Here is a 72,089-nt window from a genome sequence, read left to right on the forward strand (position 1 = left end):
CGTCGAAATGTGCAGCCGCACACATGAGAAGACACCCGGAGAACGGCCTCTGGTATGTCGCCAGCAGGCCGAAAATTATGATCTACGGCGAGCGCGTCGCAAATCTGACTGCAGAATAGCACTACCGCTACCTGGGCATAGAGTTGCACCCGGAAGGGAGCACTCGAGTGACCCTCGACATATACCGCCTTTTGGGCAGAACAGAGGCGTGCAAGCTTACCGTGCAGCAGAAACTGCACATCGTCAGAAACAACAAGCTGGCAAAAGCGCGTTACGTCACCGACTTTGGCAATGTCGGGGACGAGTAAACCAATTTCTGTGATGTCCGGGTGCGGGAGTGCGTCCGTAGGCTCTGCGATCCAAATCGGTCCGTTCCGGACGCTTACATCCATGCCAACGCCAGAGATGGCGGCATGGAAATACCGCGTCTGGTCGAGACCACCAACCGAAGCAGGTCCCGCCGCAGGTCGCGGTTCGAACGAATGTTCGACGACCCTCAGGCGCGGGCCACGGACAGGTGGATAAGGCCAGGACAGCGAGTTCCTGAGCATTCGGAGAGACGAAGCCTCTGGGCCACGGAGGGTGGAGCGAACCTGCGGAACCACACGGCGGGGAGAGGCTACCGCAGCCTATGGATTCGTACCTTGCCTTCCCGTGTGGAGGAGAGTACGTTCGTTGACATGGTGAGAGCGCGATTTGGAGACGTCAGACCCGAACCGTCGGGAGGAGACTGCCAACACTGCTAGGGCTTGGTGACGTCGGTGAGGCACGTTCTCAACGAGTGTCACACCACCCAGGACATGGTCGCGAAAAGACACGAGACGGTGGTGGAGAAGCTTTGAGACTGTTACGATCGTATCGAGAGAATGTACCGGCGGGGAGCTTCAGGTGAGTACGGAGAAGACTTCATACTGTTCGACCCACAGGGGTTCGGACTGGCCGTGAGCGTCGCAATTGTGGATTCGGGAATGAACCTTTGTGAAGTTAGAGACCGCCTCTACGGAGAAGAGGAGTTGGTGTACGCGCACGCGAACGGCGCCGATGAAGCTTTCTTCCTGGTCATGGATGATCGAGGAGCATGGGCGAAAGACAGCCGGTCCGACTTGAAGAAGATCGGCTTGGAGAAGAAAAAGGCTTTGGGGTAGCTACGACCGAATAGAGAGAATGTATTGGAGAGGTTGAGCCGATTCGGGGCCTGGAACAGCGATGTCTGTGTTAGAAGACAAAGAGAAGAGAGAAAAATGGAGTTTTTTCGAACTATATATTAAAGAACAGCTTTTAGTTTCAGTGTGAAAAAAATTATTTTAATATCTAAGAAAAACCAATATTATGTATAAGAACCATTACTAGTTGTGCAAGATTAACAATGAAATGGTAAAATTTTAATAAATATGGTTTATTTCAAATGTATAATAGTTTTATTTATTATTAAATTTCATAAAAAGTTACCAAAAGTTATTGTTTGTTATTACAAATATTATTATTTTAAAAAACCTGAGATACAGATGAAATAGCTCGGCTACTCAATATATATGACAATATCAGCTATTTAGCTAGAAAAATGTGGCAGAATTGTGCAACAGAAAATCATGAAAGTTAGATAAAATTATGCAATATGTATTATGTTTGTAAACGTAACTATTGACATTTAGTTTTAGTAGTATATGAGTAAAAAATATTTTAGTTTGCTAAAAGTTATTTAAATATTTTCAAAGGAGAACATTCTCGATTTACTAGTAATAAGCAAGTAAGAAAGGCGAATCAAGAATCACAATTGAAAGAGGAAAAGACCTGAAGGACTACCTTGAAAAATGTTAATAGTGGAAAATTAACTTTGTATGAAATACTATGAGGGCGTTTTCTTGAATAAGGGTGCATTTGTGCATATAAGGAGGAATCTCTCATACGCTTACTTTGACTTGAAAAAGGCGTTCGATTCCATAAGGCATTCCGAATTGTTCTAGGCTATGGCTTTAACGGTGTGCCTAGGCGGTTGGTAGCGTTGTTGGCCGACATGTACAGTGGTAAAACTCTTAGGTGTTGCAAACAGGTACTGCGCTTAGTATAGGGCATGTTGCAAGGCTTCTTTCGCCTTTACTTTCCAACTTGGCGTTGGACGAGGCTCTCAGGAGCATATGTCGGTTTTGTTAGCAAAGGACGGTCCAAAGGTGGGTTTCGTTTATTTGGCTTACGTCGACGATCTTGTTGTTTTCGCCAATTGTCCGGGCCAGCTGAAAATCATTATGTTGGTTATGAACGCCAACTGTTTGTGAGCAAGGAATACGTGGTAGTGGAGAACAGTTCCGGATTTCAATATGTTGTAGGATCATGTTTTATTAATAGATTAGCATCAAACAATGTACAATTTTCTAAAGAGCAAGCGTATAAAACATATTTCCTGAAAAAAAAATTTTCGCAAAGTTTGTTCTGCCGCAAGAAACTGCATAAGAATATAATGCTACAAGGTCTCAAGATTGCGATTATAATATAAAGATATTAAATGATGCTCTAGAAAAGAACTTCACAAAACTTCAATTAAATGAACCAAAGGTTAGGGTAATAATCAATAAAAATTAAGAAGAAATGAATGAAATTGTAATGAGTGTGTGTGAAAACAACATCATTGATGAAAATATGCTATATAAAACCAATAACAAGAACAAAATTTGGTAATTTTAGAAAAGCCACAGGCAGTAAAGCAAAGTTCTTTTTAAACGTGAACTGCGGCTATATTTATCCGCTCTGGAAAACACATAAGCTGTCACCAGAGCAGCTGAAAGAATGTGTTATCAATCATATTCCTGTCAGAATAGTCCAGGCATCTGGAAATACCTACTTTAGCAGAATAACTGCTTTGTTTAATTTACTTTTAGTTCCTGTTGAGATGTAGATTGTAGAAAATACTGCCAATTTAGACTTAATGAATATTGTAAAGATTCTAAAAGCTACTTGGAAGATTTAAAGCCGGGAAATTATCAAAAAAGATACAAACTGCATAGTGAACACTGTTGACGTTGTTAATTTGTATCCATCACTTGAAGTGAGCCTTATTGAAAATGCTTTAGAAGAAGCCTTAACACTGGGCACTAATTACAATAATAGTATGATCAAATGTATTATCAAACTATGTAAGATGGCGATACACAATAACTTCATACAATTCAGAGAATGCTACTTCAAACAAAAGTAAGGTATAATTAATATTTCAGTTGCAATTGCTAATATCACATTGATTTCACCATGTTAAAAGTAAAGAATACAAATAAAGTATTTCTAATTAAAAGATTCATTGATGACATTGTATTTATATCAGAAAATAAAGAAATTGCCAATGAGATAATTAAAAATTTAAATGACACATTTGAAAAACATTTTCTTAAAATAACATCAAGTATAATGTCTGAAGATAATACAACAATTCCTTTCTTAGACGTAGAACATACTCTCAATAATGATAGTGAAATCAAATCTTTTAAGACAAAAAGCTTTACATAGGAGACTGCAAAAAACGTAACTTTTTTAAATGATGGATCATACCATCCACAAAATGTCTTTAAAGGAATCATAACCGGAGAAATCAAACGCCTCAAAAGATTAAATGAAGACGAAAAAGATTTTAAGGAAAGTTTACTGAAACTAGAAAATAAATGCATAAGATCCTGTTTTAATCTCAAAACAGTCAAAAGCCAGTTTGAAAAAGTTAGTGAACTTAACTCCAGTGAGAGTTCAAATAAACTAAAAAAAACGAAAAAAAACTAATAAGTCTAAGAATATATACTGGTCATCTCAATTTAAAACTTTCTTAAGATTCACGAAAGAAGAAAAGAAACTATTCCCACTTGCAAAAACATCTTTCACAAAACCAAGTAGTTTAGGTCAATTGCTGAATACATTTAGTTGTATAGCTAAAAAGGGAAGCAACGTACCTAATAATAAGAGCAAAAAATGCAAAAATTGTGCATTATGCTGAAAATACAGTAATTATAAACACATTATAAATGAGAATAGCTACATAAAAACAGTTGAAAACAGAATAAAAAAGATAAAACCAAAACTAAACTGTAAAAGTTAAGGAATATATTCTGCTTAGTGTACAATATGCAAGGAAATCTATGTTGGTCAGACTAAAAACAGTTTTCAAGTAAAATGGAATGCTCATAGAAACAACTGGAAAAAATTTTTAAAGAAATTTTATTTTGGTTGGTCAAGGAGACGAATCCGCATTATTTAAACACTACTTTGAGAATCATCATAATGATATTGAAAATATAGGATTGGACAGTGCCTACAAGATAATGTTTTTAGAACAACATGAATTTAAAAATCTAGACTACAAAGAAACTTTATCGATAAAGAGTTCGAATGCAAAAATTAACTTAAATAAAACAATTTATGAAGATTTAATATTTTAGAACTTGGTATTTTAGGATTTTTAAGAAAAGCGCATTTTTGTACCTTGTGTTTTGGCTTGTTTACTTGTATGCATTTATGAGGTGTTAGTTATTAGAATCTTAGTTTTAAAAATTTTGTAATATAATTAATTGTTTGATAATATTAAATGTTTATAAATTTATATAGCCTAAAAGTTTAAGTTATAACTTTTATTTAATTTTGTTTACTTTACAAATTAGTTACTATTAATTGTGTTTTTATAATTTCAGCCGTTTATTGCTTGATAACGTTTGAATAAACGAAAGTACTAGTGAATTCAAAGCGTGTTATTTGTTCATTTTTAAGACAGTAGAAGCAATATTGTATTTTTTACAATAATTTTGTTATACAAGATATCAAGTGACAAATGAAAAATGTTGGAAACTAAGCAGTTAATTTTTTTTGAGAAAAATATTTGTTTTGTGTGCCTTGGCGGTTTCAAAGAAATTCTATGCAAAGATTTGCATCTTATTGTATTTTCTGGAATTGTAAATATCCAAATCAATTTATTTGCAGTTACAACGGATGTTCAGCAAGCTGAAAAGATAAAACAGAGAGAATGAAAAACAAGAACCAAAACATTTAAGCAAATTTATAAGGTTATTGTATTTAGAAGAAAAGCATTTGAAACAATTGGAAGTCATTAGTTATCCTGGAGATCCTAAATTGAACTTCAAAATTCAAAGAGCTGTAAAAAATTGAACCTTGGTGTCCTTGTTGAAAAGATACAACATCAAAGTTCATCTGTGGGTAGACACAATTGCCATAAGTGAACGTTTGCATACAGATTTTTTCTAAAAAAGCAGTTACAGTCAAATTTGTAAGTAAATTTTCAACTTCAAAATAGCTTGTCATGAAGCCACTAATGGAAAATGCAAAAGAAGAAGAGAAAATAATAGTGGTACCTTACTTGAAGAACAGTAATATGAAGATGAATATAAGTAGCTACAATAAAAAGTCTTTATCATGAGGAGAAAAATTAGTTTATTTCCTTATTTCACAGAGCTAAGAAAATGTGTTCTCCTTAAGTTTTAGAGATCGAACTTAATGTTACAAAAGAAATGCTAAAAAAGAAGGGATATTCTAATCCTTTGATTGATAGAGTTTTTAAAACTGAAATTAATAGATTAAATTACATAAAACCTTATTGTCCTGAAAATTGTTTAGTTCTTTTAATTTTGCCTTATGCAGGTTAAGATCGACTCACATCGAAAGAAACATTAAGAAGTTTAGGGAAAAAGCGGCTTAACTCAGAGTTATTTTCACATTAAGTTCTGTTTTGAGTCTTTGAGGTATGATTTGAAACCTAATATCTAACAAACATAAAAGTTAAGTGGTTTACACGTTTAAATGCTGATGTTCAAACAGTTATATCGGTCATAACTCTAGGCACCCTGAAGCCAGAATTCAAGAACACATTCAAATGTGTGTAAGAGATCATATTAACAATCAGCCTAAGACAATTAAGATAGCAACTTCAAATGCAATCAATAGATCTTCATTACCAGAACATTTAATTGAAAATCCTATTTGTTGAAAAAGTTACAATGAAATGAAAATTAGAATATTAAGAAGTTGTAAAAATATTTTTTACCTGATCGAAATTGAGGCCATATACATTCTTTTAAATAAATCAAAGTTATGTAAGCAGAGAGATTTTGATTATTCATTATCCTTGTTTAGTTAATTAGTGCTCTTATGTTATGTTTGTTTGAAATTTTAATTACAAATTTTGCTTGATTGAATAATCTCTAACGCAATTATAAGGCTATAAGTTTAAAATTTCCTTTTTTTTACACAATGATGATGTAACACAATGATGAAATTTTTTTTAAATATATTTGAGTTTAGTTAAAGACCTTGTTTGTTTTTAATCCAGTACAACAGCAGACTAATGTTTATAAGTATAATGAATAATAAACTGTCCCCCATATTATGCAGTAACTTAAATTCAAGTATTAAAATTAAGATTTTAAGAAAACTGTAAAATAGAAACAATCTTTTTGCATTTAAGTATTGCTTTGGTAAACCAAGCAAAGAAAATGATTAAGAATTAACTTAAGGTTTTACAAACTATGTAATTTTAAAATCAACTTGCAAATTATTAGCTTACTTAAGTAATTTTAGTTACAAATAAATTTGAACTACAAACCATTTTTCCACCAGAGAAAGTTCAGTCAAATACCAGTCAGCTAATCCAGCATTTTCACTTTCATTATTTGCTGGTTGAATTTCTTATCCACATCACTGGTTTCTGTGCATTAACAGCTACGAGACATTTTGTAAAATTCTAATTTTGTTTAACTTAAGCAGTTGTCAAAAAGCTCAGTTATAATTGTTTAAGAGTCTACATGTAAAGATAAGTTGAATGACATAAAAAATATGACTTTACACTAAACTACTGTCAAAGCTAGTTTTTATTTACCTTTGCTGCAAACACTTGTTCAAATTTGCGATCAGTTTGCACACTCCAGATCATTGCCATTCATGACTTGAGGAGGGGCTGTTTAATTTATTAACCGTTTTTGAAAAAATATTACTTAAAAAATATTTATAATTAACTTCAGATGAATTACCTTGAGAATTTTTCACAATCACTTCCTTGGCTGAAAATTTAAAAATATTTGGACAACTTTTTTCGAAATTGGTAGACATTTAGTGGTTATTGGTTAAATTTTAATATAAACACCTTTGCTTGTTACAGTTGTAGTTTTAATTACAACATGACCTTTTAAAATTTTCGTCAATTATCCCTATATTTGTTTAATTACAAACCCAAGTATATGCATAATCAATTTACTTATTTTAATTTCTATAATTGACCAAAATTTAAAATTTCTACCCCACCCAATGATTTCACCCTTTACTATCTATTGCTATTAGTTTACTATAATTGTTTATCTCCCCCTTTTAAGAACCCTGGTTTATAATTAATGTTAAAAACTTTTACAGCTACCATTTTTTTAGTTAAGTTTTTTTTTGTTTGAACTAGTCGGTTGATAAATTTTTTTACCTTGTATCTTTTACATCAGGGTTTTCTCAAGTGGGCCAAATACAGAAACTTAGGGTGCCATAAGCATCAAATGGCTTAAAGTGGGGTAGAGGGGTGTGAGGTTGTAATTTAAAACTTACATTAGATATTCTGGAGTTTTTGGTAAATAGAAAAAAAATCTAAGGTGTTTTTAATAGCAGTTTTTTAAGAAATCTTTTCGGAGCCTTATGAAAATTTTTGGGACACTCTGTTTTACATGGTCATCTCTAAACGTCATTAGCATAACCTCATAGTTTATGTTACATTTTTTTATAATGTATAGTCAAGAATTAAATACCTTAACAGAAATACACAAGGTTTCTTGCAACAATTTAAATCTGATTTACTTTATCGTTCTAAATGTTTATTTACTGGTAAATTTTATTTGTATGAAACAGCTAACCTGCTAACTTACTTTTTATCTAGTTATTGAATTTAAGTCATTTTAAAAAGCTATCAATTAAGTGCTTAGTTATTATTTATATAACACTTAAATTATAAATATTTAAGCTGTTATCCTGAAAAACTAGTAGAATGAAAAGTAGTGAAAGAAGTGTAATTCACAACCCTTTTATAACAATTTTACAAGTGTTAATTTAAAAAAAAAACTGATTACACTTAGTTTTATACTAGAGCCTTGAAAGTAATAAAAATGGTTGTACAGGTGTCTTTTAGACTTATACTAAAATTAAGAAATACCCTTATTTGAGATTCACTAAGTTAAATAAAAAGTTTTTGACATTAAGTATGGAGATGAAGTTTTTTATTGCTCATTTTTTCAAACATTTGTTTTTTCTTTAAAAATCTATTCTCTCCTTTAATTTTAAGCAATTTAACTTTAACTTTCATGAACTTCTTGCAAAAATCTATTGAAAATATAAAAAATAAAAAGCATTTCAAGGCCATAAGTAAAAGGGGTATTTTTAAAATATCATACAATAAGATTGTTAGTTATTACATTGATATAAGTTTTTTAAAACGTTTAAAACTAGTTTTTTAAACTGTTGGAAAGATAGGTTTTTATTAAAGGATACTTTTTTCCCTCTTTAATTTGGACCTTCAATAAAGAACCTATTAAATTTATATTTTGATACCTCCTATCTCAAAAATTACGCTGAGTTTAGTCAAAAGTTGATAGAGACTGATAGCTAATATAAAACTCGAGAAAATAAATTCAACTAGTAAAAAAAATATTCAGCCCTCCATATACTTAATATTATTAACTTTAATTGAAGGTATCAGTTATTGCCTACCTATTTTGAATACCAAATTATTTTAAATATATAAGCGATTAAGTAACAACTTAATTTGTATTTTTACAAAACGTAACAAATTGAAAAAATTCTTTTTATTAAAAATCTGTCTAATTTCACAATATAGTTGTTTGATCAAATAGTAGTTTAATTTTCTGTTCAATAATGAAGAAGATTTTCAGTTTAGCTTTTAAATGACAATGAACATTATTTTTATAAAAATTCCTATATGCCCTAATAACTATATAGAAATGTGTGTTGATCACATTAAACATCTATTTGGTAGAGTCAAATCAGTTTACTTTTAATTGTAAAACACATCTATAAATATTTTAAAGGACATTACTTAATTGTTTTCTCAACTCAAACTAAGTTATTTAACTTGATATTTAGTTAGTATGATGTTCCACTTTTGAATTTATGTATTACTTAAGTATTAAACAAGGATCAAAATTTATTTTAACTTAATTAAACGACCATATTATAAGAACTTTTTTGTCCTTAGTCATCTTAAACTATTTAAATGGTTTCTTATTAGCTTAGTAGTTATAAAATTGTTATTATTTTATCCTAGCAATATGTAATAATTATACTATGACTTTTTAGCTTTAAGAGTAAAACAACCAAAAGATTCTCTCCGTGCATTAGGCCCTAGAATCAAATATTTTGACCATCTTTTTTATTGTTTAATAAACCATTTTGAAAAATCTAATGAAAAATAGCATATTTGTTAAATAACAACTATAAAATTCAAATTATTTTGTAAATTTATTCTAAATTTGATAACATTTCTTAACTTTTTTTATAACATAAAATCAAACTAGACTTAATTGTAAAAGAAAACTTAGCCCTTAGGCTATTCGAAACAGCTAAAAAGGTCTAATATACTAATACAAAATCTAAAATTGAATCTAAATTGAAAGGTAACAATAAATACAATATAGTTGTTTTTAACTTAAATGAAACTTTTAATAAACTATAAGATTTGTAAAAAGTTTTAGATAATATATTTATTAAGATGAAACATTTCATTCTAAATGTTTTTTAAATTTTAAATTTAATCAGTGTCAATTTTCTCTTTTAATATATCAGCATTTATTCTCGCAAAAAAAAACTACATTGTAGTGATTTCAAAAAATTAATTGGTTATATTGACAATAGATAAAAATTTTATAAAATAAAAAATATAAAAAAAAGTTCATTTTTTGGTTTTTAAAAAACACCTCATAAACTGAACAATTCTTACAATAAAATTGTTTGTTATCATAATAAGGTTTGAAAAATCTGAACAACTTCTTAAAATTGTTGAAAAAGCAAAACTTATATTGATTTTTTTTTATTTGCTTCAATAAGGAGCTTATTCAGCTTACATGGAACCACTAAATCTCTTTTATCAAAAAAATTATTTTTGTACTCAACAAAATAACTTCAAATTGTATAAACATGGTTGATTCCTATGCCCTTAATATCTATTAAATTGTTGATGAAATTACCAGTTTTCTAACTATTTTGAACTACAAATATCATACTATATTTAAGCCATGTAAGCTAAAGGAATGAATATATAACTTACTAAAATAGTAAAAAAATACTATTTCACTAAAAAACAAACTTGTCCTTAAGTTTTTTAAGCTACAGTTTTTAAACTTAATTAGTCTAATTTTTCACAAATAAAGTTTGAAATGAATCACTTCTTTAAAAATTTTGCTGTATTTTTTCACACAACTACAAGTTGTTCCTACTATTGAAAAGAAGATTTCCTAAAAATTTCAAGTTAATTGTTTTAAAATAGTAAGAAATACATTTTAAATATGTTTTTTATTCCTACAAAACTTTCAAACTTTTTTTGCATGTAATTGTACCTGAACTTATAAAAAATAAATATTTTTCTAACAATTTAAGTTTTTTTGCTATACTTTCAAATGAGGATAAATGTTACTTTAAAAAAAAATATTTATGAATCAATAGAAAATGCCCTTAATTTCAATAAAAAATGGTGTGTTGTTAACGTTTTACATTTATATTGTATATTTTGATTCAGTTTAAACTATGTAAATTGACTTAGTTTCAACTTATTTGATTTAATATTTATTTTTAACGTTGAGTTAATGTGTAACTTGATATTGAAACAAGTAATTTAGATACTTAATAATTAAGATACTAATAAGCATTTTATTAATTTATTTGACTTCAATGGCTTGAAAGCTTACTTTGAGTTTGATATTTTTAATTATTTCGTTTTTACTAAATTTTAATTGTTAAATTAGTTTTACAAAAACAAATGACTTTGCAGCCTAAAGATAAAATGACAATTAAGGAAAATACAGTGAAATATAGTAGATTTGCTAAATAATGTGTAAAAATATAATGTTATTTATGTAAAATGAACTTTTTCTTTTAATCTGGTCATTGGTTTTAATCTTACAAACTCAGAGAGTTTTCAAAACCCCTACACCACACAAGAAATAAGGCATTAGTTGAATAGAACTAACATAAACATTTTTTATTAAGCTTAGGAGATTCTAATAAGTTAAACAATTTCATTGAACATTTTGAAAAAGAATAATAAAATAAACCAACCTTCATGTTCCATAGTTGTAGTTCTCAAAATAAAAGATATTTGTTGCATTCATTGAGTTTGAATTTGAAATCCGTGAAAGCAATCAGCGTAAATTTAATCATGTTTTAAATTCCCCTACAACAAGTTCTTTCATCAGCGTCAAAAAATATAAAGATTACTTTTCTTCTAAAAACTTTACAAATTGTGCTCAAACAAGTTTTTTGTAATTTTCTATAAAATTTACCAGTAAATAAGAAATATTATATGTAAAAAATAGTAACCGACTGAGTCCAGATATAGCGGAATCCAAGTTTTATTATTTTGAAAAATCAAACTAAAAAAATAAATTAACCTAAAAAATAGTTGCCTCGAGCAGAGTTGTCAAAATTTTCTATATGCCAATTTCGCACAGAAGTATAAAAACCTAATTGCTTTAAATAAAAAAATTACGTTCTAGTAAAAAAGGCAACTCATTTTCTCAAGTCAGGTGTCAACAATTTGTTAGCCAAGTTACCTAAGCACTTTAATTTGTAGACTAAATAATTTTTTAGTATTAGTTGTTATAACCTATTAAAATTTAATGGCTTCTAAATCTAATTGTACTGTAATCTTATTGTATATTGTTTCGTATACTCCTATTTTTTAAACACTTTACTTTCTATTCCTTTCGAAATCTTCTAAACCAGGGTTTCCCAAACATTTTCAAATGGCCCCTTTGAAAATTTAAAAAGCTATGGCCCCCTTTCAACAAGATTGTTCAAAAAAAACTACCATTAGAAAGCTAAGACCTTTTTTTTTTTTTTGCTCTTCATCAACAACTCCAGAATATCAGTGTGAGTTTTAAAACTACCATTAAAAACACCTTATAATCTTTTATTTGTTTTTTTTACTCTTCATCGAAAACTCCAGAATATCTAGTGTAAGTTTCGAAACTACTAACAAAAACACCTAAAACCTTTTTATTTCTTTTCTTTACATCAACAATTCAGAACGTCTAAGGTAAGTTTTAAATTATGACCTCATGCCCCCCCCCCTGTGGCCATTTCGCAAACTTTAGGAAACCCAGATATATGTAGTAATTAGTATTAATTATCAGAACTAGGAAATAACCGAATCTAAAGTAAAAATATTAACCCTTAAAATGACTGTTAACACTTTATAATTTTGTTCTTCAGTAGTTAAAGAGTTTTCATTCGAAACAAACGAATATTTTTAAAATATTTCTATCTTGAAAACTAAGTGAAACCTATATTTGTGGAAATAAATTAAAGAACTAAATTTTTTTTACAACATTAATTTGTAGCAAAATTAAGTATAAAATTGTATTTTCCTAGAACAACTAAAACTATTTATTCAGATTAAACTTTGATAATATTTAGTTGTTTTGTAGTGTTTTTTTAATTTTTTTAAATTATAAATTTTTTACTTTACTTTTTACTTGAAATTAGAATAAAACTGAAAAAAAAAATTTTAAACTTTAAATTTACAAAATGTTATTAGAACTGTTCAAGTAAAGGTCAGTACAAGTTTTTTGTTTGAATAACACACTTTATTTTCTTATATTATTATTGTTTATTAAACGATTATAAAAAAAAGCTAAAAAAAAGTTGATCTAAGGACCTGATGTACAAAGGAACCTTTTGGTTATCGAACAGTTACCACATGCTTATAAAACTTCTCACGAGCTATTATGCAAAAATTTCTTTATCGTCTTAAAATCTAAGTGTTTAGTAACAAAAAAATTAACTAAACAAAATGAAAGAAAAGAAAAATAAACAAAAATTAACTAAACTTTGTGTATTTTTAAACTTGTCTGATAACATAAGAACTAGGTATATATATATATTTACGACTTTAAATTACCTTATAAAAGGAGATAAACAACACTGTTAGCAAACATGTGAATACTTAAATGATGACACACAACTTCTTTAAAAAAGGTAAAAATGTGTTACGCCGAAATACTTTTACGATAAATTTTATCAGTAGTTTGTGCTAAAAGTTATTTTTTTAAATAATTTTAGTTGTAGAAAAAACAAATTTTACATTTGAATTGATATATAAACTATTGTATAAATTTTTAATTATTTTAAAGAAGTAAATTCTACTATAACTCAACTTAACTTTTATAAATGAAAACATAAACATAAGTACTGTAACATTTATGCACTTAACAAGAAAAAAAACACAAATGTAATGAATAATAATAATAACAAGAACAACAAGTTTACTATTATTTTAAAATATACACTTTTATGTTTTAAATACTTTGTCTAAAATTGTAATAAAAAAAAGCAAACAATTTTTGCAAACATAAAAACGAAGAGTTTTTTCTCTTTTTTTTTCGATTTCATTAGTAACATAGTTTTTTTAACATATGTTTTCTTGAATAGTTTACTATTTAAATAAGAACGTCCCAAACTTTTTTTTTAATGGCTCACTTTAAAAAAATTATAAAAGCCATGGCCACTTTCAACAAAATTATTCAAAAAAAAAAAAACTTTCATTAATAGCCTAAGATTTTTGTTTGTTTTTTTTGCTGTTCATCAAGAACTCTAGAATATCTACTGTAAGTTTCAAAACTAACATTAAAAACAATTAGAACTATTTGTTTAATTTTTTTCTCTTCATCAACAACTCAAGAATATCTAGTGTAAGTTTCAAAATTACTATTAAAAACACCTAAGACCATTTTTTTGCTCGTCTTCAACAACTCCAGAATATCTAGTGTAAGTTTCAAACTACCATTAAAAATACCTAAGACCATTTTTTTGCTCTTCTTCAACAACTCAAGAGTATCTACTGTTAGTTTTAAACTACGGCCACATGGCCCCCCTGTGGCTCCTTTACTGCTCATGGCCCCCAAGGGGACCACTAGACCTACTTTTGGAAACCCTGTTCTAAACTCATAGTATAGCTAAATAATGTCTACTTCGTGTAATTTTACAATTCTTAATTAAATTAAACTCAAGTTTCTGCAGTTTTTGTGTTGAATTATTAATTAACTTTACTTAACATGATACTTTATTAACAGTAAGTTTTAATTCATTAACTTTAAATCTTTAGAAATAAGCTTTTTGTTCATAGAATTAATATATTTAACGTTTTTTCATAAATGCGTTGTAAATTAGTTAGAATTAACCTTAAACTAAGTAAGCAACTTGTTCTTACTAAGTTATCAGAGAATGATTAAACTTTTCATTATTCAGCTTAATTTTTTTGTTTCTAGAAATTTACAACTACATAGAAAAAATTAATTGGTTAGTTTAAGAAAAAAACGTGCAAATTGTATTTATAGTCTTGTATTTGTCGTGTGAAGTGGATTGGAGCAAATGCTAAATTAATTTAAAAACTAGTTATATTATTGTAAGGCTGTCAAAATTACTATTTTCTAAATTAAATTATTTCTGCAAACTATTTGATGTAATTGTCGTGTTTTTATTTTTCCAAATTAGATTTAAAAATTTTCTACCTATGAGGTATAATAATAAGTTGTAAGTTTTTTACAGCCTCTAACAAAAACACCACGCTTCCATCGTTAGGATCTGTATTAACACAATATGAACTAGCTTCTAAGTTTTGAATATTTTAGAGTCTAGAGTAATTATTTAGAAACTTATAGAATCAATTTTAACTCTAATATTTTTCTTTATCATAAACTCTTTATTTTATGTTGTTAACTTATCTGATTTATGTGAATTGTAACGAATAACTTGTTAGGTATTCTAAATTGCATTTTATAGGGAAACTGTTTAATTTCCTTAGTTTATCCAAAATTTTTAAAACGTTTGATTAAATTCAAAACCTTTAAACCATAACTTGTTTATATAATTTTTATAAATCTTTTATTGCTTGAAGTGAAGATAAGTAAAATACTAATTAAATTTTCATTACGAGCATCATTTAGCAATAATTATTTAGAAAGTTTTAACTTATTGGTATCCGGACGATTAAAAAAAAAAACAAATCCTTGTCTAAGCATGCGATTGATCCTAAAATACTTAATTAAGAGAGATAAGAAAACACGTACCCAACATAACAAACATATAAAAACAAAAGTATAATTCAAACGTTTTAAAGGACAAGATAGAGGCTACAAATAACTTTTACTTGATTGTTTTTAATAATTATTTTTTAATGTCGTTTACGTGTAATTTTCACTTTTTGTTGAACACTGCGAAACTTTTTAATTAACTTTTTATTAGTACATCACGGTTTCCCAAAGTGACCACTTGGGGCCATAAGCAGCATTAGGGGCTAAAGGCGCGAGGGGCTAATACTCTGAATATTCTTGAATTGATGATGAAAAGACAAAAAAATAGTGTATTTGATAGTTCTATCTAAGGGTACATGTACTTCGGATTTTTTCTAGTCAAATTAAATTTATAGTTACAAATAAAATAACTATTAAAGGTAGATATAATACATTTCGTTTCAGTTATTACCCTTTTAATGTTATAAAAAATAACTGTAATTAGTTGTTTTTTATATTAGTTGTGTTTTCTTTATACTAACAGTTACATAAAAAGTTAGTAAGTATCAGGGACGTAGCTAGCTCAAAAAAGTTACGAATCTGCAAAAATTAAAATATCTGAAATAACACGTCCTAGCGGTAACACAGCAATCTAAACTACCTCTAATGTTTTTGAATTTAATCGAAAAAATACAGTTATGTTAATACATCAAAAATGGAATGTTATAGTTTGAGTGATAACTGTATACTCAATTTCATTTGTCTCAACACCCCTACGACTCTTTATGTCATGCCACTTGTGTAAACCCAGAAAACATTCATTAAAAATAAGTATTAAAATAACAATTTAAAAAATTATATTTAAAATTAAACATTTAACGTAGTTAATAGTTTAAACAAGTGTTATGCAAATTTTTGAAAAATAAAATTGATTTTTTTTGATTTTTGAAGCTACAGCTTCAATAAAGCAATTTTGCAATGCAGTTTTTTGACAAATTAAAGCTTTAACACGCTAAATGTTACAATTAGAATGTATTTAATTTGTTTAATTTTTACACACTAAAAATGATAAAGAGTATATATATGTCAAATTTATTTCTCAGGACTGCATAACTAAGTTTAAATGAAAACTAAAAGCTAAGAAGGCAGAGTCTTTTCAAGCTGAAATAAAAGCAAGTTTTTTGCACATAAGTATACGTTTCTATAGATTTGCAGAAACGTACCAAGCTACGTCCCTGGTAAGTATTATGGTAATATCGATCGGGTGCACGACGAACAATTTAAATTCTATATAATTTGTTTCGTGGACCACAACTCAAAAAATAACATGTATTCGAAAAAATTAAGCGTATGTAGGTCTTTTAGTACCTACTAAAATCATTTTTATCGATAACTTTTTTTTAATACTTTCGGCTATATGGCTAAAGTAAATTTTAAAATAATAATATTAATAAATTCTTCTTTTCTTAAAACATAAAAAAGTGTTAGTACAAGTACAAAATTATTCTATATATATATATATAGAGCTAAAAAAGTGACTATTTATTGCTATAAAAAGATATGTGTTTAATTTTTTGTTTTACTTAACCCTTACAGTCCAATATAAAAAAAAATATTTCATACAAACTACAAAGCTTAAGAATTTATGAAAAATTATAATTCTGAAATTTTATTTTTTCAATTTTAATCTAAAACTGTAGCCCTGGTAAAGATCAATCTAAAAAAATTATTTGATCTTAAAGAATTTAAAATACACAAACTACTTTAAATATAATAATTTAGTGTTAAATAATTAGAATTCAAATGAAAATTCTTATAACTAGCATATAAAATTTAAAAAAAATCTAAATACATAACGTTGAGATTTAGACGACAAAACTATTTCTTCTACAGGAACATGACACTTCTTTTACAATTAACTGTTATAAATAGAAACTTTGTAAGCTACGAAGTTATAGTTCAAAAAAAACTTATTTCTTTAATCTAAAAACAGATTAAACTAGTACAAATTTAGTTTAAATTGATTAAAATTTAGTTCAAAATGTTCATGGAAGATATATACTTTACAAAAACAACAGTAATTTAGGAGAGGTTATGCAGCAAAAATATCTTACTATGTTTCTAAAATATATAAAAAACTAATTTGTTTGATTCTTTTTTTTATTAAAAAACGATACAAATGTACAAAGCTACTGATGTAAAAATAAAACGAGTTCACAACAAAAAGTGTAATTCAATCAGTAAAATGCATTATAACTCAGCTTTATACAAGAAAAAAAACTCAACAATAGAAAACATCGTAGTTGTCACACATAACGTGTAATAACACTATCATGATAAAAGTCCTTTTGAAATCAACAATTAATTACATTTGTGGACTTAAGTAATTTTGTAAAATGCTGTTTTACACAATTGTTTGCAGTATCATCATTTTAACCAATCAAAATCACTGTACTAGTTTCAAAGGCAGTTTCAAATATTTTTTGGCAGAAGAAAAGCTACTTTTAGTTAGTTGTGTTAAATGTCGTGTATACATTTTAATTTTGTTTGGAAAATGATTCAATTTTAAACTGTAAAATATTTTGGTGTTAAAAAGTATTTCAAACTTTCACAATCTTAAAACACTTTCAGCTTCAAATAGGTCTGATTTTAATACAAGCAGATAAATTAGACTATTATTTTTTAAACTTTGTGATTATGTTCATTTCAAAATACAAGTTTTTAGTTAAATGTTTTAGATTTAAAATTGATCACAGAATTAAATTAATAAAATTTAACTTGTTAAAATTAAAAATATGTGCATTAAGCAACTCTAAAAGCTATTAGTAATGAAATTATCAACAAACTGATTGGTCGCTAAAATTTTTGCAAATAACATCGATATGTACAAAGTAGTTCACAGCAAAATAGAACAAAACACAAAAAAGCGCATTCACAAAAAAATTCATTAAAAAAACGACAATTTGCTTCACACATTATGAAAACAGTTTTCTATTTTTACAAATTGTTATCTGACTGAATAAACTTAATCAACAAAAACATCGGCGAAAGTCTGCAGAGCAGAAGCCTGGGCTTTCGTATGCCGTGAGACAAGCTCAAGTTTAACAAAAAGGGTCGATTATGCCAACTCGTTCGAATGTGTTTAAAATACAAGATAATCTAGATAATTTTTGTCAGAACTCAAGTGTTAGCAAGTAACGAAGCAACAACAAACACTTTTGAAACAGTAACATTTTAGTAGTGTAATTAATTCAATTCCAACGGTTGTCCTTCACCATATGTATGAGCTCGATGATGAACTTTCCTTCCTTGTATTTCTGACTGCTCTCGTATGCGCGTTCCTAACAAAAAATTTTATTTTTATTAAATAAAAGTTTTAAAGATGGTTTTTTATAGTAATACTATACCAGCTATTTTGGAAGCTGTTAACTGTCTTGTTACTTTGTTGTGGTTTACATTTCAATTAGTAAACTATGACAACATTAAAAAACAAAATAAATTTTTTTAAATATATTAAATAAAATTCTTTCAAAACATTTTATAACTTTGAAAGCTTAAGTTTTTTTTTATGGAAACAGTTTAAAGTACTATAGAAAGTGGTCATATCAGCTCATTTATATCTAGTTTGAAAATAATAAAAAATTCTAACTTATGTTTACGAACGTAAGTATTGTTATGTTTTAACAAAACTATACAATACTTAAATAATTGACTTTAAATAACTAAAAAAAATTACATTTATTTAAAACTAAAGCATAAATTTTCAACAAATTTAACACTAAAGATCTAACTTAATAAAAAGTTTATAACAGAATTTAGCATTACAGAAAAGAAAATGTTAGTAAGTGTAGTAAAAAAACTTTTAAAACTGTGAATATTTCGTCATAAATTATATTTTTAATAACTTTAAATACTCTTTCATATCTAATGTAGGTAAAAACTATATTTAGAATAACTAAATTAACTTCACATTTTCAGTTATATCATTAGTTCTAAGTTGTTAAAGAAAAACAAGCAATAAAAAAAAATGTATCAAAAATTACAACATCATTTATCCTTTATGATTAAAAAAAAAAATTGTATATAACATTTAAAAGTTAATAGTTTATTAATTTTTCTTGTTTCGTTTCTATTGTGTCTTATAAATATAATTTTTACTAAATCAAAGTATTATTGTTTAAATTACGTAAATTAAACTATCGTAAGTTATGAAACTTAATACTGAAAATGTCACTAAATCAATAGTTTTCTCCTTAAATATTACAAAAACACAATATGAAACTTAAGATCTTTGAAGCAAAAAACTGATAACTAGCCTGAGTTACATCAAAACTAATACAAAAGTATTAAAGTAATGAGAAGTTAAGAAAAATTAAAAAAGTTACAGCTGAACATATAAATTTTAATTTAAATAGCTGAACACATAAACATTAACAAAAAAAAAAACAGTTGACGGGTTAGAAAAAGATTTAAAGTCACAAAAAAAAGCTTGAGTTTAAAAAAAATCTAAGCTAGCATGCATTAAACAAAACTGAGTTAGCCTGAGCTTTTTTAAACTTTTAAACTAGCCTGAGTTATTCTGAGTGACCCTTTTAGCATTTTTACCAAAAAATTTTATAAAAAAAATTATTTTAATGATAAATAAGAAACTCTTCAGTCAAAAACTATCAAACTTTAATTAAAACTTTATGCAGCATTAACATATGCAACCAACATATTTCCAGCCGAGGTTGGTGCCGCAGCACTTGCAGAATATGTCGCAAACCGCGTGCCTCCCCGTCAGCAGAATGCGTTCTTCCGGGCAACCGCTGTTCACGTTCACCCTGCACAATACAATTTATAACTAAGAACTAGAAAAAAATTGCATGTTGACATCAAGCATACACTGTATACATACATTGTATGCAGGTCCAAAAAACTAATTCCAATATTTCAGACATTTGTAGCAAGTAATTAAATTTAAAGTGCTCTAAAGCTAAAATGAAATTTATCTATTGAAACTAACCAAACTACTTTTTTTAAAGATTTTGTTGTTTATTGTACAACTGTTTAGAGGTAGGGAGTACATCACATTTTTTTGTTCATATTTAAAAATACATATGAGCACATATGATTTGGATGTGCTATTGCTTCATTAAGAAGAATGTTAAAAAAAAAATTTGCCAAAAAAAAAATGCTGCCTAGTATCACATATTATTTGATTTTCTGACTTAAACAGTAATGAAATCACTTATATATGTCCTAGACTTATAATTTATATCTTAAATGAAAGCTTATAATTATAGGCATACATTTAAAACATTTCAACTGCTTTTGATGTATTATGACGTCATAATTACACAAAATGTTCAAATTTTGTCAGTAAAATTGTACTTTTTTTCTAATATAAAAGGCAATTTTTTCTTTTTTTGTTTTTACATTTATTTTATTTTTTCTTTTGAGTGTAAAATGTGTGGAGTCAGCTAGCCATAAAGATATTACTAATTTAATGTCATTTCAATTGCATTGTAATGGACTGCTGCAATTACTTACATTAATCATTATTGAACTCTGTTAAACTTATTTAGAATATTTAGAGCTTGCTGCACTTATGAGAAATGAGGCTTAAAATCAATGATGCAACATTTCATTAATAACATAACAAAATACATGTTTATGTTTGCAGTTACTGTGTGTTTTGTGTAGCTAATAGATGTAACTCATGAACTCATCTTGAACTTATTTGTATTTGCTAGATTTAGGTTTTGTTTAAATATAAAGTTAATAATTTGAATTGCATGTTAATTGCTTAGAGTTACTTGAGTTACATTTAAATGTTTAACAGTTTATTAAGCCTTTTACAGTTTATTACTCACTAAAAGATTTTTTTTTAACTTTTAGTTAATTTTAGAAAGGTATAAACTTTTATCTTTATAATATACAAAAGCTGAAACCTTGCTAAGAGCTAAATACACATAGTTGAATTACATTTGACTAGGTATTAAGTTGATGTTGACTATTATTTAAGTTTACTAAACTAAACTAAAAGTTTTCAAAATAGTTTTAGTAAACGCAGGTTTACTAAACTTGGGTATTCTGCAGCATAAATTTTGCAAAGCCTTTCGTTTATTTCCATGCTTATAAATGAAACACATCTAAGCAACCAACATGTGGAAGTTGTCAAAATACTGCTTGACTACTTAGAATTTATAGTGACTGAGCTTGAGGAATTTTCTTACTTTTACTCACAAGGTGACACTACCTTTTTTACACTTTGTTGAGATTAGCTCTCAAAAAGACCTTCTCAAAGTATTTCCTAAGCTGTATGGAGATCTCAGCAATGGAATAATGAACACTTTGTATGCCTATGTGATACATTATCCACATAAAAAGGTGATAAAGCCAATTTTTGGGTTGTGTAATGAAATTCTTAATAAGATGCTGCCCAAGTTTTTGATTGCCAAACAGGATTTGAAAACTTTTGTTTGCCAAATTCACCACGTGCTACTGAGCTCCACTTATTAACTAATAAAGAACTGGCAGGACTGCCAACCAATAACTTAGAATCTGAAAGGCACCTTGCTGGATTTGGAAAGCCTGCAGCAGTAGCAATGTTTAGGAACAAATGCTTCACAGCAGAAGGGTAATAAATGACTGTACATAACTTATATCTGATTTTTACCAAACTAAACATGAACATTTTTTTGATAAAGTTGTAAATTTTCTGAATGAGATGGAGCAAAGGTAGGTAACAGAACAAAAAGTTTTAAAGCTTAAACAGATAAAAGAAAAAAAGTGAAAAGGAGAATAAAAGGGATCAATACGTGCAGAAGCATCCCAAACTGTGTAAAAACTGGGGTGGGCCTGTAGTGAGCGCGGAAGAGCTGCGTACTATTTTAAAATCCCATCCTGATCAAATTGAAGTTATTGTTTGTGTTGTGTTAATTTACTTGAGAGAGTCACACAAATCTGAAGTGTTATACAAACCAGAACTGTTCAAAGTAAGTGGTAATAAACACGTGGAAAGACTCCTAAATTTATGTGCTCTTGTTATAGAAGATGATAAATGCTCTCAGTCTCTGTTCATTACCAACAAACACTTATGCAGCATTAATTGTAGGGGCTTCTTCCCGCAGTATATAAAATGAAAAATGAAGATATTTTGCTAGAGAATTATTATGTCACATTAATTAGTGAAGGATTGTCATACACATGGTATAATGCTACTTGTGAAGGTAAAAATGATGATTGAACTTTTAAGATGGACCACCTCATGAGAGTTGGAGATGGAAATAATTTGAAGTGAAACAACCCAACTAAATGTGATTTGCTGAACTTGCATATATATTCTATTGTTAATTGTAAAATTGAAGGGGAATGGAATCATGTTTCTAATGAAAGATCTATTACTTTTTCACTAAGGAACCATATCCAAATAGATTTTTTAGTAAAACAGATGTCTTTTACAGAAAGGGAATGGATAGTTTTTTTTTAACTCTTTAAAAGTATTATGTTTACCTAATTATTTCAAACAGATAGTCCATTAGATTTTATCAATCATGTGACAGTATTTTCTATACTAAAATTTTTAAAAGTATTAGTCATTTACAATAATGTTAAGTGTTAATACTAAACGATACAGTACAATGTTCTTTATTTCTTTGTTAAAGTTTTTATTTTGAATTCATTAAGTTAATCTGCCATACAACATTATCTTGCTGATGATAGATCATAACTTTTTAATATTTATTTAATTTGTTGTAATGATAATTGAGTAATTATTTAAGGGTGTTTTTAATACTTAAAGCTAAATTAACTATGACATCAAATATCCCACTAATATACATACCACACTACCTAAATTTGTAAAGGTAAGTAAGAATACCTATAAAGTTTTGTTTTACAATAAAACTTTTTATTATAAACACTAATATTTTGTGTTTTTATTTTTCTAAGAAGCATCATTTTATATGAAATTTGCATATTAATGGTAATTATGACATTGTAATACATAGAAAGCACTTAATATGTCTTGAAATCTATGTCTTTAAGTAAAAGTTTTCATTTAAGATAAAAATTATAAGTCTAGGACATGTATTAGTGATTTTATTACTGTTTAAGTCAAAAAATTGAAAAACATGTGATTTTTGGGGTTGAAATTAGCTTTTTGGGCGGATTTTTTTTTTTGCAATTTTTTTTTTTGATTCTTCTTCATGTTACAAAAAAAAACATAAAAATCATATGTATTCATAAGTCCGTAAACATCACCTAGGTATTCCCTACCCCTAAACTGTTACATGGAAAAAAGTAATTGTAATTTAAAACCAATAAATAAAAATATGTTGAAAAACTCACACATCATCAAACAGGTAAGCTCTTCCTTGACTTCCTTGGAATGACTGCAAATTTTTTTTATAATAGTTTAAATAAATAACCCATCTAATGTATAATGAACTAAAATTAGTACTTTTATGTATTTAAAAGTAGTACTTCAAGTGAAGAGTTAAACATTTTTTATCTATAAATTAAAAATTAATCAATTCAAAGGTAGTATAATGACTATACTACTTTTACACAGAAATATTCAACAAAAAAATTACAGCAAAAATCAATAAAAATTTATAGAGCTTTTTAATTCAAAAATAATACTTGTTTCTAAATCTATTTTTCTAATAGCTTTAAATATTACAGAAGTTAATGTTTAAAAATTTAATACAAATTATAAAAAATTGATTAAATAAAAGTTTTAAATCAAGTTGTTACTGATGCATAGTTCCAAACCTTAAAAAATAAATATAATATTGTATACTTAAGCTAAAACATAATAAAAGTTAAGTTTAATCAAATTAAAAAAAAAAAACTTCAGCTGCATTATAAGTTTAAGCATTACTTTTGAAACTAGAGAAGCATGTCCGGCCAAATGAGCTCTGCAGTGGACACAAGAATATGTTCTGTAACAATCCCTCGTCAGATACTCTTGAAATTTGGTTTTTACCATTTTTAACAACTTAAATATAGCTAAGTTTTTTTACACATGTTAAAATAAAAATTTACATAGTAAATGAATTCAAGGTTGCTTGTCTTTAAGTAAAAAAAAATTCCTTAGTCATTCTGATTTTTTTTCAATTTAAAGTAAAAAGTTTTCTAAACTTTTCAAAATATATATGAACCTAATTCTTTAACAATATTTGTAATAAATTAACAGAATACTGAAACTTAGTAATTAAATCTCATTCAAAATCTATAAAAGATATGTCCTGAGTTTCAAACAAAACATTAAAGCTAGAGTATTGAAAAAATCTTAGTATCCTAAGCTGTTCTGCGCAACCAAATAAGGTCATCCTAAATTTTCAAAAATTTTTGAGTTTTATCAAAGTTTTACAAAAAAATATCCTGAGTTATCCTGAGCTAGTGGCAACCCTGTAAGTTATAAAAAATGTTTTAGCTTAGCAAAAATATTACATTATCTGTTAAAAAAACAGGAAAAATATAAAAAAACAACAAAAAGAAATTAAAACTTTCTTTTAGGATAATATGTTAATCAACTCATGCATAACTATAGAAATTACAGTTAAGTAAAGAAAAAATAATTTCAAAATATAAGCTTTTAAATATTTTTCAAAAGTACCATTAGTTCTTGATAATAAAAAGAAACTAAAAAACTAGAAAAACAGTAGAAGATGAACGTATATAATCTTCAAGTATAAATTATAAGAAAACAATTTAGTAAATAATAGTAATTACATTATATTTTTATCATATAAAGAATTTGTTTACCAATTTTAAATACTGAGTTTCAACTCATGCACTATACAAGGTTGTATATCGTGCTCATTTTTGGTTGCAGGGCTGCCACTACTTTGAGGCCGAAAATTCAGTCTGAGTTACATCAAACTAGCCTGAGTCAGACTGAAATATAAAAAAATTGAAATTAAAATTTAATTTGAGTATAAAAGGAAAAAAGAATCAAGCTTAAGCATCTTAAAATATCTGAGTAACAATGAAAGGACTGATAAAAATACAATTTTTTAGAGAAATTAAAGATAAAAAAAAAAAATAGCTTTTGGAAAAGCATCTGAACAAGCATGAGTGTGGTAAAAAAATGAAACTTCTCAGAGTCAGCCTCAGTTAAAAAAAATAGCCTAAGTTATCCTCATTATCTTAAGTGTGTTGCAGCCCAGTAAATGTTTAATAAATATTAAATGCATAAGCGGAAAGGGGAAATTACTATTTTCCCTACTATTATTTTGTTTTGTAGAATTTTAACTAAGCTATAATTGGCTTTTAAGATCTAATTATTTTTTTTAAATATAATCAGCTTAAGTTGGAGAGTACAACAGGTTTCTTATTGGAGGAGAAAACTAAAACGGCAAACAAATATTGGTTATGGTCGGTTTTAGGGGCGCGTATTTTACTTATTAAATTCATCTTTTTTAAAGGTACTTTTTAACTTAATGTTCAATTATTTATATTAGCAGGGCTACGCCCTACTAATATTTACATTATATCCAAACGATTTAGTAAATTATAATAACATATATAATTAGAAAAAGTTTCTATTAATTAAATTTTGAACTAATGACAAGGTTAACTTTATAATACGTTAAAAAAAGCGTTACAGCTTTAATAAAAAGATATTTAAGATTATCAACGACTATTCCTTTATGTAATTGTTTTTATTTTACCCCTAGTTCTTACCCTCGCTCGGTAACTTATTTATTTTTTTCTTATTAATATTTTTTAATAACTTTTCTTTACTAATACTATTATTCGGTAGTTTTTTTTCTTTTTAATTAGTTAATTTTTGTTTATTCATTTTCTTTTTTAATTTAATGATATTTATAAACTAACCTTTATTTTGACTATCACTGTTACCTCTAATCCTTACCCACGTCAATAACAGTTTTTTAATTTTTATTAAGTTGTCTTTCAGTTTTTTTTTTAACTCTCGTGCAAAATTGACTTTAGGTGTAAAATTGTCTTAGTGCAATTTTATCTCCTCGTGCAAATTTGTCTAAGTGCAAAAGTATCTTTGTGCAAACTGACAGTTTATGCAAATTTGTCTTCGTGCAAAATTGACCCTTGTTGCAAAATTGTCTTTGTGAAATTTTGGCTTTCGTGCAAATTTTTCCATGTGAAAATTAGTCCCCTCGTGCAACTTTGTCTGTGTGCAAAAGTAATTGACCCTTGGTGAAAAATTTTGATTGTGAAATTTTGTCAACTCGTGCAAATTTTTCTTCGAGCAACTTTGTCGTAATGCAATTTTGACCTGTTCCCAAAGTAAATATAGTTAGTAGTGTAGCAACTTTGATAATAAATGTAATGATAAATGATTGAATATTAAGTCAAAAAGTACCTTTAAAAAAGATGAATTTAATAAGTAAAATACGCGCCCCTAAAACCGACCATAACCCAAATATTAATAATAACAAATAGAAATCACTAAAATTCTATCTCCTTGTACATTTTTTGATATAAATACCTAAAATGTTTAGAAAATACTCATATTAACAAATATTTAAACTAGAAAAAATTCAAAACTGACCAACAAAAAAATAATCTTCAAAATTTTGATATAAACTTAAAGTTAGTATTGTAGTGATAGTTTTTTCAAAGTGTCTTATTAATAACTACTTTTTATCAACTTTTGAAAAATATACTTGTTTAACAGAAAAAACGTGTTTCAATTTAATAAAATAAGAAATTTGCAATTTGTTCTTATTGTTATGTTTTTTTAAACTTGATTTGTTTGGATCTTATATATAAAAAACATATCGGCAGTTAATAATTTTGAACATTTATTTGATAACAAATGTTTAAACTTATAGCTGTTTAGTTTCAAAAAACATTATAAATTTCCTTAGTGCTTATAGCCTGTGTATGAATTAGTTTACAAGCTTTTGTAAACTAAATGTATTCCAAGAAGAAGACATAGAGTTGTTCAACTTAATATCGAATTTAAATTAACAACTAAAGTAACAGTAGTATAAAAAGATACAAAGAAGACAATTTGTATAGATTATTAGCCAAAGATTGGGAAACTGGGGTCCTACTGTTTAGCTACATTTAAGCTAAAAATGTACTATCTTAAAACAATGTATACAAAAATATTTGTGTTAAAAACTTCAATTAAGCTCTTCCTTTAGTAAAAACCCATTACTAGTGCTCTATTATTGGTTATTTTATCACATATTTGATTAAAATTTGCATTTCTTTAATGATTATTACATATATATTTGAAAAACTGCAGCCCTTGTAGAACTTTTTTATACAATGTGGCCTGTGAGTACTTTTTCCAAGAAAATTGGTCTGCGACTTGTAAATGGCTGCCAACCACTGGTTTCAAAAACTCATTTTCCTAACTACCCAGTTGGCAGAAATTTAAAAAGTAATCAGCCCTTTTACTAGACATTGACCGTTTACTAGTTAATAACCAATTTACCTTTTTCCTGCTGAATTTCTAATCATGGCCCTCTGATAGTTAAAAACCCAAAGAGTCCCAGAGGTGATTTAGACCGCCTTAGGAATCATGTTTTAAACAGAACTGAGTATCAAGTAAAAGAAAACTATACCATGTTCTAACTTACTTGTGAAAACAATTAACCTAAGATAAGTTCATTTATTATTGAAAGAAAACAAAAAGCGCTCAAATAATTGGTCCAAGGACCTGGTGTACAAAAAACCTTTGGTAATCGAGTCATACACCAGGATACAGTTTAAAGTCATGTCAGGACAAAGTCATGTCCATAATTAATGTATTAAAAATGTATTTTATTAATTTCTTGTTAAAATCATCAATTTTTGATTGTAGACAATATAACTTTCAGATTTAACAAAACAAATTTTATTAAAAGCAACTTTTTACAAGAAAAATAAAAATTGTACTGATTTATGTACCATACAAAAAATTTGATAAAAAACTGTGGATATTTTATTAAAAATTATAAAAACAATTATGGTAGAAAAACATCAGTTTTACTCTTCCATCTACAACAATATACATTTTGTAAGCCAAGCAAGTAAATTAATTCACATGTAATTCTTCCTGACTTTTTGAAATTAACATTTATAATAATTAAGAATACGTTTGAAGACAAAAATACTGTACCTCACTTTCAATTTTTTTAAATAAACATGTGAATTTAAAAAATCTTCAGTTTAAATTCCATTTGTAGAATTTAAAAATTAATCTATTATGAACTAAATGAAATAAGTGTTTATAAAAAAAAACAACTGATGGTACTTCTTATTTGCTATTACAGAATTTTTATTTACCATATAATATTTATTTTCTTTCCCACAGGTTTGAACTCTTTTGCTACTGAGAAAATATTGTACCAAGAAATAACAACTTGAAATTGTAGCCAATCATTGCAGAGAATTGAAGTCAACTGACAACTGCAATGGTTTGTAGCAATATTGTTTATTGCAAAATGATTGTTTTCACTTTATGTCATGTGCTTCAACATCTTGTGACTTCGATTTCTCAGAAAAAAATTTCATTTAATAAAAACTTAGTTACTACAGTTCGATTGTTATATTTTTTCTGAATTTTTTATTTAAGTTAAAGGTACTAAAGGATAAATCTTTACATTTTTTTATAGTATTTACAAAAGTTGTTTTGATAACGAATAATTTGATAGAAAATAGTTTATAAAATTCTTTAAAAAATCAAACAAAAAAATACTTTGTTTAAAATCATTAAGGTTTTGAAATCATAAACTTGTCTTACATCTAAAAAAATCCAGTTTTAAACTATTTAAAAATTTTATATTTTATAATGTTTCATAACTAAAGATCCATTATCAATTTTGAATTATTTTTCTAACTATCTTTTAAAACCTCACGGCATTTGAAAGTCCAGTCTTTGATTCTGTAGACTTTCTTTTATGTTTTTGTTTATTTATGTAATTAATCAATCTTTATGAAATAATAACTTGAATTATGTTAAACTAAAACGATCAGTTTAATGTAAAATGTTTTAGAGACAGGTAAAATTACACATAGTGTAGCACGATCGCTTTTGCCCAGAAAACGTCTATTATGCAAAGAATAAGTTTTTAGACTAATGTTTTTTTAACAAAAACAGAACCTTTATGTAGTGTATCCTCAATATATAATAAAAATACTATCTTATTTTCATGCGTGTAGATTATTGTGTTTTGATTTTCCAACTGCTAATTATTACAGTTTTTTAAGAACTTATGGTAATCCTTTGATATAAAAACAATTTTATGTATAAATGTTTCATAAATTTTTAAATTTTTATTATATCAACAAATGCTCTAAAAACTAAGTAAAAATTATATTTTAATTTTATCCAGGCAAAAGTTTTAAACACTTTTTATTGACTTAAACTAGTAAAAAAATACTTTACTAAACTTTTTTTACTACAAATACAAAAAATATTAGGTGTACGTACTTACAAATGCTACTTGTACCTTTGCTCCAGGTTTGAGTCTTGCGTCTAATACTCCAATCCACAAAATAAACAGAATATTTTTTTAGTATCATAAATTTTTAACTGCATACTGTTCATCATGCTTGCTGTTCGGCAGCAAGGCTTTGAAACAAATTAAAGCAAGAGTTTTAAAATAAAAAAAATGTTTTTTTTTGAAATCTATACATAAGCTCATCGTATACTTTAAAAATCAAATATATATGTTTTTAAAATGTAAGCTGCACAACAGCAACAGGTTGAAAAAGAAAAATTTAAAATCTTCAACCAAAATTCGTGCACTGTATTCTAAAAAAATTATCAAAAATATTAAAGAAAAGGTTCAAGGCACATTGAAACTAACAACTTTCAGCACAAACTTGGTCGTTTTTTAAATAATGAATAACAAATTCAAAAGACTTTGGTGTACAGATGAGTTGGTCGTCAGAAAGACGTTAGAAAGTGTTAAGAGGAAGGTGAGAATTGTAAAACGTAATTGGGCAATCTCTGGTCAGCTGTAAAATGGAAATAACAACACACCCAAGAGGTCGAAAGAATCGCAATAAAACAGTCATTTTATTTTAATTCAAACAACTTTTGCTTATGACCTCACTTTTGTAAATTTTCAAGTTTGTTTTGTTTTTACTTATTTTTATGTATTAATGTTGTCAACTTCACTGTATTTTGCCTTTGTTTTTGTTTGTTTTACAAACTCCGTGAGCGTGCAAGTTGTAGCCGGTCTCAGCTGTTGACAGTTTAGTCTAAGGATCTATTTTTGGAAAATCTTTCCAGCATCACTCCACGGATACAGTTTAATGTCGGGATCAGGTTTATTGTTGAATTCATATTTTCTTTATTGTTTGTCGTTGCACTGCTTGGCCTTAAACTTATTCTTTAGTTTTTTAGTACTGTACGAAGAACTTTATGTGCTACTAATTTACCAAGTATATATTTTTTTCAAGCTAGTGCAGGTTCTGATTAGCTTGACGATTGTATATTGTGAAACGTAAGTTTTATATGTAAGATAAATTTTACTTTGACTTATGTTGATGTGTTTTCAGTAAAAGTTATAACCCAATAAAAGTCTTCTGTTTGTAAATTAAGTTTAAAGGTTAATTAATAAAGACAGTATGCATAAAAGAGTTTTTTTTTACCCTATTGTTTCTGCAATACTTTTAGTAGAAAAGGTGTTTGTCTTTAATTCTAATTAGAATCTCTAACGTACCCGCTTACCCATACCAGCTTTATCTTCAGTAACATGAAATAAAAATGCAGAAGTTTAAAAAATTTTACTTTAGAAAGCAAAGTTAATAACAGTCCTGTATTAAAAGCAAACTTATTCATTTTTTATTTTAGTTTTTCAAGACTAGGCCCAACACATTTTAAGTGTAAGAAACCATAGAAAATACAAGACCTGAACTACAAAATAACAGATGTGTCTGTAATTTTACTTAATGTTTATTAAATCAAAAAAATTACATATAAACAAAAAATCGAATGTTCTACTCTTTTTAAATTTGATATGTAAAAAAAAAATAAATAATTGAATAAACTAAACCGGTCGAAGACTGTTTAATTAATATAAGGATTAAACTAATTTAACTAAAGTTATTACTCTAGCTAGATGATGTTTAAAAAGTATTTGGACTATTTCAGTATCTTAAAATGTACGAAAAATAAATAAAAATTCGTTTATTTATTACTTTTATACTTTTTCAAAAACTAATAGTTACTTATACTAGCAATTATCGTATTTCAACACATTTTGGTAATACAAATTTACGAAATATTTTAAGTTAAAGGTACATTTTAAAGTATAAAATCCACTAGTATGTTTGTTCTAACACCTTTTTTATATTGAAACATTTTTAGAGCTCTGTGAAATTTAATTAAGTTATTAGCAACAATTGAAATAAAAAACATTTTTGGTCAAAAGCTTTTAATCAAAAATTAAATACAAATCCTAAGCAGTTAGCTGTAAAAAAATTATTGTTAAGTCTTTGTTTAAGTTTTAAAATTTATACATAACTAGAACAAAAAAAAATTACGTAAAAAAAAGTTAAATATAAAAACTTTAAGAAAATAACTTTTCAAACTCTCTGAAAAGTACAGTAAGCTAGTTATCTTTAGCTAACATAGCGTACATATTTCTATGATGTTTGCCTAGTGGTTCTTCATAAAACACAAAAAAATTAGAACAAGCATCATTAAAACTATTGTATAACATAAACAACTGCTTTAGTACAATTTTTTATTATCAATCTCGCTCAACTGGTGTTGATAATTTTTCAATTCTTTCAGTCGTCTTGAAACTAAGAGCAGCCTTTGAAACAATAAATGCTTTTTCATTTTCGATAATCGTTCTTGGGTCTTGTCTGTAACATAAACAAAAGTAAAAGTATCGTACAAGATGAAAAAATAGTTTTCTATTTAATACTTTTATATAAACTACGGTACCTGTCAACGGGGGTGCTCAAGTGATCAATTCTGTCGTTTTTGTTTTTTCTCGACTTCGCTGCTGAAGACACAATGTATATTTCGTCAAAATTTTTAGGCATAATGTAATCAGGATGGCACGATTTCGGTTTCGCCATTTCATTCACTTTTTTCCAATTAACACCTTTTTCTACTTTCTTTTTCTTTTCTTCGCAAAATATTTTTTTTGGCTGCGATAGTTGATGTATTCTTTGGAAATGTTTAGTCTTTCTCTTTTTATTCACCTTCTGTTTCTCGGATATTTGTTCTTTCTACATAGTTATAATCGTTATAATAATTTTGAAAACAACAGCACTTGTATTTTAAATTGAAACTTTATGTAAAGTTATCTACTGTCTCAACCATAAACTAAGTATAAGTACATAGATATATTTTAAATAACTATTCAAAATTTAAAGTTAATCGTTTGCTAATAAAAATTTATCGAAACAAGTTCACTGGAATATACGACGGTAACAGATTGAGACATTTAAATATCTAAGTATTTTTTCAACTTTTATAGCTCCGTTGAAGTGTGTTAAATTGTTAGAACACAGAAACATTTCTTAAATTTATAAAGAAAGAGTACTGTTTAAATTTGTTATTATTATGTTCTATAAATGAAATAGAACGGAAGCTTATTTTTAAGTCAAACCGGTCTAACATCTTGATGAACTTGTTTCGGTGCTGCCAGTTGTTTTATCCGTTCGCTCGGTTTGTACTTCTGTGCGGAAGATTTAGTATAATTTGCTTGACCACTGCAAATAAATATTTCTAGCGTTTACTAAGACAAAATTAAAATATGTCTAGTTCGTAAGTGAGAACAAAAAATTTTTTTGAAAATCTAGATAAAGAGTTTTATAAAAAGCGAAACTTATTAGGTATTTTTTAAGTTTACAAAAAAAACGGTTGAAAATATTAACACATTGAGTTAAAAACAATAAATAACATGATATAGAAAAATATTTAACAACATTTGTCATAGCTGAAGACAAAGGTTTACTAATATTTCAACTCTAAAGGTTCCTTAATGTTTTTTTTTCATAAATTAAAATTAATTATTTTAGTTTAGACTAAAGCTTAGACAACTTGATGCTTTCGCAAGAATGTACGTAATATTGTTCAAGTTTGTATTAAGTATTAAGTTAAAAAAATAGCTCACAAAATTCAAAAATTAGTCTTACTAGTTCACCAAATTATCCAAGTAGTTCTCATAATTTTTGCTCTTTGCCAGTTCTTTTGTCCTGTCGCTTACCTCCTTGTAACTTATGACTTTTTGATTTTTATGCGTTTTTTCGTATTCGTGCAATGAATGAACGGCAGTTTTTAGCGCATTTTTTATGCTTTTCGTCTATAAAAAGTTTTTGTTTAAATAACAAACATTATCATCACTTGTTCAAAAGAAAAAAATTACCTTTTTTAAAGACTTTTGATGTTCCTTTGTTAACTTTTCTTTCTAAGTTTTAATTTTTCCTTTATTTTAGAGTTTTATCATTTAAAACTAGTGTAATTTAAATTAAAATCAACAATCTATAATGTAAAAAAAAAATTGACAAACCTGTGTAACAAGTGCTGACTTTCTTCTTTCTTTAATCTGAATAAAAATGTAAAGTAAATAAAAAAAGAGCACTAAAAATAGCAAAGCAACTAACCGAAAAGTCAATTTCATCTAATTCAATCTTTAAATTCTTTTCCTGTAAAAACATGTTTTTTAAAAACTAACAGGTGACAAATATAATTTACCTTTATATTACTTACTTCGAGAATTGATTTTTCGTAGTCAAAAATTGATTCTACTATTTCTTTGTGCATTTTTTGCTGTTGTTTGGTTAGAGAACATTATAAAATACTACATAAAACTTTTTTATAACAAAAAACGTATTTACTTTTTTTTCTATGAAAAATAGTAGAATTCAAAATTTTATTGTGATGTTTTTTATTCGATTTTTTTAAGTGATTAATTTTAATATGAAAAAAGTAGTAAAAAAAGTATGGTATGTTTTCACTATACTGTTTTTTATTACTTGTAGAACTTTATAACTCTTTTTTCTTTTTTAAAAATAATAAAAAGAATTCTAAACATACAGAAGTTTATAATAAACTTTCTACGAAAGTATTTTATTTTACTAATGATTTTTTCTCAGTCTTTTAAATACGAACTTGTACTAATATCTAAATCAAACTTAAAAATGTTATACTATATCAGCTACAGTGAAAACAACTAAAGATAAATAAAAGGTACAATTATTATTTTTTGTATTATAACAAAATATCTATTTAAGTCTACAACTACAATAATATATTGATAAAAATATTTCATTTTACTCTCGATATACTTTATTCAGCTACCATATTATTCAGATAGTATATTTGTTGTCATGAATTATAAAAGCAATCAAAAGACTAAAAGTATGAACTTATTACTATTGACTACGTGCTTGTAAACTTAAACAAAAAGTTACTTACAAGAGTTTTGTCTATTGTTTTTTTGCTATTTTGCTTGCTTGCTTTAGGCTCTGCCAGCTGTCTTATTCTTTTCGTTGCGTTATAAATCAGTGCTTTCGGGTTTATCGGTCTGATCATTTTCTGATCGTCTCCCCACTTTCCATTTCTGTAATTTTTTGGTGATTTACCAAACTTTTTAGTAATGTGGTTATCAAAAATATTTACGTGTAAGCTTTTAGTATGTAGCTTGGTCTTGCATTTGTGATATTTTGTGATTTTTGTACTTAACTAGTAAAAACTGTTTGAAAAGCTTCAAGATTCTAGTTAGAATTTTAAGACTTTTTCTTACGTTATTTTCCTTAAAATATCATTCAGCAAAAAGTATCATCGTACATGTATTCAATTTTAAATGTTTAACTGTTACAAGTTACTTTAAACTTGTATTTTTTGAGCAAGTAAATGCAGATATGATCGAAACTTTGTTCACAACATTCGAAGCTTAATTTTCAATGCAAACTAACAGTTATTCAAATAACTTGATGACTTACAAAGAATAAATCAATTCCTTTTGTGCCGGTTTCTCTCTCGCCAATCTCGACCACATCTCTTGCCTCATTTTGCGGAAGACATACCAATCCCGCGTATTGGGATCCAGCGAGTAAGTCATCTTCCATTTCAATAACCTAATTTATTTAAGAAATATTTTTATTGTATATATTAATATTAATTATAAAGTCCTAGCTCAAAGTTCGAAAAACTACTGCCCGTCTGCATGCTTTTGTTTGAATTTGGATGCCGCCCATGAAAGGTAAAGCCTGCAAACATGCAAATGGAAAAAAAAAATTAAGTCTGTAAGAAAAACTTGAAATTTACATTTGATATTCTTAAAGAATTTAGTTAAATTTAAAATCAAATTTGTAAGCTACTTCAGTGTATTATTTTTTAACTTTGCGATATTGATAATTGCGTTTAAACATCCACTAACCTTTGTTCTACTAACTTGAAGTACTAACCACCATAAAAACTACATTTAACATAAAAACTTTTAGCAAAAGAAAAATTATTTAGAAAAGATTTTAGAAGTTTTTTTGTTGTTGCCATGTCAACTAAATTTAATCAAACAAGTAGACAAAACTGTTTTTAGGAAGAAAAAGAATTGAAGGTTTTGAGTTCATCTATTCTAAACACGGTGATAAAAATCGACAAAAAAGTTAGTTTTTTAATTCTTTTCATATTAAAAAAATATTCTGTACCTTAGTACAGTATATATGTTATAAGACTATGTTTAAAATATACCTAAACTACTGTCTAGTTGTCAATGATATTCTCAATACTGTCAAACTATCAACTTTATCAAAAACCTATGTTTAACAATAGTATCAACATTTTAAGCTCCTAAAGTATATGGTGATTTGTGACTTTTGTTGTCTGATTCAAAGAAAAAGTCTTTCTTACGCCGGACTTCTTGATATTTTTTTTTGTCCGTGTAATATTGAAGAATATTCTGTAAAGAAAAAAACTCTTTTAAAGCAAATTGTTACGAAATTGTCAATTTTTTCGACTGGAAACCAATTTAAGAACAGTTTTTAAAACAAATGTTTTATAAAAGCTTAATTCTATTTGCACAATTTTGCTGTTTTAAAGCTAAGACAAGTGTTACGGTAATTAATGATTAATTCGATTTTTTTGATAATTAATGTTAATCACATAAAAACTTTAATAATTTTGCGGTCAAATAAGTGAAAGACTTATACTATTTGGATTTTAATTTTTAACAAAGCAAATACTCGTTGTATGCTATTTGTATAAAAAATTTAATGCAAATCTAACATGAAGGGAACCTAATTAAATCAAGTTGCTTTAAACATTCGTTATATTTTAAAATGTTTAGATTTAATTTAAAACAGAAACTGTATACTGAACATTTTTATCATGAAAAATATTGTTGTTCTGTTCATGATTTGTGATTGTTAAATAATCCGGGGTTTTAACATATAGAAATCAAAACCTGGATTGATTAAAAAATATATATTGACTATACTTTTTTTTCGGTTCACATATCCTGAATATAAAAATTAAATAGCTTTTTTTGGCTGTCAATTGCGAATAACAATAAAAATATTAAAAAAAGTTTTGTTAATATTACCTTGATAAGTCATGTTTCTTTATTTGTTTCTTTATTTTGTTTATTCTCAAAGACTTTATTTGTTCTAAAGTGAAACTTAAATGTAATATTAAAACTTAATAATCTATGTTGGACTAATAATTGCACAAAGTATTGTAACAAACCTTATAAATACAAATACTTTTTTAGTATGCTTCAAAAACTTTAAAATAATATTTGCATATGTTATAAAAGATTTTAAAAATAAATTAATCAACATTTAAATGAATAAATAAATGAACATTTTGAAACATTTGTTGTGTTCACATCAATAGAAAAAGTTTTTGTATTTTTAGAATTTACTAAATTTAATTTTTCAACTATATTAACAAAACATACTATCGAATTGTAGTTAGCGTACAAAAATTCCAAACTAGCCTTTACCAGCAATATAATTTTTAGTTATTGTCAAGTACTTTTAATTATATGTTTAAAATCACGCGAATATGTTTTTAGTTTTCTTCGTTGTTAATCTATATTATCATAAAAAATCGTTTTGAAGAAAACAAACAATGCTGTTTCAGCGACAATTTAAATGAGTTTAAGTATTTTGTATATCAAGCAATCATATTTCAGTTAAAGTATATTTGGTTAAGTTTGTTTACCAAAGTAACAACTGTATATTTGGTTGTGTAGCACTGTATTGTTTTTAAAACTAACAAAATAATATGTGAGTGACTGATATTTACTCAAGCGTAACGTTGTAGGCATAGCGTCCTTAGTAACCTATTGCTTTCAAATTTGCACTTGAAAGTGCAAACAGATAGAAAGCACTTCACAAAATTGTTTAATGAAAGTAACAAAGTACAGTATAGTTTTAACAAAGTTTAACAAAAAATAACATTAAACAAATGTGTCTTTTCACCAAATAAAAACGGTTGTATAATGTGGTAAATTAGAAAGTATTTGTTTAAAAGTTAAAGTTTGGTTTGTTTAGCTTCAAATTTGTTGTTTTATCAAATGTTTTTGTTAGTTTGTGTAATAAAACTAAACTTTTATTGAATTCAAGTTTTTTTTGCTTCGTTAGTGTTTTTCTAAACAAAAAAGGTTATTACTTACTTTTTGTCCTGGAAATGACATTAAACTGTATTCTGGTGTATGACTTGATAACCGAAAGCTTAAAAGAATAACTTATATTTTAATTTATTTTCGTAATCCAGGTCTTTTGACCAAATTTTTAATAAACTATAATAGTTGAGTTTGTTTTCATTTTATTACTGTTGCACTAGTATCAAAAGTTTCTTGTTTTAAAAATTCCTTTTATAAAACAGAAACTTATTATTAATAGAGCAAAAAGTTTTTTGTATTACAATTTTTATTTTATAGGTTTCAAAACTAGTTTAAGATTTTTTTTACTAAGAGTAAGTTTTTTATTTATCTAACTAAATAAATAACATTGTAGATATTTTTATGAAGAAATACATTTATTATTTTAATTTTAAACTTTGCACTTTTTTTTGTAACTTAATAAAGTTGACAGCTTAAAACCTATGCTATAAACTTATACTTTTTTTTACATATTTTGGTTTTAATAATTGATTAAATGAGTATAAATTCAAAGCTAGGGTGCTATTATTGATTAAATTTGACAAACGTGGTTCATTAGGTACTTATCATTTTGAATATAAAGTTAAATCTTTTTTGTTGTATTTTGAATAAAAAAGTTATTTAAATATTAAGGGTTGTATGTTTTTTAAACTTATTTCAAATTTGATAATGCATGAGAATTAAAAATAAAAATATAGGGGGAGCGACTTATAGGTTAAGAAACTCTGCTTTTAATAATTTTTATTTTAGTACATTTTTTCAACTATTGATAGTTTTAGTGAAACTGAGAGAGAAAAAAACGATTATTTGTACTTAGATAAATTGTACAAAATTAAAAAATTACAGTTTAAAAAATTTTAAGTAAATGTGTTTTCTTAAACATTGATATAATTTTTACTGTCCTTGTTGTTAAATTTAATCTTAAAATCAACTAACAGTGCTAAAGTTTCTAAATTCTATCGAACAATACAACTATATGCTGCAGGTTTTATTGAGCTTTTTCGAGTAACTTTAAAAAAAGTTAAGATCGATCGATGAAAAAAAAAAACTGAATACTTATCATTTATAACTTGTATTGTGAACTATTGTATTCTATTATTATAAGCGAACAGTAAAATGAATAATATTTTTCACAAACTTGGTTCTGAACAAATGATTCAGTTTTTTTATCACATAAAGATACAACGAAATTTTAGGGTAATTTATAATGACAAATCAAGCACAGTTGGATGTAAAACAAAAACCTCAAACAAAACCGGTGAGCTTCTAATCATTTTTCTTTTGTTTTGTATAAAAAATAAAGTAACTTAATTTTTGTAAGACATACAAAAAATATTATCTATTTGTTTTGGTTTTTATAGTTTTTAAAAACTTGCATATTAAGTAATTACATAGCGAAACAAAATTTGCTTTTTTTTCGACAGTTTTACTTTTAAAATCGTCCTAATTTTGTACTGTTATAACTTGAAATTTTCTTCTGGTTTTTATATTGAATAAATGCTTAAAATTATTTTATTTTATCCGAATTATAAGTTTTTTAAGTTTTTGTTTTAACAACATAAATAAAACATAAGGTGATAAACAAAATCAAACTAACAAAATTAAAATAAAAAAACAATCAGCTATGTAAGCAAAGCTCAGACAAAAATGTTACACAAATTGAAGTAAATAAGAATGAGAACGAACTTTTTATAAAGCAAGATAAGCATTTAAAAAAGCAGAGAAAAAAAGTTAGTTTTTAGTTGTTTTATTTTTAGAGTTTATAATTTTTTTGTTAAAGAACAGTTTAGTGTATATATTTTTGTTGAAAATCTATTAGTATGATACTTTATACCAAATATTTACCTTTTTAGTAAAATATCTTTAAAATTGTGAAATTTTTTGTTTAGCGTCATAAAAAGTTAAACACAAAGCCTAGGTGAAAATGAAGCTATCAAAAAATAATTAAACTTTATACTCTGTAACCTTCTAGTTATAAAAAATTAAAAAAGAAAAATCGAAGTTTTAGAAAACTACTTACATTATGCGTGTTATATTAAGCATTTAGAAAAATCCAAACAAGTTGTAATTTAAACTACCGTAGGTATTTGTTTTAAAAAGTACATTAAGGAGTTTTATAAAGTTTAAGAGAGTTTTTGTAGTATAAAGTCGAGGAAGTTTTTTATTTTAGTTAAGAAACAAAACAATGAGTTACAGTTGCAAGAAACGCTTATTTCTTTCAAACCCAAGAATCTACACTATGAAGGTGAGAGTTTAATAACATAATTTAAATAAGAAAAACTGAAGTTAGTTAAATCAACAGAGAATTAAACGTTGTAGTGTTTATAATAACACTATTAGTTAGTTATTATTTTATTTTATAATAACACTATATTTAAGCACTGACGAGGTCTTTGACCGAAACTTAGTTTGTTAAATAGTTTCTTGAAAGAATAAATCAATTATTTATCTTCCAGTAGTTAAAATCTCTCTATTTGGTTTTTTAAAAACCAAAACATATAATAACACTATTAGGTTAAATAGTATTTTTACTCATAAAGTTTTCCTACACATTTACTCAATATAAAAACTAATGTAAACTTTTAAGGTTTTTTTTACCTAACAATGTTTTTTTTTAACTTCTATCGGTATTGAATAACTACTAAATATTTGTAGGAAATAGATTTAGAAGCTGATGCTTTACTTTCAGAAAACACAGAAACGCGACCAAAAACAGGTTATTTATTTACTATTGTTTTAATTATTACATTTTTTCAATTTAGAATTTTTAAGTTAAAGTAAATACTTTAACAACTTACTTAAAAACAAAAGTATCATTACTTACTTCTTTTCTATTTGCATTTTTTGTTTATATATTCTCTATAATTTCCTTTTGTTATCAATGATTAGGTATCAAAAAAGATTCTAGCAAACTTACAAACTTTGTTGATTTAAAAATGTAAATTAAAACTATACTCTATATATTACTTTATTAGCTGTATTTTCGATAATACTGTTATAAATTTGATTCATTGTAGTTTATGGATTAATATTTATTATTTTCTTAGAAAGAATAAAATGTAAGTATTAAGAAAATTGGTATCTGCTTATTTATATAGAATTAAAGTTACTTGTTTTAAAACAGACTGTAAAATGAAATCAAATTATTTTTTGATATCATTTGTTAAGTAAATTGGTTTAACATTACAATCTTTTTATCTTATAAAGTATAACTCAACTTAAATTGTAAACTGTAAACATGATTCATCTAGCTCAAACAAAGTTCATACTTTATAGAGCTAGATAAGTAAACAATTATATCTTTTCAGCATTGGGAAATTTCAATGGAAACAGTGTTTCTTTAAAAAAACGTGAGTTTAAATTTACTGAATTTTCTTACGTTTTAGTTTTTATTCTTAACTGTTTTAATAGTGCAAGTTAATTTAGACTACTTTTATATTTACAGCTGTTTTAAACTTTATGAAAAAATAAAATTAAATATTTAGATCAAATACTGCCTACCGAGCCAAGATTGTTGTACCCTAGCGCAGGCATAGTAAATGAAAACCTACCTGAAAACTTACCTGTTTTGAAGTCTAAAAAACTGGAGGAATTGTACAATTTTGACGAAATAAGTAGAGCCAAGTTTATTGCTGATAAAGCTATTGCTGTAAGTTTATTATAAAGTATATTTGTTTTACTATGTCTATTTTAAAACAAATTTCTATATACAAAAAAAATCAATCAAATAATTTTTTTATCATAAGCAAGACTGATTAAAAAGTAATAAAATGTAAGTAGCTCAGTTGTAACTTTATTTGGCAACAAAACAAATATGTTTTATGTTTCTATTCGTCTAAAAACTTTAAATTTTCATGAGTTGATGAAAAGGTAAAAAACTAAAATGTGCTAAATACTTAGATATTTTTCATAATCTAACATTTAATACCTAAATAGCTTATTAAAACACATTTAAGTTAAAAAGTTTCATCATAAAAAGTTTAACGATTGAAAACTTAAAGAAATTTAAAAACCAGCAAAAGTTCAAACTTGAAAAAAAAGTAAAACTAACTAGATAAGTTTTTATAAACTTTTTGCTATAGATAGTAATTTTATGATACCGATTTGTAGATAACTATTGAGGGAGAATAAATTTAAAATTGCTTTAGCTTTTCTTTAAACAAATTTATTTATTAAAACTCTGTTTTCTGTCTGCATGGTATTTTTGTTTGAATAATTTTTATTATTTCTTAAACTAACTTAAAATGTAAAAAAAAAAACGTAAAAAAAATATTTAAAAACAATATGCTGTTTTATGACTAAAATTTTCTTTCATTCATAATTTACTAAAACAAAAACGTTTACTTTGTTATCGATTTTGTAGAACAAGCATATTTTCTCAATACACGGACCGTATCCGGTTATCAGAAAATCTATGAGGCAAAGAGGGTGGATAGAAAAAGAGTTCAAAATTCCTGTGAAAAAACCAAAGAAAAAGAGTTTGGAGTCGTCGGATGGACAGTCTGATAATGATGATGGTATGTGTTGAGGTTATGCACCTGTTTTGTAAAACTAATAAGCGAACCATCGTATTACTCAGCTCAGTATGTAATGCATTAAGGAGAATATTACCCAAAATTATAAATAAGTTTGTATTGAATTATAAGTTTCAAGTAGTTTATTATTAACAGACGATTCAGACTCGTGCCAAAGCTTTACAGAAGACAATACTAATAATAATGACTTTTACAGCATCTTGGTTAGCTTCTTAAAAAGTTATACGTATTAAAACTTAACTTATATTTAAAGTAGAAATATAACAGTTTACTACCTAAACGCAGAAAAAAAAAAAAGTTTTACTAATTATTCAATGAACTTTATCATTTAATACTTTAATGTTTAAATAAACATCGAAACTCTAAAAATCAAAAAAATAAAGTAGAATTTCTACGAAAATTAAAAATCGGTTGTTCATTTCTATAGTAAGGAAAAACAATAAGTTGTTTATTTTTATACTCACCATTAACAAAAAGTATACTTTTGTTTAAAACGACATAAAACAATTTGAAAAACCACAACACAAAGTAAAACTATTATTTTAAGATTGTTTAAATTAAATACAGTTTTTTTTCTAGGGCAGAATGGTTCGAAACGAGTTGTCTTATTTCACGTACACTACAAGAACTGACAAAGTAGACTGGAAAAATTTGGCTCACAACCAGATGTTTAATCACTATGCGAAAGCTAACTTCACAACCAAGGTGCAATGATAAATTAAACTAAACTGCTTGGTTATATTAATTTTTTCATTGGATTTTTATAATGCATTAGCTGTTCAGCACTTAGATCAGGGTTTTAAAAAAATTAAACATCGCTTTTTTTTTTTTTTTTTGATTTGAAATCTCACATTAAACCAATGGTCGTTAATCATATCCTATAGTTTAAGAACTTCTGATTTCAATGAATGTGCTAAACAAAAGTTTTAATATTTACTACCAACAGCTTTGATCAACTATAGTATTATAAATTCAATAAAAAGTATTTTTTTTACATAAAACTTAAGAATACACATATAAAAAGTAATAAAATAGACAGGTCTTTGTGTGAACCTTAGAAACCTGGAAAGTTTTCAAAGTAAATCTTGTGATTCATTTTTTCCTCGATGCTTCAGAATTTGCAATGAAGAAGAGAAAGATGAATTCACGGGTGAGATATTTTTCACTTAAATTAGTTAAATTAGAACTTTAAAGCTAATTTTCTAAACTTAAAAAAAAAACCTTTTTATTTTTATGCAATTTCAAGTTTTTTTTTTATTTTACAAGTTTAAAGCCAACTTAACATCATCAGCTAACTAAAATTTTTTTACTTACAAATTTTTTTCATATTAAAAAAAAAGTCAAAGCTGGCATTTTAGCTGAAAATACAGTTAACAACACAACGAAATAGTTTTTTTTGAACGGTTTGATTATAAATTCGATACCTGGTAGAACTATGTATTAACGTAAAAATATCATTTCAAAATAAAGTTAGACACCAGAGTAATCATTTTTAACTGTTTTGCAGACGACTACTATCGATTAACATGTGTGAGTATGTTGAAACTAGCAGTACTAAGGTGCAGTAAAGACTACCGCAAAGCTGATTATGTGGAAACAGAAATAAAAAACGGTCAACTTCCGCCAAAAAGTTTGTTTTAAATTTACCTTTGTAATTTAGAGTAATACCTGTTAACGATTTTATTAAGTCTTACAAAAATAATCATAATCCAAACAATATTTTTGGAAATTACATGAAAAACTAAACTATTACTTACTCATTTCAAACTTAAACTGAGAATTGCAACAAATGAGAGGTTAAAGTTTACAACGTCAGCAAAAGTATTAAGTAAAAATAAAAAATCTTAATTAAAATTGAGTTTCTTTAGAGGTTTATTTCGCTTAAATGAATTTAAAAAGCTTGAAGGTTTATTTCTAGTATTTATACTAAAATGTTTATAAGCAAAATATTCAGGCGGACCATACGATATTCCACTTAGCATAGTACTGACAGCTTGTGGGATATTGGAAAATTACGTCAGCCAGCGCAAACACGAAGATATTGATAAGCAAGATCTTCTGGATGAGATACCCAAGTACAAACAGATTCAAGTTGCCGACTACACTGATAAACTGATCAAGTAGGTGGAGTCTAAGTTTTTTCTTTAAATTTATTTGTTATGAAATAAATTTTCACGTGCCAGTTAAGTATGTCCAGTGCAGTATAAAAATATTAAGTTTTATTCATTCACTGAACGCCTGTGAGAAGATAATTAAACTGAAGTACAAATAAAAAAATTTAAGATATCTTGTTGAAGTACAAATATTTATAGAATTAAAAACTGTTGGTGCACTAATTATGACTTTTTATTTGGTTTTGTTAAATGGTAATAGGAAAAATAATTTATAAATACAACTAACTTAGAGCTCATTAATTTAAAAGATAAAAAAATTTCAAAATTTTAATTTCACAAATAAAAACATCAAAATTTAAATTTTTTAATTATTTTCTAGATTTAAAGGTTTTATCTATAAAATAAAATTGCATCAAAAATTTTAGAATCTTCTACATACTTATTTAGCTTAATTATATTTCAAAAATAAAAGTTTGTAAACTTTTTTATAAAACTAAGTCGCAAGCACTTTAGCATAGTAATATATTGAAATAGTAAAAATGCCTTTTGTTGTTTTGGTATAAAAAACTCATTTTGTTTGTTTTAACTTTATAGAAAAACAAAACAAAAGTTTAAACTTACAATTAAAGTTGGTAAATTTTAGCATCAAAGTATTACAAACTATTAAATTCAAATTAATTTGTAAAACAGTCGTTAAAAAAATGTTTTGGATTATTGTTTAGTCGACTTTTTCTTGTACTTGATATAAACATTTATTGAAATTTATTTACTTCTGACTAGTAAAGGAGCCGTCTTTGGTGGTAACATAGAAGATCATATGGAGCGATTCAAAAATGTTCTAAAGGAGCTGACAAAAATAATGCCGCAAGACAGCATAGATGGAGTTAAAAATATTTGGATTGTCAAACCTGGTGCTAAATCTCGTGGTAGAGGTAGAACATCAATTGTTAACTACTATATTTAGAATAGAATATGTTCAGAAGGTGCAAGACTTATTATGATATGTTATATACTAAATAACATCTCATTATAATGCAAAAATCTTTTAATGAAAGTATTATAGGTGCATATTTTACGATTAAAAATAAACCAATTAAAAAAAAAGTTAGTTAGAAGTAATCAGTCGTTTTCAATAGACAAGCTGAAAATATACAGAACAAAAGGAAAAATAACGTGTTTTTTCAATATCGTTTTAAACGTGTAACACATTTTGATGAAAAACTCTAATTACAAGCAAAAGCAACAAACAGAGTGGAGAACGTTTAACATAAACATAGTTTATAATATTTATTAGTTTTTAATGCTCTACCATTTGTGAATGACACTGAACATATTTAGTTTTGAACCATTTTACTTGCACAGGAATCATGGTAATGAACAACATCGAAAAGATTCTCAGCCTGGTTTCCAACGACGCCAACCTGCAGAAGGACGGCAAGTGGGTCGTCCAAAAGTACATCGAGCGGCCGCTGCTGATAAGAGGGTACAAGTTCGACATCCGACAGTGGTTCCTGGTGACCGATTGGAACCCCCTCACCGCTTACTTCTACAACGACTGCTATCTCAGGTTCGCCTCACAGCCCTTCAACCTGAACAAGTTCGACGAGTTAGTTTGTTGTTTTACTTTATTAGTATAAAAAGCTGATGATACTTGTTTCAAACGGCTTTAAAAACTTGTATAAGAAAGTTTTTATTAACTTTTGTATATGCACGACTTTACAAATAATTTATATTTAGCTGTTATCACTTAAGTTATTACAATTTAATAAATTTTTGTTTTAATTATAAGCTAATACAGTTGCTATCATGAGATAACTGATTTTATAACTTTTAATACTTCTTTAGATCTATACATCTTTGCAACTACTCGATACAACACAAATACAAAATTGTAGACAACAAAGACAACTTTCTTCCCCAACAAAACATGTGGAGTCTTCAACACTTCTTAAAATACTTGAAGTAAGCTGATTAAAACTACTGTTTACTATAACTTATCGGGTATTTCAAATTACTCTCTAGTAGTTTTTAAATATCGTTTAATTAAATAAAACATTTTTTCTGATTTTTATAAATTCCTACTTGATTTTTTCCAAAGTTATAATGTTAAGCAAAATAAAACTGGCACTTATTGTTTTGAAATACTTTTTTTGATCATTTTTAATTTTTTGAAAAAATTCAGCAAGAACAAAATATTAATTAATACAAATAAAAACAGGAGCGTTGACAAGGAAAATATTTGGGAGAATCAAATAGTTCAAGACATGAAAGACGCAATAGTAGGAGTTTGTCTCACTGCTCAAGACAGTGTTGAATTAAGGTTGGGTTTTTAACCTGCATTGTATAACTAGTATACAAGTTTAAATATTTTCGAAATGATTTCAATATCAGTTGGTAACAAATAATAGCCTTAGTTCTAAACATAAAATTTCTTGTAATACTAAATCGTTTGTTGACATCAAAAAACTAATTTAAAAAGTAGTTCGGTCTGTAAAAAGTATACTTAAAAATTTACAGATTAATAATACGTATGTAGTGAGTGTTACTAAGTTAAACTATTTAACCTTTAGCTATATTATCTAAATTTAGTTTATTTTTAAAACTAAACTGTTTTGTTATTGACTCATTCTTAAAGCTTGGTTTTATCTTATATCAGACATTGTGCTCTAATATGTGTTTTTTTCATAGGAAAAATTCTTTTGAATTGTACGGTGCAGACTTTATGCTTGATGAAAACTACAACTTATGGCTGATTGAAGTGAATTCAAGTCCTGCGATGTCGAAATCCACAAACGTTACCGGTAGAGCTTGTACAATGGTGCAAGAAGACATTATAAAAGGTTTGTTTGTTTTTTATTTATTTGTATTTAGTTAGCAACTTCATAAAGTAAGCAACTATTACTAATAAATGATAATTAGCTTAATATAATAGAGTTTTTGAGTTTCCTTTCAATTATAACTAGATGCACTTGTGAAGCTCTAAATATGTAACAAGAACAAATTTAGACTTAATTTAATTAAATATTTAAGCATTCTAACCACTATAACACCTTTTTAATTAAAACTTGTTATAAAGCATTGGAAATTAATAAAAGTTTAGAGTTTATAATAATTTGTACGTTTAAACATTTTTAATATATTTGCAATTTATTAGAAAATAGCTCTAAAACAAGTAGAATGTACTAAATTAGGGATATGTAATCTACTCGGCAAGCTAGATCTACCTTAATATCGCGGATTGGACTTGTTTAAAAGTTCTTCGCGTACTTAATTAGGAAATATTTTGCTTTAAAAATTAAAGTTTTTTAAAAGCAAAATTTTATGGCAATAACTATTCAATATTCACTACTGTGAACAAAAAATCAAATTAATAGTTCATTTCTAAACATCAGTTTTAAAAAAGGTTACTTGTTCGCACAATTTGTTTTACAGCTAAAAATTACGTCGTGGGTCAAAAATTTCTAATTATTTTGACGCGCGGGCCGTACGTTGCTAACCCCTGTACTGTAGAATCTTGTTTTAAGTTTTATATATAACTTAAAGTGTTAAAGATTTGAAACCTTTAAGAGACAAGAATATAAACATTTTTTATACTTATTCTAGTTGTAATTGATCGAAAAAAGAACAAAAAGTGTGATATCGGTAAATTTTCTTTATTGTTCAAGCAAGCAGTAGTTGAGAGACCTTTGTACGCCGGTAAAACTTTAAATGTAAGTTTAAATGTAGATGTTTCCTTATAATGCAGTTTTTTTTTTAACATTATAATTTTTATTAAACTTTTACTTTTAAAAACTTATAATGATTTAAAAAGCACATGTTAGAAAAGTTTTAAGCTTCATAAAAGAGATAAGTCGTAACCTGCTTGTAAGAAACAATTTTTTTAGATAAAAATATTTTAATGCTCCTTATAACATTTTGATCATTCAAACAATTACAAATTTTTTTGTGTTGATTCGTTAACACACAGAAACATATGTTGGTACAATAAAGGAAGCTTACTGTATAACTTGTTTTTATAAAATTTTAGTAAGTATTTTTTGAAAATTTTTAAACAATTTACTGATAAAAACCTTTACTACTTTTAGGTCGACGGATTAACGATAAAAGTCCCTTATTCCTTTCAAAAGAAACAAAGGCTTAAAAACCGTTACAAGATGGAAAAAGATAACAACATAACAAAAAAGTTGAGCAACGAAGAATCAAAACTCACTCCAGTTGAAGAAGATTCGGATAAAAATAAGACGTCAACTGAAAACATCCAGCAAAAAACAAACGAATCCAAAAACTTGAAGGAGGAAAACTTCCTGCAAGGCTTCGTCAGCAAGCAAGCGAAGAACAAGACGCTCCTGAAGACGCAACTGCAGTCGGTGGAGAGGCTGGCCAGCCTGCCGAAAATGAAGATGCGGAAGAGGCTGAGCTCTTCCGTCGCACCGGCGGCAAGCAGCGCCATCAAGGTGGAACGCCCGCAGACCCAGCTGAGCGTCAGGCATCCCAGCGTGGTACACATAGGCGACGAAGCGTGCAAGATCACTTACAGCAGGATCGACGGTAAATCGAGCTGTTCGTTCGCGCGTAAAATTTCCAACGAAAAGTTGAACCTGGTCAAGAGCGCGGCGTCCGGGGAAAAGGTGAACGGCAGCTCTCAATCTCAAACCAAGTTGATCATTGACAGCTATTTTGCGAACAAAAACTCCAACCGCGGTGAAAATTTTCTGCACAACTACCTGTTCAACAAAAAAACCGCATCTTCGTACGATTTCACTTCACCTGCGATTAGTAAACATGCAGGAATTAAAAACAGCTCCTCAAAAACCATGTACCCAATGCCCAAGCTTTCATTGAACACGTACAAAGTTCAACAAAAACTAAACTTAACCAGCAGCGCAAGTAGGAAAAACAGTTTCAACCAAACTTACAACAACTTTGTCGAGACAAACAACCGAGGAACCAAAAAAGTGTCTTACAAAAACGACAACTTGACGAGGCTGAAAACCCCGAAACTCCCCAAAGCGATACCGTGCAAAAGCGCGAGCACGGTGATTTACAAGCACCAGAAGAAGTACGACAAGATCACGAGGAGTCTGCACGAGAAGAAAACAAACATGATGACAGAAAATCAAGCCGTGCTGCTGAACAAGCGGCTGCGAACCCCGGCCACCATGAAGGTGCTGTCGAGGAAGTACAGGGACAAGTACCGGCTTCAGCTGTCCAGCCTGCACCAAAACTTCGCTTGATTTTTGTTGGAATAAAAGTTTCATTGATACTTTTGACAATCATTTTGTTGTGCTTGACATCGAGTTAAAAACTAGCTAGTATTTTATCAATTTTACTAAAAAAAAAGTATAAAAAAAATAAAAATCAGAACTGCCTTTAGTTATTTTACAGTTTGAAAAAATAAAAAAGTATTTTCCGTACAAATTTTATAGCTAATTATATAACACTCCAAAAACTAAAAATTACATCTGAACTGTTAAGAGTTTATAATATTTAATACTAAATATAAAATTTTGCTACCTAAAAAATAATAAATCATTTTGTTTTTTTTCACTTTGAGTTCAAGTTTACACAAAAGTTTTAAAGCATATTTTTTAAATAAGTTATTTCAACTTTTTTAACTATACATAAGAAATCCTTTTAAATAATTTTATGCATTGTGTTAGCCATAGTTGTATTAACATTCTAATGTTAAGATATACTCACATCAGCGTTTATTTTTTCAAACTGTCAAAAAAAAAAAAAAAGTAAACTGGCTACACACCAATAACAAGATTTAGACCGTCTGCTTTCATATAAACTATATAAAATTACAGTTTATTTTATTATTCCTCACTTTATAGTGAAAGCTTTAAGAATGTATAATTACAGAAAAAACTGCCAAATTTTTGTTTAACGAAAAGTATAAACAGTAAAAAAAAACATAGAAACTTAAAAAATGCTTGTTTTTGTTAAAGAAATTTTTTTTAAAAGTATTTTTTAGAGGTTTTAATTATTCTAAAATAAAGTGCCTATGCATAAGTTATTTGAATGTTCAAAATGTTTTTTTGACTAATTTCTTTTCTAAAATCGTTTAGAGTACTTATTAATGGCTAGTTTGAGTTTTTTTAATTTTCGTTAATTTATTTTTGTGTTAATTAGCTTGTAAAGCTACTAGGTTATCTTTTAAAACTTAATATACATTGCTATTTTATTTAACAGAGATTAAAAATTATTACAATAAAACTAGGTTGAATTTTGAAGTCGTTTTAAAATTGTATAAAATTGTATGTATATATACTCAGTTATTTTATTATTTTTTTTATTATGCATACTAAATTTCAATTAAATGTTATATTCTTCAAATGTTTCGATCAATAATTTATGTTTTATTAAAACTTTAGATAATTTTGAATGCAAAATAAAAAACTATTTTTATTTAATCAGATTTTTATTTTGTAAACTCTACTACCAAAATATGCAATTTAATATTATACAGAAGTAACCAATCTAACAGCCAGCTGAAGTTTACAAGTTTTTGTATTTCCCCTAATTCTTCATTATAATCCTAATTTGTATATAGTTTCTAAGTTGAATTATAAGAGTTCTTTGTCTTAATAATTATGGTTTTTTTTTAATCATTAACACAAGTGTAAACAAGCAGCCAAATAAAAAACGTCAAAAGAATGTTTAATAAGAACAAGTTGGACAGCTGGTAATAATTTGACAAACAAAAATTGGTTTAAAATCCAATAAAAAAGTTGTCTAAATTATTTGATAACATAAACACTAAGCAGGAGATTATTTGTTAATTAAAATACTTTTAGTTCTGTGCATTCAAGTAGAATACTGTTCATGTGTAAAGTAAATTGAATTATAAGAAGTCATCCCATTTTTTTAGACTATGCAACCCGTTATTAAAAAAAGTATTAAAGTACTGAAAATATTTGCTAATATTCTTAATTACTACTGAAACAAACTCAAACTGATAGATATAAATATTACTGTAAAAACGTTAAATTAAAACCTTATTAATGAAATAAAGTAATCTGAGTGTTTATAACCTTTTAATTTCAATATCATAACTATTATTCATATATTTTTTAATAAATTAAAACAGTATTTTATTTGAAGAATAAGTTTCATTTATCCTAACTGAATTAATTTTTTTATTAACTGTAAATATACATTTTCTAACCATGTTTTGCCTTAACATAAACTTTTAATTAATTAGCTTAACTTTTAATTTATTTTTATCGTAAACTTTAGAATTTAATCGCTTTTTGTTCTAAAAGAAAAATGACCACTAATTTTTCATAGGCTTTGCTATACATTTGTAAAATTGTTTTTTTTTATCAAGTTGTTACGATTTTTTTTCTACATTTTTCTATAGAAATGTAGTAATAAGTTTAGTACAGTTATGTGTTTATTAGTTTATTACGTCTATACTAGTCTACAATCAATATTATTATGTACCTATATTAAATCTAAACGAAAAATTATATATGCTATACACCAAAGCTTGTTTTAAAGACAAATTCAAAAATAATGTAAACAATACAACTTTAAAAGACACTTCTTGATTTAAATCGGTAGCAGACGATTTCATTGAACAATCTACTTAGTTTTATCTAACTCATTTTACTGAGTTTCGTGTATAACTTGATTGAATTGACTTTTAAAAACATTGATAAGACAACTTGACCAATGGTTGGAAATTAAAAAAAATGTCAATTTAAATTCATATTCTACTCTTGAAACTTAATTGGCTTTATAAATAAACCATTTTTCGTTCGTACAGTTGTTCTGAAAAATTTAAATACTGAAATTTATGCTAGCTCCTTGTAAAATTAAGTTAAAATTTTATGTTTAAATTAAACTTTTTTCCTACAAGAGTTTTTCTAAAAATATAAATTATAAAGTTATTTCAAAATAAGCACTCTAAACTACTCAAAATTTACAGAAAAAGTATTCAGTTATTCTATAATTTTACATGAGTTCAAAATAACTCGTACAATGTATTTATATTACATAGTTTAAGTTTTATTATTTCATAGATAAAACTGTTTCATGAACCTATATAGCACTTTTCATTAAGACCAGTATTAAGTTAGTAGAGATACCCAAAAATTGTTTCTTTTAACTTTAGTAATCTAATATTTAGAAAGTTTTATAGGTAAGGTTAAAAAAATTAAAACTTGTTTATGTATCTTAATTTTCTCATTTAATGTCATTAAATCTTTAAAATTAAATAAGTGATAAAAATTTTCATTTTGTAAGCAAATTAATTATTCCACTTCGAATGAAAAAAGCTGTCTGGAAGAATAAGAGTTTCTTGAAAAATATGGTGATAATATTCAGTAGGTCTGAAATAAAGCTTCTGAAAGCAATGACGTAGAAAAAACCTTGCCAATTGTGGAAAACCAATAAAAAGAATGAACAGAACCTAAAATTAGCACAATGAAGTAACTGATGAGGAGTTGATGTCATCTAATAAATTGATTGGTACTAAAAATATATCATCAGCAAAAATTGAGTAAATACCATATCTCAAGCAAATTTTTTTAACTGAAAAATATTTGCTGTCTTACATTATTTTGAAAATGAAAATAAAAATATAAACAGTAGCTAATACGACGTAAAAATATAAACGTTAGCTACATGCGTAGTTAATCTTATTAGGTCACATAAAATTTACATCGTAGAATAAATTTGACATCTATTGTAGAGTAAGTTTAAGGAAGTGTATTTGACCATTTTGATTGTAACTACATACATAATGTATTGAGCTTTATTAGTAAAAAAAGCGGTTCTTTACTTTAAAAATAAATAACGTTTATTCAAACATAATGAAAAAAGGCTTTTAATACTATTATTAAAACAAATATGTTATGATTAGCAAACTTTTCTTCAGCATAAAATTTTAAGTTAAATGTAGCTTTTAAGTAAAAATAAACACTATTTTTTAAAATTATGAGATTTAGTATTCTTAAAAACGCTATGATACTAAACTATGTACTTCAAATGTTGTTTTTTACAATATAGTTCATTTAGAAGTTGTTTTTTTTAAGCAGTAAGCTAGTTAGATTAGTTTAGCTTATATAGTAGGAAGAAAATGTTTTTTTAAAGCTAGCGGGCAAAATTTAACAAGGAAAATTTTTTTCAGATAAGACTTGTTAAAATAACAATTTAAAACCAGAGTTTAAAAGCTAAAATTTTTACCAGATTAAACGTGAATAGAAAGTATAGCTTAGTAAATACTAACTAAAATTAAAGTTAAAGGAAATTTAAGATACTTATATAAAAATGTTTAACATTTTTGTTGTGCTTTTATTGTTATCTTTCATAAAATTACGTCAAAGGTTAGAGATGTTTACTTTATAGTCTAAATTAATTTTCATACCTTTAAGTACAACTTAATTTTGTTAATTTTGATTTTTTAAATATTATGTTTTTTCAATAAATCAAACATCAATACAAACTTATATGAAGAGTAGCATATAAATTATTTTTTTTCTTAAACATCATTGTAAACAATAAACTATAAAACAATATATCTATAATTATGTAATTTAAAAATCATTACTTATTTAAACTTATCTGACTAGTTACAGTAGTTCTGATGTGTACAACTGTTTTTTATATAAATCGAAATTAAAAAAATAGTTTTTGCTTAGTAAGCATTCAACAAACATTTTTTTGTTTAATTGATATATGCACTTTATTAGCTTAAAAATTCTAAGGTAGTTTTAACAATTTTGCATAAATTAATATAAAATTGATTTTTTTATTAGATTGATTAGTTTAAAACATTATATTGATAGTTTTAAACGCAAAAACAACGATTATAAATATAATATCAACCTTAGATAATTTACCATTTTGACATTAACAAGAAATTTTGACATATAATACACCACTAACTATAAATAAAATTACTAACTTCAAGTAAGTAATTTTTGTCCATAAGTATATGTGATCAAAAAGTATTACAACTTTATATAAAAATAATTGTTTCATATCAGGGTTTCCTAAATTTTTTTCAAAAGGCTTCTATAAAACAATTAAAAAAGCTTTTGTTCCGACAAGGTTTCTCGAAGAAATCCATTAAAACCGCTAAGACTTTTGTTTTCATCAATTTCAGAATATCTAATGTAAGTTTCAAATTATGACCTCTTAGTCCCCTGTGGTCCCTTTACTACTCATGCCCCTCACCCCCCACTTTGGCCCTTTGCTGCTACTGGCCCCCTAAATTTCGCAATGGCCCAGTTTGGAAAACCCTGAATTATACCTATCCTAGTATTTAAAAAAATTATAAGCTTCTAGTTAAAAGTTGAATGATTTTTTTTATTCTACAGAAATCTTCATAAACACTTGTTCATTAAAACTTCAAAAATATTTCAAGTTTACACAAAAGGAAAATTTCAAAAATACTAACACTGCAGCCGACCCAAGAAAGTTAGTTATATAAATCTGCTTTCAAAATAAGCTCAGATATGTTAACTTATTATATAAAAAAAAATTGAAATTATCTGCCTTGTGAAATTTCAATTCTTTACAAATACATAAAGTATGACAACATTTTCAATGCAAAATAAAATTAAAAACTACTAAGTAAACAAGTATAAATAGTATTAGTTACATAAGTAAGTCTTAAATACCACTATGTTAAGATTTATTTTGTAAAATAACTAATAACTTAGCTATTATACTTTTTAAACCTTAGCAAGTTTTCATTAAAAAAAGAAATAAAGTGTTTACATAAAATGTTTTACTTATAAACAAAATATTGTTGAAGATTACAAGGAATAAGACTGAACTAAAAGTTATACTAACCTGAGCAACATAATCTTTAACCTATAAAATAGCCATAGTTTGTCATGGACATGACATTAAACTGTATCCTGGTATATGACTCGATAACCGAAAGGTTTTTTCGTACACCAGACGTCCTTGAACCAAACTTTTTGAGCGCTTGTTTTTCGTTCAATAAACAATATAAAAATATCCAGTCTAGTTAATAAAACTAGTTTTAAGTATTCTCCTAAGACATGCTTTAATAAACATTTTATTTTAAGTTATATACTCATATATTTAAAAGTACTATTATAGTATTGTTTTTGCAAAAAGTTGCTATAGCTAGGCTTTACTAAGTATACTGATATAACTCTTGTTGCTATAACGCTAAAGCTCTGTGAATGTTGAATAATCTACATTTAAACATGTTTTGTACCAATACAGCTAACACAACAAAAATGAGATTCAAATAACTATACACTATATATAACTAATAACTTAAGAATGGCCCGTTTCGTTATTACTGGTTAGTTGTTACTAGTTAGTTATTAATTTTTAATATAGAATTTTGGTTTTCAAAGCCTTCTTATGTTTGTTTAAGTGTTTTTAAAGAACAAAACAAATTTTGTATATATTGTTTAGTTTTACAATTAAACTAATTTGATCATTGGTAACAGTAAACTTTGCATAAAAAAGAATAATGTTGTACTTCTTAATTTTTATTTTTCTATTATTTTTAACAAAAGTTTTCAAAATACTAACAATTTAAAGTTTTTTAGTTGTATTGAAGTTTTTCAGTTTTAGTTATTAACAAAGTTGGAATTGTTTCATTAAAATATTTTCAGTTTTTATAAGTATTTATTTTATAAAAGTTCAAAAATTTAAATTTATTGTCTGTTTTTGACTATTTAGCTTTTAAATTTTTCTCTGAAAGTACCTTTCAAGTATATCTACGCTTAGTTTTGATATTAATATGATATAACAAATGATAAATAAAAAATACATAGTTAGATTTAGTTTGTTTGTTTTGTCTAGTTATACTACTTTGATATAACTTTATTATCTAAAAAAGTATACCTATAGAAAAAATAACTAAAATTTAAAAAATTAAATAGACTAATTTATATATTATCCATACTGATTTTGAACATTTTTAACTGGAATTATTCAGTCAGTTTTATAAGAAGATAAATGGTACTTAATTTAACCATCATGGTCTTATTGAATTCTAAAGCTTTTGATGTATTTATTAAATGATTTGTCAGTAATTACTTACAGTAATTGTAGAAGGTTTAACTTATAATTAACAATTTGCAGGATCTTTGAACTGCCCTTACTATGCTAAACTTGAATTGCTTGCTGATAATTTACAAAACAAGTTAGACAATTTCAAGGTTAGTTTCACATTTTTTATCTTAATGCTAAAAGCTAAATCTAATTTACAATTTTTTTTAGGTAGTTTGCTTAAAATATTCCTATTAGTTTGATTTAAGCTTGTATTATTTGTAAACATTTATTTAGTTGATTCTCATTCTAACTATAGTCAGGTTTCCACTTCCCAACAATTCCCTAAAAATTGGTAATATTTGCAAAAATCCTTAGGTTTCCCTAGAAATAACTTTTTTTTCTCAGTTATTGAATTTTTTGTGATTATAAAACTAATGTTATTTTTTGTTTTATAAGTTTTATTTATATTTTGAGTTAGAGCTAGTAAAACATAGTTCTGAAAATATTTTAGAAATCATTAGGACATTATTAGGTATTGCATATCAAAAGAAATATTGTACTTATCAAAGTGTTATTAGAAATTAAAAAATTTTGATACTTTTTAGTGTACTTATCCACTATGTTAGTATTCAAAAATGAAAATTGAATTGTTTTTAATCATTTAAGTTGTTAGAAAATAAATTTGACTTAAAAAAAAAATTTAAAATGTCTCTTGAAATATGCTTACTATTATTTATGTTGAGCTACTGGAATACTACTTCTGCATGTAGTTCAATACTGTCCATAGCATTAAAAGTACCCAATCAAATCTTTAATTCAAACTTTAAAATAATTTACAATAATTATTACATATTAGATATTTTATCTGATAAACCCTTATGAATTTTTATTGATCTTTTATACTGCAATATTCAGTTGGTCATGTAAATGAATATTTTAAAGACAATAAAAGTATGTTTGTACCTATTAACACAGGCAGTATAGATATAGTTTTTGAATAATACCCATTTGTAAATATTCTTGATGTTTTACAATGTATTCGATAATATTTTTCTTTAAACACCTTTGTGCTTTATACTATTTTTGAAATTAATAATTTGTCAATTTTAATAAGCAGTTTTGTTTTTAAAGTAATTACAATCTATAAATACAATATATTAATTACATAATACATCTATTTAAATTGTTAGTTTAAGATAATATAGGGTTCTTACTTTTTTTTTCTAAAAAAATTACATTTACAATTAAGATTAAAGCTAAAGCTTTATAAAATAAGTTAATTTTTAAAGAATAAAATAAAGGTTTTGAAGTATGGTTAGTTGTGTAAAAAAATTACAAAAAAAAGAAGTTACAATAAATAGGATTGTTAAGTATTAAATTTAGATTAAATTGAGAAAGATTAGAAACTGATGTTTAAAGACTGTTGGGGAAGATATATTTCTAATAAAATAGTCCTATTTTGCCTTTTCAACTTGATCCTTCTGCAAAGAGCCTACTGAACTCTGCGAATTTGCACCTTTATATCTTAACTTAATTTGAATTTTACAAAAGAGTAAAAAGCAACTGCAAGCTTGGTTAAAGCTTATAACATAAGATCAACATGTAAAAAAGTGCCTTACTCCTATAACCTTTATATAGAATAACAATTTAACTAGAACAAAACTATATCTTATTACAAAAATTATTTTACAGAGTGAAACATTGTTTTATAATCAAGTTCGTTTAAAAAATATTTTATAAGAAGATAACAAAGTGTTTGAAAGTTTAGCATTTGTTATTTAAAGTTTTTCTCAACTTTTTAGTATGAGTTATTATCTTTAGTTTAAACCTGAATTTTTGTAGTGTTTATTTTAGACCTCATAAAATTTGCATTTTCAATTTACTTCACAATTTTTATATGGTTGTAAAATGTTTTGCTTTGTTTTGTTAAGTTACATCGCTTCCATTTCGTTTGACCTTACTCAAAAACTACTATAAAAAACACTTAAGACCTTTTTTTTCGCCCTTTAGCAACAACTCCAGAAATCTGGTGTAAGTTTCAAAATTACCAAAAAAAAAAAAACATCTAAGACCTATATATCTTTTTGCTATTCATCAGCAACTCCAGAATATCTAGTGTAAGTTTAAAATCATAACCTCATGGCCCCCTGAATATCTGTCATGGCCCAGTTTGGGAAACCCGATATATATTTGTATGAAACAAACACTAGTTTTCATATGATTAGAATTGATGCTTTGTGCATCAAGCATTTCTCATAAGAAGTAGAATAGTACTTCATAATATTTGGCTTAAAGCATGAAGTCCAAAACATCTGTGTATCTATTTTTAATATTTAAACCAAGTACATTTGTGATATTTTAATTAAACATTGCAAGTTCAAATCAAGGTATATTTATGGTATTAAATTAACTAGAACTTACTTATTTTTATTATTTTGATAGGAATTCTGATACAATCGTTGTAGTGTTTTTTAATAAAAATTAAAAGCATATTTTGAAACAAGTTGCACAGGTGTTCAAGCAACCAGTTCCGGATGCTGAGTGGGCAACATGGCTGGACACGGTTTGCAAGAGGAACGGGTGGGTTCATCGTAAAAGTCCATTAGTGTGGAGAGAATTGATTGAGAGAGGGGGAAAAGGTGCCTATATTGGTGGTCTAAACGAATTTTCTGAATATGCTAAGGTTTGTTGGCTTTAATGTTAAAAAGATTTTCAAATAAACATTTGCATTAAATTTGTGTACCCACAAGTTTATAGTTTTGTACAAATCTCAAACATTTACTTTTATATTGCTTTAACATGCTTGTAATATTTTTTAAATATTTTTTTCATATGTAGCAAACTTGAGATTAATATCTTTTTTCAACATTTTATAAGAAATTGCAAAATTTTTAATATTCATCTGTTTCACATCTAACTTGAAAATTTTAAATCTTTTGTATCTATGTTGTATGCTTATAGTTTTGTTTTACAACTGTTTATACCTATCATTTATGAACAGATAATAATTTTTCTCCACCTTAATAAAAAAATCTGATAAATCCAAATTAGGTCTAAGTTTCAGACACCTTTCTTTTATGATTTTTCATATTTTTTTTAGCAAACACTGCACATAAAGTTATGCGATCATTGTCTTTAGATTTATAGATCATTATCCAAACTTTTATTCAAACAGCTGTATTATGGTATTGAATCGGTAATGGAAACCCCGTTGATGATCGACATTCGTGATGAAAATAAAGAGTTGTTTTCTGATGAGCAACGAAGATTGGAGGAAAAGAGGCTTAATATGGTGGTGACCAATGTGTGCATTGTTAAGTTAGTTGGAACTACAGTTAAGACTTATACAATAACTATTGTGAGAGCATGTTATAAATGTAAAGTTAACTACTGTAGTTTTCTATTTTAGTTATCTATTTCTATTCTATATGTTAGTTAAACATATTGAATAACTTAAATTCTAAATGCATGTTACATATCTAGAGGTGTCCGTAGTTTTGTATTTTAGTTGTCACCTTATACAAAACTGTTGTACTAGTTTTCTATAGACTCAGTATTATTAAAATACTTTATAAGTTTTGTATAAAGTAGTTTAAGTGAAATTAAATTTAAATAAGTTTATATGGTACTCAAAAATTCAAAAAAAATTAAAAAACTTGATTTACCATTGTGTACTTTAAAATATTTTTTTTGATTTTGTTTGTATTTTTTTAGGTGGTTTTGTTATAGCTTAGTTAAGCAATAGTTGACATTGTGGTACATTCGTCGATTAGTTCTACAAAATATTTACTACTAACATAGTGTATTACGAATAAAAGTCTAACCATAAGTGTATAAACGTTGGTATATACATGTTTCAACTTGTTACTTCTTAATAAAAAATGTTTTAATTAAAGTGTAAGTAACAAATTAATTATTTTTTTGTTCAAAAGTCTTTACTTACTTGTTTATATAATAACAAAGATCTTTGATTTTACACTATTAGTATAGGTTTTTAAAGTTTTCATTATTTGATTCATGGTTGCCAATTTATCTGGAAACTTGGAACAACCTGGAATTTGACAATTTAGGCTAAAAAAACATGGAAAAACCTAGAATTTAAACAATTTTCACATGTTCAGTAGTAAAATTTCGATTTGACTCAAAAAATCTACCATATAAATAAAATAAATTGTCCTCATAATTTTTTTTTTATTAGAAAACATATACAAAGTAGCCTTATAGTGTAACTTTTAAAAATGTGTACTTTTAAAAACCTGGAAGAAATTTGTAAAACCTAGAAAATAATTTGAGAAAACGAATGGCAACTTTGTTGATTAGTTTAATAACTAATAAGGTATATAAGTATTAGACCATAAGAGGTAAGGTTTTTTTTTACAAGTTTAGTTGATTTAGAAAATAATAATTTAGCTATCAGTTGCTTTAAACCGTTTTTTAAAGTTTAAACTAGCTTTTGGTTTATAAGGGTAAAAATTAAAAAGTTAAAAAAAAACAGAAGGGGTTAATAAAAGAACTAATTTAAAACAGCATAAAAATTTTTTTATTAGAACTATATCTTCTTCTACAGTTTTTAAGCAATCGTTCTGAAGTTCTTTTCTTAAATTGATAATAAGTAAGCCTATTGTAGTTTTTCATTAAGTTCTGGGTAAAAATATTTTTAATGCATTAAAAGCAAAGAGTAGGTTTTTTTTTGTTTATCAAATGCTTAGTTTTTTCTGCGTCAGAACAAAATAGTTTTTAACATTGCAATCACTTTTTAGAAATTTGAGGTTAGTTGAGAAATGAAAGAGATTATAAATTGTCTTAATTTTTTCAAAATTCCGAGAAAGTTTGCAAAGATCAATTGTCACCTATATATTTGAAACTTTTTACTAAACTGACTATACCTCAAAAGTTGATCAAAGTTTTTACCCTTTTAAAGTAAATAACTTGAGCTTATTTAAATAAGGACCGATGATTTTTTTTGTAAAACAAATTGGAGACCCTATATGGCCTTAACTACTCAATACTATTGCACTATTAAGACCATAGGGGGGTCTGACATTTTTTTTTACTAAAAAAAACTTTGGCTTTTATATGAAAGCTTTAAATACAAACTACAAGCCAGTTTTTATAGAATTCAAAAATATCATTCAACTTTTTAGATATTTTATTTTTTGTTAAAAGTTACCGATACAAACGTATGGACAGCAAATTTTTTGGGGTCAATTTTCTCGGAAATTTAAAAATTTACTTAAAATCTATCTCCTCCTTCATTTTTCAAGCAATCTTCTTCAATTTTTCAGGAAATGTTCCTTATATTGAAAGGGAAAAAAAACTTATGAATTTTAATACCTTAAAAAAAAAAAAAATTATCACAAAAATTAACAATTTTTTTTTTTTTTAAAAGAATATTTTTACAAAAATTTTATTAAATTCCAAAATAAAGTTTTTTTGTTATAGTAAAGATTAGACTGTGAAAGTTTGAAGAAGATTGCTTGAAAAATGTAGGAGGAGATATATTTCAAATAAAATAGTCTTTTTTTGCTAAATTAGTTTTCCCTTTCCATAGAGAACCTATTATGCGGCCCGACTTTGTCTGGTTATATCTTAAAGAATAATTCAAATTTTTTAAAACGATAAAAAGCATCTTGAAGTTTAGAAAAAACTCTATAAAATAAGATCAACTTGTAAAAAACATGGTTTACCCCCCTATAGCCTTAATTTAAAGCCATATCGTTAATTTACTTATATGAAATATATGTTACAGTGCAGGACATTCTACTTCACACTTCTTGGCACCAATGATAGCTAAAGGCTACGCGTTCGGGGATGCAAAAGTAACTATTCGTTTGTTTGACGACCATTTCAGCAACAAATTTCAGTTAGGTTGTAAAAATTATATTTAGTTTGAGTTGTTTTTATTTAGTGTATGTTTAACAATCATTTAAATTTTGTTTGTTTTTGTTTGAAGTTTATATTATAAAAGTTTATAGTCTGTTCGAAATTTGTAAACATAATATTTTTAAATTACTTTCTTTTAATTTATACAACACTTTTAGGCATATTTAGTAGTTTAATATAACTGTATAATTTTTTTAAAAAAACTACAATTAATAACAAAACTTAAAATCTTAAGCTATTATATTAAAAAATAAAACTAGTATGTTTACTTTACTCAACACACTTTTGAAGATGTGCTACAATAAAACTTGACTAAATTTAAAGAAAAAACAAAATGAAAAACTTGTAAAGTAAAACTTAAAATGCTTGTTTTACTTTTACTTGGTGGCTTATAACAGGAAAACTATAGTAGGATTTTTAAACATAGTTTTTTTTAACTTTTTTTAGCTCATGACCTATTATCAAAAAACTATTTAAAAAATAAACTAAACTCTCGTTGTTTTAATTAAAATTTTGCAAATGCAGGGTAGGCCAAAAATCATTAAACTAGCTCAAAAAAGAGATTGTTTGCAAAAAATCAAAACATTATTATGAAATGTATTTTTTGCTACGTTTTTCGTGCAAGCGTAATTTTTCAAGATTGATGAATCAGGATATAAGGTCTCATTCATTGATTTGAAACCAATATGTTTTTCCAAATAAGTCAAACTAAATATCTGTTATGTTGCTCATCTAAGTATTAATGCATCAAAGACTCTTCTTCTGAGATAGTGGGTAAAAAATACCTCAGGAAACACTGTATAACCCCGTTAGTAATTTAAGTAAAAGAATTAAGCTCCTAATCAAAAAAAAAGAAACATCACAAAGAAAATAAATAGTAGTAGTCACATTTAATATTTAATTTGCTTTAGCATTTTCCGTAAATAATCTGTTTTGAAACTAGTCCAAGGGTTTTTGGGCCTGTATGCCGATAACTTGATTTTAAGTAAGGTGTATATAATTGTAATGATCACAAATTTCGATTTTGCAACTTGCATTGATATACATCAGGAAATTCATTTTTTTTTATTAAACAAATATAATACAAAACGTTATCAGACGAAATCTCGTTGCAAGCAAGCGAGATGGCCAGCAACAACCTGCACTGGGTGAGAGTCTTCGAAAACTTGGAGCTGGCCGCTTTCGGCGCCACCCACGTCATAGTGCTCGATGACGTCACCATGGAAAAGCAGGATGACGAAAGCGAGCAGGATTGGCTGCTGAGGAACACGAAGCGGTATCAGAGTATTGCGAGCATCGTTGACACGCATGCCAACAAGAATTGCAGGGTTGGTTTAGTAATATTAGTTTGTTTAACTATTTAACATTAGTTTGTATTATGTTTAATACAAACTCACATGGAGTTATTTTTAAAAACTATAACTTTGTTAATTGACTTACATGGTTACTCACCGATAAGTTTATTTTGTCAATTTTGTTTGTTCTATACTTTAAAAAAGACTGTTGAATAGGTTATAGTACGAATTAAGAACCACTCAATTAGTTTTTAATCTTTTCTTAAAAACAATTAAAGTTGTTCGTTCTTTTTATTGTATGTTCGTATTTAAAAAACACATTCAAAATGTATCATTATTCAGGTGCTTGTAGTTGGGGAAACCATTGTAAACCACAGAACTCAAGTTATCCAGGAAACAGTGGACAAAATTGACCCGTCTAATATCGTTGGTTGTCCGAGAGCAAATGTGGGTTTTATATTTTATTTTGATTATGTTTTGAATTAGTAAGAACGTTTTTTTGATGCTTCAGAGCTTTTATAGCACATATGTAAGTACTATAAATATTAGTTGATAATAATAATTTGCATATTCAAAGTTGTGCATTCCTTTTGTATTTTATTATTTTAACATTTTTTCTGTATTGGTAATATTTTTGTACTAACAGTATAAAACAACATTTAAAACAAACCTTATTTTAGTCAAGTAAGCTTTTTATAACTGATTACTAACTGTCTTTATATAAGTTTAGCCTATCACTTTTTAGTGTTTAAACTTAAGTTTTTTTGCTTGTTTTGTTTATTGAAATTTTATTGATTTGATTGATATTAATTTAAAATAAATAATTTATGTCATAATTTTTTCAAACATCTATATATAGCTTGTTAGTTCGTAATAGTTAATTTTTTGATTGTCAATTTATCAAAGGTTGCAACTTTAAAAATTTTATAAACCTATTTCAAATCAATTTAAATTCAAATTCACCATTTATAAGTTTTTTTATTTTGTTATTGAAAAAAGCTAATAATATAAAGTCGAAATTGGTTATGTGTGTTGTGCTCTATTAATTAAATATTTCTTAAATATACAATGCTTAGAACAAAGATAGGCATAGTGAACAACAATATGATAAAAAAATTAAAATAAACAAATGACAATAGGTCCACTATTAGCCGAAAATGTCTATAGATATTGTGCATGGAAGTAAAAAATAGTTATGTACAGTTAACAGCAGTAAAACCATTTACAAACACAGTGATGCAACAAATATATAAACAAATTAAAGTTCATTTTAATATAATTTCTTCGACTGTTCAGTTATTAAAAGTTTTATTTTTCCCTATCTTTCAGTCTTTTGTGTACAATAGGTCGCCGTTTGACACGGTCGTTTAACAATTCTTATATTCAAGCTCTTAAGTCAAGCTTGCATACGTCTTTAGAAGACGACCGCGGTTTTGTTTGCTAACAATCACTTTTCTGTAAGACTTCCTACAACTTGTAATACTTAGCTTCCCAAGCTCTTCCAGTCAGTCAAGCAAGCGTGTCAGACACCTTAACACTAATTGTTTCTGTGTATGCGTTAGATACAACATTTTAGCTTGTGTATACAACGTTTCTTTACTTTGTATATTTCCTTGCTATCGAGCTTGATTGATGGTAACATATCTGTTTCTTGGCTTAGTGCTTCAGTTTCTTATGTCTAATGACATGACCGAAATCTGAGAACGCTGACAAAAACTGATTGAGTAATTTCTGAATACCTTGGATTTTACGAGTGCAGTATCATCATCAAAAAGGAGATCACCAAGTGTTGTTCAGCTTTTGTTTTGTTCTCATACGTGCAAGGTTGAAAAGACAGGCATCATTTATTGTATAGAGCTTGGTTTTCCAAAGTGGGCAATTACAGAACTTTAGAAATTTATTATCAGAAGGGGGCTATAAGTAGTGAAAGGTCCAGGGAGGCGTGAGTAGTAAAGAGGCCATGAGGCCATATTTTGAACCTTCCCCTAGATATTCTAAAAAGGTCTTAGGCGTATTTAATTGTGGTTTTTTGACATATTTTGCGAAGGGCGCCATATATTTTTTTATTTCTTTAAAGGGGGCCTTATAAAAAAAGTTTGGGAAACCCTGGATAGAGCATTTCAATTTTTAAAAGCCTGCTTTAACAGCATTAAAAAAATTAAAAAAGATTTGCAAGTATCCAACCTTGCTTTACCCCACTTTTGATTTTCAATGATTCAGAAACGCTACTTTCGCATCGAATAAAAATAAGAAAATAAAGGAAAGGTATCAGTTGTTTCAAAGCTTAATTGAACAACTATTTTCTGTAAATATTTCTATAATTTTTTTTTAATGCATTTAAACAGTAAAACCAGAATTAACTCAAGTTTTTAATATTTAAATAAAGCCTTTAACAACTTTATTTTTAGGAAAGGAAAGCCAAGTCGATTTTGGGCGGCAAGCTCAAGAGCCACCCGTGTCACGTGTCTGACGTCATAATATGGGGGGACGCGTCGTCGTCATCAGAAGATTGTTTCGTTACACCAAGCCACATGCGGGTGCGATCGCATGATGGCGCCATACTCGGCCCCGATTGGTTCACCAGGGAGCTCACCGAAGTCTTTCCGGATGAGTGAGTTTTGATTGTATTTTGTAAAAAAATTTATTTAGAAAAATATTAAGGTCACAAGGTACCTCAAGAAATAACTTAATTTGAAGATTTTCTTTAAAAAGTTTATCAACCTTTTCCATTGATTATGTAAGTATATATTTAATTTATTCTAACATATATTTTAAATTATTTGAATATATTTATCTTAAGACATAAATAAAAATGTTTGAATATAAACAAAGTATATTCAAATTTCTCACAGGAAATGGTTGGAGGAGGAGTTGTTAAAGGAGGTGGGTGTGAGGAGGGGGGAGGGTTGTCGGTTGCTAGGGAGACCCACGAGTTGCAGCGAGGCGTCGGCAATCACGTCCCTGTTGAAAGACTGGACGTTCGGAAGCAAAAATGACGAAATATTCTCACTCGCGGTACTTCCCCATGGTTAGTATAACCTGTGATAAATTTTAAAGTGTTATATTTTATCATTTGGAAATTAGTTGATAGATTTTATACGTTATTATTTGCATGATTGAACCAAGTTTGTTTCACGCATAAAAAAGTTTACAGAATAATATATAATAATTAATTTTTTGAAAAGTTTATGTTTTAAAGGATCTGTTAGAGATTTTTTTAATGAAACATAAATGTAAATGGTAGAGCATTTTGTACACTTGTATTAGGGTATTGTATTTATTGTGGCAAGTTAAACTTTGTAAACTATACAAGCAGCTGCTGTATTCAAAAGCTGTATAACTTAAGTTTAATCGAACCAATATAAAAACAAATTATTTTAATCAACAAGCTTAAAATAGTAATTCAACTCTATCTATAACTCATTGCTCTTGATCAAAAATTATCCAAATGTTCCTAGCATCTAAATAAATTAAATAGAATATAATAGAAATTTACCATTAATACTTTATCTCTGAATCTTTAATCAATAAAGTATTTTATTAAAAGTCCTTCACTAGTATATTCTATTTAGTTTTGTGTCAGCTTTGTTTTTATGATAAAAAAATATTTTATTAAACGTAAATATAGTTTTATTTTTAGAAATATTACTTTGTATCTTTTGGCACAAAAGGAAATTGTAATAAAGGTTTTTTGATATTTTAACATGTAATTTTTATTTAATTAATTGACATATTATTAACAGTATGAAAAACAGTAATTATTTATTTTACAGGCGAATATGGACTGGAGGATGTTTGTTTCTCGTTACCAGTAAGATTTAAGCGTGGAAAATACGAAATAGTGAACAACTTGGTTATACCAGATCACCTTTGGATCAAATTTCAAGACATAGTGTCTAAATTTAATAATGTTAGCTGAATTTTGTTTATCTTCATAAGTATTTTGCTGCCTAAATGTAAGTCTTTTAGGTGTTCTCTAATTAATCTGTTGTTTGTTGATATTACAGATCATGTTATTTGTTTTATTAATATTATTATTTAATTTTTATTATTTAATTTTTAGCGTCTTGTTTTTATTTTGTAAACGTTTCAAAACTTTTCTAAATTTTTAGCTGATATTTACAAGCTGTAGCAACCAAATCCACAATATTATGATTATTAAACAAACAAGTTAATTCAGATCTCATTGCTGGGAGATGCTGAAGGCGAGGCGGGTAGACTGAAAATAAAACAAAATAATTTGTGTTGGGACGGAGAGTACCACGAAAACGAACAAGTTTGTTTATTATCTAGTAAACACATTTTATTGCAAATATACTTAAAACCTTATCAACATTTAACAATGATTATTTTTCAATAAATCCTTAGTAATAATCAAATGTAATTTTAACTCAAGCTTAAAAAAACAGTTATTTTTCTTATTAGGACAGACTGGTAGCGGATATTATTAAAACTAATATTATGATATTTGAATTTTGAAGACTTGTTGCAGATAAATTTAAAGCCTTAGTAATAATCAAATATAATTTTAACCCAACTTAATGAAATATTTTTCTTATTAGGACAGACTGGTAGCGGACATGTCAAATGCTTCGCTGCTTAACGCAGAAGAGATCAAGCATCATCACGACGGAAGGATTGTCGAAGATGGGGAATACCCTGAAGAAGAACAAGACCAGCCGAATACAAGATGTTAGCGTGCCAAGTTACAAACATTCACTGTGTTTATTGCTGTGTTTTATGTGTAAATTGTATGTTTTCAGTGTGCAGTTAAATCAAATAGTTTGTTTTTACAAAAATACACTGTGCTTTGGTATGTGTGCAAATTGCCTGTTTTTAACTGTATTATTTTGACTTTCCAGACCTTTTAAAATTGTCGTACTTATTTGATATTGAAAAGAATTCTAAAATTTTGTAAAGAACATTTTATTCTTTGAAATGTTTTAGTATGTAGTATTTTGTTCAATTTTTAAAATTTAAAGAAATACTGTATAACTATAAATTTTTCAATTTGAACATGCATATACAATATTGGATGTTTAGCTTAAAACACCAGTATACACAAACATTATTTTTTTTTACACAAACGAACAAATATTAACAAATGAAAATCTACTAATTTAGTGTTTAAACACTCCATGGTAAAAAAAAATTAAAAACTTTTGAACTATTTTTTTAATCATTTTTTTTACCTCACATAGATTTGACTTAAATATTTTTTATAAATACTTTAGTTTGTAAGCTAGAGCAGAATCTTATGATAATGTAATAGTAAGAATAATTTTTAACTTTTATTTTGCTAAGTTTAATTTGTAGTTAAAAAGAACCTTTTAAGAATAGCTATAAACAGTTAGTTTGTAAAATCAAATCCTTGTATTTAGAATTAGTCGTGGATCTTTTCTTAAAAAGTAAGTTTGATATCAATAGTAGACAAAAATAAATGACGTATATAAATGAAAGTTAGTTACTATATACTGTAACTTTTTTTCTTAGGTTAAGTAAAAAAGTAACTGTTATAAAACTTTCATACAATCAAAAATCCTATAATGAATTTTTTAATAATAATCTGCGTTATATCAAACATTTCATTGTATTTGCTAGCAAGCATCTGAAAAAGTACAATTTTTTACAACTAATTTATTACCTTAAAAATTAATAAATTTTTCGTTTTTACACCATACAATATAAACAGTTTTAGGGCGATTATCGTAAACAAAAATTGTGTTGTAATTTTGGTTTCTTCAAAGCTTTTTGGTATTTTAAATAAGTCTAACATAGTAATCTACTAAGTCTGAATCCTGCTGGATCTTGACTTTTCAAGTAGGTTGGATTCGAATCTAATTAATTAAAATTAGTTTATTTTTGTAGCATCTTTTTTTATATGTATATTTTAAAGTATCTTAACTTTAACAAAAATGTTGCTGAAAACACATATTAAACCATTATGCATTAATAAACTCACAATATTTTAATACTTTCATTAGTTGATATTTATTTTATATGTATTTATAAATATTTTTTCGTTGATATATTACTCATAAAAATGTTCAAAAATATATATAAAGTTATATTTTCATTTTATTAGCAAATATTTTTCCTTAATAAAATCAACAAAGCATGTTGATTGGTATGATCATAACAACTTTTAAAGGAACACCTTTTTATATTTTAAACTATGTTCCGTGTTTATTTAACTTTTATGTTTTATAGTTGGGCAACTTTTCTATTATGTGTGTCAGTTAAATTGAAATCAACAAACCAGAAACTGTTTATTTTTATAACTAGAACACAGCTTTAGGTTAGACAGAATACATGGGTCTTAATCGCCAAGGAGAAATGGTTTTAGCTTTAAAACAGCATTGTCGAAACAAAAAAAAAAGAACTGTTTTGTAAAAATATACATTAATGGGCTTTAAATTTGGTTAACAATGCACAGTAGTTTTTGTCAGATCATAATTTAAAAACATATTTGTTTTGAAAATAATACATTGTTTTGATATGACGGTATTTTCTCATTTAAATCTATTTATATCAGTATATTGTTACAAAATTACACTAGTTGTGATGAATGTAAAAAAAAGTCAAATTTTGTTTTTTGAAATATCCGGGCAAAAAACTAATTTTCTAGTAAACCTGGCTTGTCGACTATAAATTTTGCTCATTAATTTTATAATAAATAAATAAATGTGCAATATAAGATTCAAAGTATTATACGCCTTAATTGTCTGGATTAAGATCTATATTTATTAAACAAAAAATGTTCGAACACGACTGGATCCTAACTTATGGATTCAGTAGAACTATAGTTTTAAATCTCAACTCTTTACACATGCATTTTTCAAAAATTTTTATATAAATTTATTCTAAGTAACTGATGTACGGAAAAACCTTTCAGTTATCGAGTCGTACACCACATGCTTTTACCATCTAACACGAGCTTTTTTTAAATTTAAAGTCTTAAACCTCAACAACAAAAAAAAAACTATAGAAATAAAACTAAATAATGTGTTCTGTCTACTTTTTTTTGCGTCTTTAAAGTTTCGCAAACGGATAAAGTTGTTGTTAAAACAAAAAACAAGCGTAATAAAAATAAATGTTTTTTTCTTCTTACATAAAATGGACTACCTTTTAAAGTTGGCAGATTCAGATGGTGCTATGTGAGCCCAGGTAAATTTAAAGCCGGTGTAAGTCAAAACGATTGAACAATGAAATGTAGCCGGTTCGTTGTCTTAAGGTTTAAATGTTAGTTATCTTATTGTCAATTTGTATTGAATTGGTTTACATCATTTGCAGTTTAAGTCTAGCTCGTTGTAGTGTTCATCTGATATTTTACTTGCTTTATTTGTTTAAAAATATTCACCTAATTAGTACTTTATTAAATATATGAGACGATATAAATATATAAGATTGCTTTTATCAAGGACGCAGCTCAAAACATGTCCTTTATATACTAAAATATATCCCTTTAAAACCCTTATATAAATTAGTGATTTGTAAAGTTATTATAAATTATAAACCTTTTTGACTATAAAATAAATTAAATAATTTTTAAATTCTGTGCATCAATCTCTAGTATGTTTAAGTTAATTTAAATTCTTTTGTGCTGGTCTTACTAATTTTCAACGAGTAACTTAGTAGGATAGCTGACTACAAACTTGTTCTAAATTCGACTTAAAGTTTTTTTTTGCAAATAACTTTGATGTTTTTCTTTCTAAGTTTTTTTTTTATTTAACTTAAGTACTCGATAAACGAGTAGGCTAACTATTAACATTAGAGTTGAGATTAGTAGGGTTATTATTTAAACTATTTACAGTAGTGTTAAAAGACGTACGGCCTGTGGGATGAAAATATTTTTTTTGCCATTGCTTACATAACTTAAGTCAAAATCGGCCTGCGAGTATGTTAATCTGGCCCGATAAACCAATTTTTAAAACTTACACTAAATATTCTGTAACTTAAAATAAAGATCAATAAAAAAAATTCTTAGGTACAAATTATGGAAAAACTTACACTGGATAAAGATATAGTAAAAAAAGGTCACATAAAACAATTTTTTTGCAAAATAATTTGGATAATTCAGTAATTTTCGTGAATTAAATGCTCCGGTCCGCCAAATAATAAGTTTTTCCACAAGTCGCCTGCCGACTAAAAACATTGCCCAACCCTATCTTAAAGTGTCTTTTTTTCATACCGTTCAACTTTTCATAATTGTTCTCAATGTTTAAAACGCAGTTATCAAAACGACTTATATAAAAATAGTCCGAAAAAGTCTGTATAATCTCTTTTTAGAAATTCCAAATGAAGCAGCATATACCGAAAATCAAAACCACTTTAAATCTTAATAAACTATTCATTCAAGTTAATTCTAAAAGACAAAGTAAGGTTAACGAACTAAAAAAAAATTATCAATCACAAAATGGATTAAACTAAATAGTTTAAAAATTAATCAAACTCTTTCTTTTGACACACC

The 72,089-nt window shown here is 26.7% G+C and overlaps 3 protein-coding genes across 3 annotated transcripts; 2 read left to right on the forward strand and 1 right to left on the reverse strand.

Annotated features, from left to right (window-relative positions):
- Positions 1–17,397: 17,397 nt before the first annotated feature.
- On the reverse strand, positions 17,398–24,850 carry LOC145842752 (protein yippee-like). The gene is made up of 4 exons (XM_082950228.1): positions 24,118–24,850; positions 23,583–23,626; positions 19,963–20,071; positions 17,398–18,589 (listed from the first exon to the last, which is right to left on the reverse strand). The coding sequence occupies exons 1-4, from the start codon at positions 24,223–24,225 to the stop codon at positions 18,500–18,502; spliced, it is 351 nt and encodes a 116-aa protein (XP_082806354.1). The 5' UTR covers positions 24,226–24,850; the 3' UTR covers positions 17,398–18,499.
- A 14,139-nt stretch (positions 24,851–38,989) lies between these two features.
- LOC145841908 (tubulin monoglycylase TTLL3-like) lies at positions 38,990–49,879 on the forward strand. Its single transcript, XM_082949209.1, has 17 exons — positions 38,990–39,053; positions 40,451–40,511; positions 41,104–41,145; positions 41,281–41,444; positions 42,159–42,312; positions 42,466–42,533; positions 42,910–43,035; positions 43,366–43,480; positions 43,838–43,960; positions 44,285–44,450; positions 45,225–45,376; positions 45,807–46,050; positions 46,290–46,406; positions 46,663–46,764; positions 47,133–47,284; positions 48,048–48,154; positions 48,530–49,879. The coding sequence occupies exons 1-17, from the start codon at positions 39,003–39,005 to the stop codon at positions 49,676–49,678; spliced, it is 3,093 nt and encodes a 1,030-aa protein (XP_082805335.1). The 5' UTR covers positions 38,990–39,002; the 3' UTR covers positions 49,679–49,879.
- A 5,804-nt stretch (positions 49,880–55,683) lies between these two features.
- Positions 55,684–68,643, forward strand: LOC145842618 (putative malate dehydrogenase 1B). Its single transcript, XM_082950091.1, has 12 exons — positions 55,684–55,740; positions 56,532–56,608; positions 58,954–59,124; positions 59,617–59,759; positions 62,191–62,309; positions 63,423–63,652; positions 63,962–64,066; positions 66,028–66,230; positions 66,472–66,647; positions 67,393–67,529; positions 67,800–67,895; positions 68,182–68,643. The coding sequence occupies exons 1-12, from the start codon at positions 55,719–55,721 to the stop codon at positions 68,314–68,316; spliced, it is 1,614 nt and encodes a 537-aa protein (XP_082806217.1). The 5' UTR covers positions 55,684–55,718; the 3' UTR covers positions 68,317–68,643.
- Positions 68,644–72,089: the final 3,446 nt, after the last annotated feature.

The sequence above is a fragment of the Thalia democratica genome, chromosome 8 (genome assembly GCF_965202585.1).
Source record: "Thalia democratica chromosome 8, ktThaDemo2.hap1.1, whole genome shotgun sequence".
In the NCBI taxonomy this organism is placed as follows: Eukaryota; Metazoa; Chordata; class Thaliacea; order Salpida; family Salpidae; genus Thalia; species Thalia democratica.

Coding starts and splice junctions, on each gene's coding strand:
- LOC145842752 (XM_082950228.1), bottom strand. CDS start 24,225: ATGGTAAAAACCAAATTTCAAGAGTATCTGACGAGGGATTGTTACAGA. Junction 23,627..24,117: donor ATGCTTCTCTAGTTTCAAAA/GTAATGCTTAAA, acceptor AAAAATTTGCAG/TCATTCCAAGGAAGTCAAGG. Junction 18,590..19,962: donor CCAACCTCGGCTGGAAATAT/GTTGGTTGCATA, acceptor ATTTTTTGTTAG/GAACGCGCATACGAGAGCAG.
- LOC145841908 (XM_082949209.1), top strand. CDS start 39,003: ATGACAAATCAAGCACAGTTGGATGTAAAACAAAAACCTCAAACAAAA. Junction 44,451..45,224: donor TACACTGATAAACTGATCAA/GTAGGTGGAGTC, acceptor ACTTCTGACTAG/TAAAGGAGCCGTCTTTGGTG. Junction 45,377..45,806: donor TGCTAAATCTCGTGGTAGAG/GTAGAACATCAA, acceptor TTACTTGCACAG/GAATCATGGTAATGAACAAC.
- LOC145842618 (XM_082950091.1), top strand. CDS start 55,719: ATGGCCCGTTTCGTTATTACTG. Junction 56,609..58,953: donor ACAAGTTAGACAATTTCAAG/GTTAGTTTCACA, acceptor CAAGTTGCACAG/GTGTTCAAGCAACCAGTTCC. Junction 59,125..59,616: donor AATTTTCTGAATATGCTAAG/GTTTGTTGGCTT, acceptor TTATTCAAACAG/CTGTATTATGGTATTGAATC.